This window comes from Paramormyrops kingsleyae, chromosome 23 (genome assembly GCF_048594095.1).
Source record: "Paramormyrops kingsleyae isolate MSU_618 chromosome 23, PKINGS_0.4, whole genome shotgun sequence".
In the NCBI taxonomy this organism is placed as follows: domain Eukaryota; kingdom Metazoa; phylum Chordata; class Actinopteri; order Osteoglossiformes; family Mormyridae; genus Paramormyrops; species Paramormyrops kingsleyae.
In genome coordinates this window covers 5,104,343-5,165,290 of record NC_132819.1, presented here as the reverse complement: position 1 = coordinate 5,165,290, position 60,948 = coordinate 5,104,343, and the positions used below count along the sequence as shown (strand labels likewise).

The 60,948-nt window shown below is 44.9% G+C and overlaps 4 protein-coding genes across 9 annotated transcripts in view; 2 read left to right on the top strand and 2 right to left on the bottom strand.

Annotated features, from left to right (window-relative positions):
- Positions 1 to 4,382: 4,382 nt before the first annotated feature.
- On the bottom strand, positions 4,383 to 7,706 carry LOC111860667 (induced myeloid leukemia cell differentiation protein Mcl-1-like). The gene is made up of 3 exons (XM_023844571.2): positions 7,142 to 7,706; positions 5,352 to 5,602; positions 4,383 to 4,881 (listed from the first exon to the last, which is right to left on the bottom strand). The coding sequence occupies exons 1-3, from the start codon at positions 7,587 to 7,589 to the stop codon at positions 4,765 to 4,767; spliced, it is 816 nt and encodes a 271-aa protein (XP_023700339.2). The 5' UTR covers positions 7,590 to 7,706; the 3' UTR covers positions 4,383 to 4,764.
- A 5,863-nt stretch (positions 7,707 to 13,569) lies between these two features.
- LOC111860668 (alpha-endosulfine-like) lies at positions 13,570 to 23,429 on the bottom strand. 2 transcript variants are annotated; one of them, XM_023844573.2, is made up of 3 exons: positions 23,234 to 23,429; positions 19,961 to 20,083; positions 13,570 to 17,891 (listed from the first exon to the last, which is right to left on the bottom strand). In XM_023844573.2, the coding sequence occupies exons 1-3, from the start codon at positions 23,288 to 23,290 to the stop codon at positions 17,724 to 17,726; spliced, it is 348 nt and encodes a 115-aa protein (XP_023700341.1). In that variant the 5' UTR covers positions 23,291 to 23,429; the 3' UTR covers positions 13,570 to 17,723. The 2 variants fall into 2 exon arrangements, with proteins under 2 accessions (XP_023700341.1, XP_023700340.1); XM_023844572.2 differs by having other exon boundaries at positions 13,570 to 17,894; positions 23,234 to 23,427.
- A 1,099-nt stretch (positions 23,430 to 24,528) lies between these two features.
- On the top strand, positions 24,529 to 35,573 carry LOC111860666 (Golgi phosphoprotein 3-like). 5 transcript variants are annotated; one of them, XR_011984946.1, is made up of 8 exons: positions 24,620 to 24,820; positions 25,595 to 25,769; positions 29,114 to 29,245; positions 30,006 to 30,120; positions 31,356 to 32,315; positions 33,258 to 33,337; positions 34,687 to 34,797; positions 35,248 to 35,573. XR_011984946.1 is itself a non-coding variant. In XM_023844568.2 (6 exons), exons 3-6 carry the CDS (start codon positions 25,596 to 25,598, stop codon positions 31,781 to 31,783), a joined length of 849 nt encoding a protein of 282 aa, XP_023700336.1. In that variant the 5' UTR covers positions 24,620 to 24,820; positions 25,394 to 25,424; position 25,595; the 3' UTR covers positions 31,784 to 32,692. The 5 variants fall into 5 exon arrangements, 3 of the variants coding, with proteins under 3 accessions (XP_023700338.1, XP_023700336.1, XP_023700335.1); XR_011984947.1 differs by lacking the exon at positions 33,258 to 33,337; XM_023844568.2 differs by lacking the exons at positions 33,258 to 33,337; positions 34,687 to 34,797; positions 35,248 to 35,573 and adding an exon at positions 25,394 to 25,424 and having other exon boundaries at positions 31,356 to 32,692.
- Positions 35,574 to 55,843: 20,270 nt separating this feature from the next.
- LOC111860679 (one cut domain family member 2-like) overlaps positions 55,844 to 60,948 on the top strand; it is a 6,849-nt gene continuing 1,744 nt past the window's right edge. Inside the window, exon 1 of the mRNA XM_023844581.2 lies at positions 55,844 to 56,900. Within this exon, the coding sequence (XP_023700349.2) occupies positions 55,844 to 56,900 (1,057 nt within the window). The remainder of the gene's footprint in view (positions 56,901 to 60,948) is intronic.

The window sequence follows — 60,948 nt, the reverse complement described above, 5'->3', positions numbered from 1 at the left end:
TCAGGTTCAGAGACTATAAATCCAGACCAAGATTTTGTATCTACCAACCAGTTGATCATAATGAGTCTCAGTCACATAGTACTCAACTGCCTGGTAGAAACGTATTTTATGTGCATTTGTGCCGATATGACAAGAAATTATCCTGCATTTTAACCTCTACACTGCAAATGAAGTACGAATTAACATATAAAGGTTACAATGCACGATAACTTCTTGTCACATCAGCACAAATGCACATAAAATACATATAGATTCACGCTGCTACAACAATCAATTGCCGCATTTATCGCTTTTAAAAGTGAATGCGTACTTGGCTACCAGTTATGTCAATCCCTGCTTAGAGCTGATGTGAATAACATTGATTGTCTTGTTACAATGGCACCTGTCAAGGGTGCCATTAAATAATAGGCAAGTGAACAGCCAATTCTTAAAGCTAATGTGATGGAAGCAGGAAAAATGGGCAAGTGTAAGGATCTGAGTGACTTTGACAAGGGCCAGATTGTGATGGCTAGCTAATTGGGTCAGAGCATCTCCAAAACTGCAGATCTTGTGGGGTGTTCCTGGTAGGCAGTGGTCAGTACCTACAAAAAGTGGTCACACTTGCTGTGTACGGGGCTGCATACTGCGAACTGGTCAGAGTGTCCATGCTGACTCCTGTACACCTCCCAAAGCATCTACAGCAAACATCTGAGTGTCAAAGCTGGACCACGGAGCAATGGAAGAAGGTGGCCTGGTCTGAGGATCCATGATTTCTGTTACATCATGTAAACAGCCAGGTGCATGTGCATCATTTACCTGGGGAAGAGATGGCACCAGGATGCACTATGGGAAGAAGGCAAGCCAGCGGAGGCAGTGTGACGCCCTGGGCAATGTTCTGCTGGGAAACCTTGGATCCTGGCCTTCATGTGGATGTTACCACCTACCTAAACATTGTTGCAGACCAAGTACAGACAAGTTTCCCGATGGCCTCTTTCTGCAGGATAATGTTTCCTGCCACACTGCAGAAATTGTTCAGGAATGGATTGAGGAACATGAAGAGTTCAAGGTGTTTATCTGGCTTCCAAATTCCTCAGGTCTCAATCCGATTTAGCATTTCTGGACCGTGATGGACAAACAAGTCTGATCTATGGAGGTCTCACCTTGCAACTTCCAGGACATAAAGGATCTGCTGCTGACATCTTGCCGCCAAATGTTATGTCTTGGTGCTTTTAATGTTATGGCTGATCAGTGTCCTTGAGTCATCAACTAAACCCAGCAATCATAGCTGAAGGTCCATTATGGTAATAAAGACTTCTCTACCTCCAAAACATTCAGTTAAATTGCATTTAAATTTGATTTGCAACTCAACCCTCACCAAGAAAAGCTTAGTGAAGAATATGAAGCATTGACTTGTCACACTTACTGAATGCTTTCCCTCAAAGCAAAGCTTACTGCTGGAGAAAAATGGGCAAACAGATTCACTTGCAGGGGATCAGACTTCTGCTTCCAAGGCTTAGCTGCAGTGAGCAGTAAAGCAGCAGCCTCACAAATAGATTTGCACCAAAAGTGCAAACTGTGACTCTGAGCAACACGGATACAAAGCACTATTTATCAAGAATTTCAACAGGAAGTATGGTGGTTAGGGCTAGAAATGCAGTCTCAGGGGTTGATGCTGATTCTGAGATGCTGAAAGCACATACATGAGAGGTTTATGGTCCAGACCTCTCAGCTACCCATACCACTTACAGCATCCGCGACCCCCCCCCAACCACCCAATATGAAAGGGTAAAATGAGGTGAGAGAAAAAAAAGAAGTCATGCAACAGTGATGACCTACAAATTTGAAAAAAACTTTAAAGCGATGCCGAGGGAGGAAACACACCAGAAGGTGTCAAGCCTGAAGAGGCCTGATCAGAAGCCTGCTTCTGCGAAAGGCAGCGCCGTCCTCGGTGTCAGCTCGGGTAAGCACACCCACGCAGTGACTGACAGTCTTCCTGTGACCCTGTTTTTTACCAACAGCCCCCGGACGCAAGCCGAAGGTGTTTAAGCGAGTTTTGCTGACATATTACCTTTTTTTTCTTCCTTTTTCGCTTCTGTCGTCATTAAGAAATTTTAACACCGACAGCTTACATTCTATGTGGCACACTGGGTTAAGTCTCGGCTCCTCTAATCAAAAGGTTGCTGGTTTGAGCATCAGCCCAAGCATAACAGTCTAGTCTGGGCCCTTGAGTAAGGATCTTAACCCCCTGAAATGCTACAAGGGCACCAAATAAAAGGCGCCCAGTTTCGCACTCAACTGTATATATGTCTTAAAGGCGAGCATGATGGTATATGCATCATTAGGGGGCCAAAAAGCATAGATGCTGCATCACTATTCATTCTGTCCTGATTATTATCGTTGAATTGTGCCTTCAGAATGTACAATATATTGCAGAGCCTTCAATGTCAATCGTCAGTTACGTCACAGGACCCACGACCCACAAAATAACAGCTCAAGAGACCCACGAGCCTTTCCCCCGTGGTACATACCATCCACCAGGGTGGGGGATCCCCACAGAAGATCGAGCGACCAGTATTGGTCACAACGGAATTTTCTCACAGTTCATGAACATATTCTGGAAGTCAACCCCCCACGTTGGGAACCCCCCCCCCGCCGACTTACATAAACAAAACAAGATCAGGCTTACACCGCAGGGTGTGTAGCAACTATTTATTATTGCTCTGTATTTTTTTTTACATCATGTTCTTTCATCAAAAAGTCCATACCTTATTTGCATTATTTACATATACCTACATATTTGGTCATGTACAAGGTGAGCATAATGTAATGTATTACAATTGTTATATATATATATATATATTTTTTTTTTTTTTTTCTATCAGTTGTACATAAACAGGGAGCGTTTGCCTTAAAGCTGATAGCTTTGAGTTTCCACCCTCTGGTGTGCTGAGCTATGGCCTGACGCCGGAGCCATTCCCCTATAGATCATCTGTGTCTTTGTCTTGTCCAACAACCATAGAAAGAGCATGTATTCTCTTTTCCCAAAGCAGCCCCAGTCGGATAGTGTTCACTTACGCCGTTCATTCCAATAGCAAACAGAAAAATCACACAACTCGCACTTATAAACCACACATAACTGCATTTGGCTTCACTGTCTGTAGCTTTTCTAGGGGTGGAGAAAGCGGAAAGTTTGGTGCCGCGTTTTAATATTTTGTCCTTGAAGGTTGAGTTTCTTACTTTCACCAACTGGAAACACAAGTGCCCTTCACTGTTACAGCAAGGGGGGGGGGGGGCAGCACAGAACATCACCAGGTGTCTCATAACTAGGGGCGGGGGGGGGGGGGGGGGCGCTTTCTAAGTCAAATGCAGGTCAAAGTCTAGTACAGTGCTTATGCAAATGCCGAGTGGAAAAGCCAAAATCCCAAAGAGCAGATTAAGCAAAAGCTCTTTCAGAAAACAGGAGAGCAGTGACCTTCCGATAATGTCCTAAAGGATGGCAAGTGTCGGGTGGATCTAAACTTCTGCAAAACTACCTGGGGGTGGGGAAAACAAGTCAAGTAACATCACAGTTGACAGGTAGGAGTGACACTTCCTCTTTAAGGCTGAATAATCATGTGGTCCGGATCAAGTTGCTTTATCTGGAAGCTGTGGAGCTCTCAGCCATGAGCACCAGGAAGCACAAAGTAAACGCAAGTCATGGGCCTTGACTGCAAGCACTGCATCAGTGGGCAAGAACATAAGGAACGAGGAAGAACCAGCCCTTGGGATGTTTATCTCTGTCACATGAGCGGTTTCTGAGTGGACGGGCAAAGCTGCAACAATGCAAACTGCAGTAACTGAGCCAGTATCTTTCTCAAATTAGACCCCCCTCCCATATGAAAAAAGATAAAACTGCTGGAGGATTCTTTGTAATTTTGGTTTTCATTACGTGGGCGGGAAGGAATTTGGGGGGGGGGGGGGGGGGGGTTTGTGCAAAGAATTGGGGAAGGATTATTCTGCTCAATGCACGTTTGTAGAGGCCCAAGAGGAACATGCAGGCTGGGACAGAAAGCAGACATTCCACACAGAGAGGGTGTGAACGTGACGCCGGGCCATACACAGCGCTCAGGAATGTGACCGTACAGCCTGTGCTAGCAAAGTAAGGACTTGGTGTTAGAAAGCCAACACAAAAGAGCTGCAGAACAGTGGGTAGTATGATAAGGACAACAGCTGTACGACCACACAAGGGGCAAAGAAAGGAAAAATTCTGCAAATATGCCACTACAGGGAAGACTCCAAAAACAGAATTTCATATACGAGAATAAACAAATTGCGTTCTTGCTGGTGCGGGTTTGGACATTTTTCAATATTTGCTGCAGCAGCATTGTTTCCTGAATCGCTTAAAAACATACAACATACAGCAGTTTTAAATACTCGATACTTTAATAAATTTTATAGAAAAATAGATTTGGTAATCTACATTGTCACACACAATTTTCCGGAAAAAACAGACCAAGTCTCACTTCCAGAAAAAAAAGTGGGTTATAACATATACAGTTAATGTGTTTGCAGGACTGCAGATTCATTGTCAGCAGGTGACGGCACTCAAACATGTGAAGACCAAATGGGGGGAGGAGAGAAGAAAAACCTCTCCAAGACTGCTCTTACTGCTGCTTCTACTCCAAGCCTGCGTCTCCCCCCGGCATGACAGTCCACCTGCTGAGTCTTGCATCCAACCTTGGACTGTGCATGACCCGGGGCTCAGACTAGCTGTTTTCTGACTGTTCCTCTGATAAATAATTGAAATCACCTCATCAACAGAGCAAGTCCAGCCCCCAGGCTTGCAACTCCTGCAAATGCCACAAGTGCATTACGCACAGTGGACTCTGGGTCTTCCATATAGAAGAAGTCTGTAAATCCCTCCTGTATGTGGGGGAGAGAGAAAGAATGTTGTAAATACTAGAGGGAAAAAAAATGCAGTTTCTGCAGCCAGTAGGTCATTCCCCATGCACATGCATAACAATACTAAACTGGGATACTGACAAATAGCAGCTGCCTGCTCAGATGCAAGCTGTAAAGCAAATTGTGAAGGTGATTGGGGGGGGGGGGGGGGGGGAGTTAAGTGACACCCAACAACTAGCGGGTGCTGAATAATGCACATGCACCACTGGTAGGGGGGTGTCACTGCTTGCCAGTGAGGTGATAACAGGGCACAGTAGGTCTCCATGGCATAAGCTCATATTACAGGACTTGGGGAGGAGGGGGGGGGGGGGGGGGGGAGGAGGGAAAGGACAGCTTGTATTACTGGGACAACAATGAACACAGGGAGCAGCCAGACAGCCTCAAAGAAAACGGTTCTGCATGAATACGAAGATCTAAGGCACTGCACTCACCCAGCCATTGTTACGGTTTAGCCAGTCCCTCTGGTGTTCCAGCAGGTAGCAGCTGATCCGGCTTGCCACATCATCCACGCAGTTGGTCTGTCCGTGATCTTTCAGGTACTTGCACACGACACCCCCAAACGCTATCAGGCTGGCGATGCGACCCCAGTTGGTGACCTTGTCACTGAAGATTTCCTCAGCCACCTTCGTGATGAAACTTGTGTCGTCCCCACGCTTATCCAGTTCTAGTCTTTTAATCATGCCTAAAACGGAGGGAAATAAGCAGACACGTTGTACATTGGCAGAGACCTAAAGAGTGGCGTTCGGGCAGCTGCCTAAAGACTGGCAACCTTTGAGACTTTGCATAACTCCCAGACTGAATCACCACCACTCACGAGCATGACAGTCACTAGGCAACTGATAGTTCACTCCACAGCCATCCAATGACACAGAGGCAAACCCAGCACATTACATCAAACAGACACAGAAAAATAAAATATTTCTTAAAAATAAATATTAATATGATTCAACTGGGGATCAGAAACAGGAGGAGGACCTGTTACCGCCACCACAACTCCTACTTGCCTCTCAGGCTTAGCAAACTCTCGCTTTCACTTCAGCGCAGGGTCGCAAATTTACCATAATTCCCAGAATTTTGCAACCCAACTTCAGCAGCGGTTAAGAAGGAGAAGTGACCCCAGAAACTCAGAAATGCACTGAGAAACCAGGGCTAGAAGCTCTACAAACAGCAACTACAGAACACTTCGTGGCTGTGGGTAATGGGGCTACTGACTATCATCAAATAACCACTTGTTTCAAGCTTTCTTGCATGAGTTTCGAAATATGCAACGTTTTGCTATAGAGAAAGATAAACACGCACAACACAAAACATTATTTTAGGTTGTAGGAAGAAATTTGCATAGGTCGGTTGGGGGGGGGGCACCGCAACGGTGCTTACGAGAGCAGTTCAGTATTTGTGTACAGCGAGGTAAATCCCCTTGAAGAGAAACTAGACTGCACTGGGTGGCTCTCGCATACGAGGGAAACTTCAACGACTGAAAGACATAACATTTCAAAAACTTAGAGATAAGCTCATTTTGCCCCTAAAACTGCCTGCTTACTACACACTCCGTGAAAATTGCTGCGCGGGGGCGATTAATGAGCGAAACGCCCCCTAGACGCACAACACTTCGGAAAAAATCTAAAATTCTTAGAATCAGACGTAAGCGGAGCTTATCTGCCTGCAAAGCGAGAGGTATATCGCCACAGCCAGGAGACGAGCGGCGAATAGGAAGGGCAACGTCGAGTAGGCGACGCGATGTGGGAGGCCCGCTTTCATCCAGCGTTATAGATATACGGCACCAGGAAGCGGCGGATACTAGCAGGTCCAGGATGGTTAATCATAAGCACACCATAAATTAGCCAGTCGTCCCAAAGATCGTAACCCAACCACACAGAGTGTAACTGAGCAACGGGTAAAGTATTCACCTAAGATAAGTGTAGCCCTCGGGTTTCCATTAGAGTTAAAAAGCAACAATGTGAAATACAACGTTACAATGGTGAAGTTTACATATTAAATTTCCCGTTTCAGGAAGTATACTTACTCGCCACTAACGGCTCGGCTTTTATCTCTTGAATTACTCAGAAACTTTGCTACGTTGTCTATTTAAGAGACGCTTTTATCCAAACGACGTACAGCTGAAAATCAGACAGTCCCCGGATTAAAAGAGCGTTAAGGGCCTAAATCGGGGCCCCCGCGAAGAAATCACCCGATAAATGTGGGTCTTTTGGGGGAGACTCACCATTGTACGCGATCAAGTGCTTTCCTATGACAGTCTCCGCCACTCGTCTGAGGACAGGGTACGCTTTGTGTCGGCTGGCTGAGGCCGGGAGGCCGCTGTAAGTCCGTAAGAAGGTCCCGATAAGCTCATGAGTCTCCTGGCTGAGCCCCCTGTTGGGAAACGTCAGCATTTTCTCGTAGTCCGTCGGCGAATCCGGCGTGGACGGCAAAGACCCGTCTTCGTTGCCCGACGCCCGTAAGTGGTGTTCGCAATCACGCCTCTCTGTTTTCGGCGCTCCATGAAAACGTTCGCCTTCATCCAGACTGTCCAGCTCCTCTTCGCTTTTCGCTTTGAGCGGGGCTACGGGCAGAGACGCCGATACAAAGCTGTAGAAGCCGTTCTGCTTCACGCCATTTTTAATGCCAGGGCAGAGCAAGCCGGTGGCAGTGGTACGATTGATCAGATTCATGTTAAAAGTGAAAAGGTACCTTTATGCTGGGTACGCCGGAAAAAAAGAAATACGGGTAGATTTGGCAGCAGTTTCAGCAGACAAAACCTGAAGCGGAAGTCGAGGAGCGAAGCACATCTATGTAAAGACACCCAAGTATGCTCCGCCCTCTGCCACTTTTCAACAAGGAAAGTAGCTATTGGCTACTCTCCCAAAAGTCGCTGAAAGTTTTTAAATGACAAATGACACCATCGCCTCGTTTGCATAATGTGACTGCAGGAGACCGGAATAATGGGAGAGACAAAAGGTGGTTAAACACCCTAAATACGTTTAGAACTACAAATGAACTTCTGTCGATTCTTGTTTTTTTATATCACAATTCCAACCCTGCTACTTTATCCGGACTTGGGACCGGCAAAGTGACCCCAAAGACACATTATTTTCTGACCAAGCCAGTGGCGGATTCGCGCATGCGCGGTTCATTTGCAGTCTGGACGCGGAGGGGCTAACATCTGCTCTGACTGCAGCTGGGCGGGGCTGCTGCCCGAGGACTGTCAGCCAGTGAGGGCTTTGGGACGGGAGAGGAGCCCACGGCAACACCCGCTGCTCGGTGAGAAGAGTAAGAACGATACGTGCTTTCACGTCAGAGTCTCCAAAATTCTCCAGTAACACCAGAAAAAGTCGTTAGTCGCTTTTTTAAAATCGAGTCGCTAGAGGGGTCTAAAAACTCGCGAAATATAGCGACAAAGTCGCCAAGTTGGCAACACTGGCTCCGCCTTTTAAACACACCTTTCATTGTACGTGAAATATTTTTCATTGCATGGCAGTTAATACATCATATAAAAACATCTATATAATAGACCACTCTACGTTATATAATAATATTGTTGTAGAATTAAAAAGAGGGCTCTCCCTCCTTGCTTTGAAGCTCACCATGGTAACCTATGCTGTGTTTACAACAATTGAAACGGACCTCCTCTAGATATACACGGCAAAAATTTCCCGATAGTCCTTTCGGGAGGTTAAATTGCTCTCGGAACCACCCCTTTTATTTAAACAAGTCGTAGAGCGGTATTCTCTAATCACCCCTGACTTAAAAAACCTTGTGTAGGAGAATAATGTTCAGAGTTTTCATGAATGTGTAAAATAAGTTCATTGTGCTTCATCATCCTCTCGCCTGAATTATGTCAAGCAGGGTTGTAATATTTATTTATCCTCGGTTCTTGTGTTCATGAACTTTATATTTAAGTGATTTGTTCTTATAAAAGTCTCGTTATAAATAATTTTTTTTGCCATGATTGTGAAAACAATGTTTATTAATAATGACCACCAAAATACAGGAGATCCGGAGTCAAAAATAATATATTACTAAGTGAATATATAGCTTATTTTCCACCACTGCAGTCCTTGAATAACTCTGAACAAACAAAAAAAACGTCTGTGTGTCACGTTCAGGCAATAGGCGAGCCGGGAAGCAGGCGAGCGAAGCCAGGAAGTCCGGTAAAGGGGTTTATTGCACGAAAGACGGAGAACAGGCACGGACATCCACGGACAATACAATGACAGATCTGGGGTACACTGACTTAGACACGGACTAAATACAAGAGACAGGCTAAGGGTAACGAATCACAGGTAAGAACAATCAGGGAATCACACGAGGTAACGAGGTGGGCGTGGCACACATCGGGAGTGGACGGAGCGGGACGTGACATAACCCCCCCCCAAAGGCGCGCACACCGGGCGCGCCCGAGAGGAGGCGACGGACGGGACGAAACCGGGGAACAGGACCTGAAAGACAAAAGGCAAAACATCAACCAAAAACAGGGAACAAGACAGAGACACAAAACAGGAACAGGGACGAGACGAAGGACAGAACCCGACAAAGAACAGGGAAAGCGGACAGACAGACCAGGAAGGGAGACACAGAAGGGGAGACAGGCGGAACAAAAGGGCCAGGAGTGAACGGAGGAGGAACAAAGGGACGAGGAGCAGAGACAGGCGGGACAAACGGAAAGGGAGGAGGAACAAGGGGAGCACGAGGGAGCCCAGGCAGGCGACGGGCAGCGGCCAGAGGGGCCGCAGGCGGGAGGGAGAAGGGAGCTGAAGGGGACCACCCAGGGGCCAAGGGAACGGGACGAGGGAGTGACGGAGGGGACACGGAGGGAGCAGGAGGGAACACCAGTGCAGGCGGGCAGGAGGGGGAAGCCGCGGCAGGCGGAGGCGCAGCCGGAGCCGGCGAAGGCGCCGTCCGACGCCCAGCCGGAGCAGGGGGGCCCGGAGGCGACCGACATGGAGCCGGAGGAGGGACTGAGGACCGGCACCGAGGATCCAGGGGGGGACCCGGCGGCGACCGCCGACCCCGAGCCGGAGGACCCGCAGGCAGCCACCGAGCTACAGCCAGGGTGGCGAACGGGCGAGCCAGGGGGCAGGGCGGGCGGGACCCGGGCCCTACGCCTATGTCCCCGTCCTTTGCCGGATACAGAGAGGCGGGGTCCTGGGGGGCGTCGGCTTTGCCGGGGTAAGGCCGAGTGAGTCAGATCCTCCCTGGGGACAACAGGCGAGGCTGTAGGTAGGGCAGCCAGCAGGGCCGCGGGCAGGACGGGAGATGCGGCCTCAGGCAGGGCCGCGGGCAGGACGGGAGATGCGGCCTCAGGCAGGGCCGCGGGCAGGACGGGAGATGCGGCCTCAGGCAGGGCCGCGGGCAGGACGGGAGATGCGGCCTCAGGCAGGGCCGCGGGCGTGTGGCCAGCAGGGGGCGCCTCGGCGGGCACCTCAGGCAGAGCAGAGGCAGCAGCAGGCGTGCGACCAGCAGGGGCCGCCTGGGCAGGCGCCTCGGGCGTACGGTCAGCAGGGGGCGCCTCAGCGAGCGCCGCCAGCACGCGACCAGCAGGGAGCGCCACAGCGGGCGCCGCCATCACACGGCCAGCAGGGGGCGCCACCGCGGCCACCATAGGCAGTTCAGGAGCCGGCAGGACAGGCGAGACGGGCAGGTCAGGAGCCGGCAGGACAGGCGAGACGGGCAGGTCAGGAGCCGGCAGGACAGGCGAGACGGGCAGGTCAGGAGCCGGCAGGACAGGCGAGACGGGCAGGTCAGGAGCCGGCAGGATGGGCGCCGCCATCACGTGGCCAGCAGGGGGCGCTGTCGCGGGCGCCGCCATCACGCGGCCAGCAGGGGGCGCCGCGGCGGGCACCGCGGGCAGTGCCGCAGGCCGAGCGGTGGCAGCTGCAGGAACTGCAGGCAGGTCAGGCCGGACAAGAGGGACAGGCGGGACAGGCAGTGCCGCTGGCAGAGCGGCGGAAGCTGCAGCAGGCGGTGCCGCGGGCAGAGCGGTGGCAGCTGCAGCAGGCAGGACCAGCAGGACTGGCGGGTCAGGCGGTGCTGCAGGCAGATCGGCGGCGGCAGCAGGCAGCGCAGCCGCGGGCAGATCGGCGGCGGCAGCAGGCAGCGCAGCCGCGGGCAGATCGGCGGCGGCAGCTGCAGCAAGCAGGACAGGCAGGACGGGCGGTGCCGCTGGGAAAGCGGCAGCAGCAGCAGCAGCAGGCGGTGCCGCGGGCAGAGCGGCGGCATCAGCAGCAGGCGGTGCCGCGGGCAGAGCGGCGGCGGCAGCAGCAGGCGGTGCCGCGGGCAGAGCGGCGGCGGCAGCAGGCAGCGCAGCCGCAGGCAGATCGGCGGCGGCAGCAGGCAGCGCAGCCGCAGGCAGATCGGCGGCGGCAGCAGCAGCGGGCGTTGCCGCGGGCAGAGAGGCGGCAGCAGCAGGCAGCGCAGCCGCGGGCAGATCGTCCCAGGCAGGGAGAAGCGAGCAAGCCCCCACGAAGAGCGTCGGGGCAGCTTCTTCGGCTTTACCCCTTCGCTTCTTCTTCTTGCGCCGCCCGGAAGCTGCAGGAGGCTGCGACGTTGTCTCAGTACAGGCGAGGGGCTGGAACCGCTTCGCCTTGAATTGGTGGACCAGCTGGAGCAGCAGGGAGCGCACCTCCGCCAGAATGCGCTCCTCTGTCACAGGGTTTACTTCCTGGAGGAGATCCCGGCTCCGTTCGACTAAGCCGAATAGCGTGGGGTCTTCCTGGATCTCCGGCTGCTCTCCCCAGTACGCGACCTCATGCAGCAGGACGAGCCAGAGGTCGTCGCCCTGCTGCGTCGCATTGTTTGCGAGATCTGTCATTCTGTCACGTTCAGGCAATAGGCGAGCCGGGAAGCAGGCGAGCGAAGCCAGGAAGTCCGGTAAAGGGGTTTATTGCACGAAAGACGGAGAACAGGCACGGACATCCACGGACAATACAATGACAGATCTGGGGTACACTGACTTAGACACGGACTAAATACAAGAGACAGGCTAAGGGTAACGAATCACAGGTAAGAACAATCAGGGAATCACACGAGGTAACGAGGTGGGCGTGGCACACATCGGGAGTGGACGGAGCGGGACGTGACACTGTGACTCACCGATACATTTTATTTAACTGGTATGCATAATTATGAACCTAATGAGAAATTTTCGTGTAATTTTGCTATAAATATATCAGTTCTGGTTGCTGAAATGCGATGGGGGCGCCGGGGTAAACCTGTCCACGGCAGTTAAGTCTAGTGTTTTCTAGAACTGTCAAGGTTTTGAGTGTCATAGGTAATATGGAAGCTGATTGGCTTATTATACAAAAAGACCTCCTCTTTAGATTTCAGTTACTAGTAAACTTTCATTTTATTAATAAATCACTTTATTAATTAAAACTGTAGAAAATACAAAATGATGGTTTGTAAACACGGAGATGTCCACGGGGTCTAAAATAAGTAGGCCTATAGATTTAAAATTGCAAACATATCCTGAATATTTTGCATGTCACAAGTGTGTCGTCATTAAATTGAAGTATAATACTCTGACGTATAAGAGTCTGGCCAAACCCAAAATCATTTCGGTTGTCAGCTGGTTGGTTTGACCTTCAGATGTACACTTTTGCTAACCTTAGTGCTTGGTGATCATGACGTCAGTGTTAAGTGCTCAAAGGACAATTTGCCGCATATTTCATTGTCCGATATTAGACTTAATTTCTGTTCTGACCAAGGGTGTAACTTTGGTTTGAACTTTGTGCGTGGGGGGGTTGAGGTTTCCATCCATAATCATGATAATTATTGGAGGTGTGTGATGCCACATCACTACCCGTTGCACCACCCTCAAATCATCTTATCTGACCCTAACCTATTTCATTGACGTATAAACCAAAGATTTCAAACCCTTTAGTCATGTGATTAATCATTGTTTCAGTATAGCGTTTCTTTCTTATGATAACCTTCAATGGGAATTCTTCTGCAAGGAGTGCCACTGATAAGATGTGAATTCATACAGATAACAGTTCGTACTGTACTATGAATAACTGGAAGCGTTGCTCAAAGACATAGTAGTGCGCCTGTAAAAAAAATGGAAACATCATAACATTTAATTTTATGACAAAATTATAATGTTTTGCATTACTTATGTACCACATTATTTATATATAAACATGCATGACATTAATTGCGAAACTACATGTAACTGTTTCTTCTTGTAAATTCTAGGGAGTCCCAGAAATCGCTGGCGCGGGCACGCGCATTAGTTTGTATTATGTTTCCCCCTGCTGGTGAAAATGGGGTATTGTTAAAATAGGACACCAGGCAAAATGTGACCGTTAAGCTTTGCAGCTAATATATATTTAGTAGTACTTCATTTTCTCTTCTATGTAGTGTTCAAGGGGCATTGATGTATTTATAATGGTATGAATATGGAGTTCAAGACACTGAAATGATTCTGTACGACGCTGGGAACTTAATTGGACAGTATTCTGATTATTTTCAGCAGTAAAACGTGGTGCCTCTATTTTTCAGGATCCCACTATAGATGCATGTCATATCTTAAGGAAATTGAAACAAATCTGGCGCTTTACCACATAAACCACATTTTGTTGTCTATTTAATGCTATGCAGATTTAAGCTCAGTATTGTAGTCCTGAAATATACAAAAACACAGCACACAGCTTAAATTGATGTAAAAGTTTATTTCAAATACTGACAAAAATTACTCTCATCACTTCTCTCTTACTATTGAAATGTCTTCTGTACATTTTTACTTTTACTTTACAATCGTCACCTATGTCTGACATGTAAACCCTATTAAATGGGATCATGAATCCCGGATTCCCTGACATTCTCTTTGGGTCAGGGTTCCATGTTTTTTTTTTTTTAACCTATGACAGGTTTATCATCACAATAACTAAAACCTATTGAATTCCAGAAAGGTAGAGCAAGAGGATGTAAGAATCTGGTTATGCATTTATAATGAATTTTTGTACATTCTGGTGTACAGCCAGCATAGCACACAGAGACACAGTGGTGTAGAATACCTTTCACTTGCATTGCACTGTGCTCCATAGATATTTATAAAGGACGATCTCCATGAATTATTACAAGCTTTGAAAATCTTGAGGAAGAGTGCCCCTTGCAGGACTGCAACGGAACTGATGCCTGCTGTGCCAGCTCACCATTGGTAGGATCAATGCCTACAAGTCATCATTCTCTGCAGTGCGAGCCTATCGTCACTCTTTCCAATAAAGCACGGTGTAGCACGAACAGGGCAAGCATAACTTTTCGTGGTGAATATCACAGCGTGTTGGTTGGTCGGTAAAACTAGCGACACCACACTAAAGATTCAGTGTTGCTTATCTGGTCATTATTCAGCAACTTCCTCTTAGATTTTAACTGCTTGACCTGATTCTCCTGCACAATACACACCTGTCATTTCGTACTCTCAGCTCTATGGGGTTTTCTGATAGATGATTGTACTGGAAAGCCAGGCTGAGAGGGACTGACAGGTAATGGTCAGGTGACCCCTGGACTTCCCTCAATGTCGACATAAGTCAGCAGCATACTTGCTTGTCACTACTTCTAATTGTACATGTAGTCTCTCCAACAATCTGGTCAGCAGCGACAAGGCTGCAGACAATATCTTTGCAGCAAACGTATTGTGGAGGAGGAAAAAAAAGATAAGATTTACAAGACAAATTGAAACATTTCATTTGCTGCTGGGAAAGGAAAGGACAAAGTGATCAATCAGAAAGGAAAAAACAAACAAACAAACGGAGTTTAATCTATTTACAGTGGGGTAAAGCAAAAGCAACCACATGGCATCGTATGAACAGGTTTCCAAAGAATAAAGCTCACCCAAAAAAACACAGAAACAGTACTCTTGGACATACATATGCATGCTCAAAACTGAACAGCACCCCCTACGGTCTTTCTACCAAATAGCCAAGTATTGCCTCATTAGTTCCTTGGTTATTTTCTTAGCACTAAATCATGAACAGGATAATAATAATTATAATAAAAATTTGCCAGGCAAGGAAAAATACAACAGTCCATTGCAATTTTAATGTTTGAAACTGAGGCATTATGGTGGAGAAGTCTTTCCTCATACATACCGAAATGGCTTTTTCTCACACCTATATGTCAAACTACACTAGATGATCTCTGCTCCCAGTTCACGTTAGACCTGTGATGCATTCACAAAGGCGGGTTTTCCTCACAGCACATGGCAACGGTTGCATAGGGGCAGCGACGAAGCGGAAACACCGCCCTCACTGCCCCCAGCCGCGGCGAAGTGAGTCAGTCCCTGAGCTCACAGCTTCTCTCATCTTACGTTACCCCATCCTCACACCTAAGGTTCGTCAACTCAGATAGGGTGGGGGGGGGGAAGCTGATCTCAAGAAACAGTTAACTGGTACAGAGCATGTAAATCTAACATTGAAAGAAAATTCTGGTGTGTCTTGTGTGAGTTTAAGTAGGAGATGGCATCTAAGACGTTCTGCACAATAAATGCGCAGACTAGAGTCTGAAAAACGCCACATCAGCCTTGGAGTGCTTATACGTATGACCTAGGGAGCGTCCACAAACTCATGACCCTGCCTTTTAGAAAAGCTGTGCCAGGGATTGAAGGGGGAGCGACTTCAGCAGACCCGCATTGTACCATGACACAGAAAACACAAACACACACATCCTCCAGATCCAGTGCTAATAAAAACTATGTCAGTATAAGTTCTCAACAAATATCACCGATCCCTCACACCCTCAGTCCTGCTGTGTTCACAGGGTTTTTGTTGCAGCTAGATTTGATTACTTAGGGTTTAAATTCTGAACATTTCTGAACACATCTTAACATTGAAAACTTCTGGAAAAGTCTGATTGCATTAGACCATTTAATGTTTTGTCTAACTGTGCCCTTTGAACAAGTGGATAATTACATAATCTGATCTCTGCATAACAGTTAGTAGCTTGAACAGCAATTTAGTCTGTGACTTGCCTAATCAAATCATTGATTGAGCACACCAATACCAACAAATCATCTCCATTCAATACCTAATCAATCAGGCCTTTGTCAAAAGTAAATTCAGCAGACAACTGTGAAGCAGAAGAAAGTTGAATATATTACAAATAAACTAAAGAAATGTATAAACTATTTTACATAAGCACACTTGAAGGGATTCAACATGTATTCAAATGAGGGCTCCATTCACCTACACGTGTTATGGGCAACATTAATGTCATCCTGACACTGTGAGATGGAATGTGTCTGGCACACTTAAAATGCCACTGGAGAGACTTCCCCCTCCACAGCCCAGGGCTGATTCACTGCATCCAGGCACCATGACATCCCCATGGAAACTAGAGCTCTCAAACAACCATGACCAACAACAGACGAAAGTCTGAATATGATGGATAAGGGGACTGGACAAACCTCTCTGCTCAGATTTACATAATCCCACACTAAATCATGAAGGCTCATCTTAAAACAGGGGAGAAACCAGATATCTTACTGTGCAGGTGGCTTCTGATGACTTATGACTACCTTCCAACACTTCTGGATTTACGCAGAGCTCAACATTCTTGCACCAGATGTAAACAGGCTTGCTGGTGAACTGTAAACATACTGGCCGATCCATCTTAGCTCCTTCATATGGGACAGCAAACACATTCTGCATGGTCTTGCTGTTTGCCAAGGGGTATCATGAGGAAAGGATGCAAGACACCTCTAAATAACTGGGGGGAGGTGGATGATCAAAGGGGTTAAACACTCTGTAAAAACCTTTGCATTTTTTTTCCCTTGTCGAGTCATGTGGCATCGCCATTAGGGTTGATTTCCACTGATAATCCACCAATCAGTGGGCAGCCCTGGTCAAAATTACAGCTGAGGGGTGTCACAACAGCTTAAGCAATAATTGGGTGGGTCTTGCATCTTTACCTCCCTCTGCAGGAAAAACAAAACAGTCTTATATGACACAGCAGCCCTGGGCTGAGAACCAAGACATGAGGGGTGGGCCACCAGTGTGGGTAAGAGATCGGTTCAGGTTAGGCAGAGGGACTGAATGCTACTTAGAAGCTTGTACTGATGCTTGCTGGTTATGTATACAAGTCTATAGATTTTGATTTTAAGCTAGCAGTGGTTTGCTGAAAATATTTATGTTTGGCCAGGAGACTATTAAGAGCGATATCACTGCCCCCCCATCAGGTAAGATGGGTTCATATAAGAGACAGCAGAGCAGAGAAGCTTCGGTCAAAAGCTGATATTCCCAATTACCGGTGGCAGCGGAACAAAGCAGACGTTAAGTCACTACCATGACACCGGCTACTGCAAATCCAATCATTTTAAATCCACCATTTGTGCCAAGCTACACTCACATTCTTCTTTGGCTACTAAACCAAGGCTCAGAAATTTGGTTTAATCAATCCACGCTTCAGCCAACAGAAAGTACAAGATGATAAAGAACAGCGAGATGACGATCCTAGCTGACACGATTATTCGACCCCTTTCCCGGTGGCTCTGTTGCATTGACTGAGGCTAACGCTAATGCTAATTCTTCGGACTCTACTGCCTCCATTCCGGGGGGGGGGGGGGGGGAGGCATGCCACAAGCAGAAGTGCACATGGAGAGACGGCCCCACCCTTATCCCGAAAACAGAAAGAAAAAAAAACTAAATTAATCAACTCTAGAGCCCTTTCCTCACTGGTTATGCCCCATGGAGCCTGGCAGAGGAGTACTGGGAGGGTTGGGTATACTGGAAGAGGAGAGGGGAGCTGGGATTGGTGTGTGGGAGCAGGGGCGGCACGTGAGCTGCGGTGAGACCGCAACGTGGCTGCTGCTAGCCCGCCAGCTTGCTGGTCACCAGCGACGACTTCCTCTGGGGCAGGTCCTGCGGCGTGGGGATGTGGTCCCCTGTCACCAGGTTCTTGTCCGGCCCAGCTGTGGGCAGCTGCTTGTTCTTCATCTTGGCCTTAGCCATGTTGTAGTCCCCCGAGTCAAAGTACTTCTGCTGTGGGACGGCAAAGAGGCAAACGTGGATGTCTCGACTTGGCATGATTGGCGCATGTGTTGCGACGGTATTCCCATGCAGAACTATGCGGTATGAAATCACAGGGCAGTTTAGATCAATCCTGACTAAACACATTACATCCTTCCTACAGCACTACAAGATAGACTGCTTTCATTTACATTTTTAAAATTAATTCATATATCTTCAATAACAATGTGTGATCCAACATCTCATATTTGACTATTGACCCAATTATGTACTCAACCCCAGTGATGAAGTCTTGGGTTTATGTGGAGCACATCGCAAAAATATTTAGACCCAGGACAAGTTCTGTCATTTTACTGAATTACAGATCCTATATTCTGCTTAAAATATTTTTGTTTCTAAACATTAAAACTATAATTAATGTTACAGCGTTTTATGTTTGGAAAATATTCTTAAATAAAATGCATCGCTCCGTCCCCAAACAGCTTCTGGGGATGTAAGGAACAAAGCAGGATGCCAGTGTTAAAAAGAAAGAAAAAAAACTGGAATATTCCATTCGCATAATTAATCAGTCTAATGTGAAAGCTGAGTTTACTTAGGTGGAAAAGAATGTTCTAACGAGGAAACAACTGCCTTACATCTGTGTCTTACCTGTGAATAATGAAAATTAGTAGCTATAAAGACTAAAGTGAAGTTCCAAAGTTAAAGTAAAACAAATACAAGCAAGGAAAACAGTACAAAATTGTTCGGCAGTCCCAGTGGACACTGCTGGTTCAATTATCAGGAAGCGGAAGCCACACCAAGCTATTGAGACGCTGCCTGAAAGGTCTTCCCTCGAAACCCCCTGCGAGAACCAGGATTATCATTGTTAATGAAAACTAAAGCTAAAGGCATTTTCGTAAAACTTAAAATAAGAAAGTAAAATAGAATTTAAAAAAAAACTACAACTAAATGAAAGCTATAAATATTGCTTCTGATACTAACTGAAATAAAATAAAAACAAGGATCAATTAATTTTCATTACCATTTTTAAATACTACTTAACTAATGATTTCTTTATATTTCCTGTTACCTGGGACATGCTTTGCCCATTTGAGGACATTAGTACATGATGCATACTGAGTATTCGTATAGGATTCGCTAAAGATCACACACATAGAACAGTTCTACAACCATCAGTTTGTCCCTAAAAAAATCCATAAAAGACATATTTCGTCTTTAAAATAAAAGCTATTTAAACTACACTGAAAACTAACTTAAAATGAACTGCACTTCAATTCAAGATTGAGCAAGATGAGACAAAGAGAGTATTTTAGGCAAAATTCAAAGCAACGTGGCACAAATCTAACACTGGCAACACCTACAGAAAGGGCACACCCAAAATGTGGCATGGTAGGGGAGGCATCACGCTGCGGGGCTGCTTTTCAACCGCCCATGTGGGCATCCTCTCAAAAAGGAAGGAAGGAAGGGAGGATGGATGGTGCGAAACACACAAAGACAGCAAAAAGACCTATCTGCTAAAAAACAGATGCTGGGGAGAAAGTTGGTCTTTTATCAGGACAGTGATCCCAACCACAAGGCCAAGGTAACACCAGAGAGGCTCCTGAACGTGCCCTAGAATGGCCTAGTTAAAGCCCCATCCTCAACCCAAGTGAGAATCGCTAGAGCTATTCTGACTGGGAGATTGGGCCAAAATCACTCCTGGACATCATGCAAAGCTGGTACGAACTGAGGCCTAAAGACACAAGGCTGTCTTTTTTGCATTTCACTGCTTTGGGAAAAAAAACACAGAACAAAAATTTTCATGTATAATTTGTATGTCAATTAAACGATAGGATTGGTCAAGGGTCAAAATACTCTTACGAGGTGCGGTGAATTAGCAACAGTTTATTACTGACAAACACAAAATAGGATTCCCGACATAACATGGAAGAAGAGGCAGATGCCAGGATGAGATCCACGTTCGCTTCGCCGCATGCACTTGAGTGCCAACCGTGACACGGCCGCCATTGCTGCGAGCTGGGTGGTGGGGGCGGAGCCGGACGGTGGGGGCGGAGCCGGACGGTGGGGGTGCTGCTTACCCCCTTCTGAAGCCGCTTCATCAGGAAGTCGGAGCCTCCAGGTTTCTGTCCCAGGTTGGGGTACTTGGCTTTCAGCTTAGCCTCCTCTGCCTTCACCGGATTGGAGTCCTTTTCCTGAGAGTCCTGTCAAAGAAGGCCTTTCCCTTTCAGTAAGTGCTTTAAATTTCAGTTCACATCTCTCAAACATTTAAGGGATCTCAGTGTCGCGATTTTGAGCTGAACAGAGGCTGTCAGAGCAGTGAAACAGGAAGGGCTTAGAGCCAACCGGCATCTCCTCAGAGAAATCTCACTGTATGGGCTTAACACTCTCACACTTAACCCTCCTGACATCACTCAGTCGATAATGTTACCTAACGTTTCAGTGATTTACACAGCTGTTTATGCACCCTGTATTTCTTCTTGTTTAGAACTACCAATATCAATAGTGCCAACAGAAAGGTCCAATTTGGAGGTTGACCCACCCACTGTCCAATAAAAAAAAAAGTGTCATTTCTTGCATGTCCAGCTGCATTAACTGGCAAATGAAGTAAAGCATCAAAGCAATTTTAGTTCAATGCCAGACACACAACTGACTGACTGAAGAACAATATAAACTTAAAAGCACAAAAATAGGACAGAGTGGGACAGCTTCCAGAAGTTGCCATGGCAAACTCGGCCCAAACCAAATGCCATGACTGGAACACTCTGAGCAGACAGCTGGATTCTGTGACACTCTCATTAGCTGAAAAAGCAGTCCATTCTCAGAGAACCAGGAATATAAATCGGCTTTACCAGCTTGTTTGTCACCTTGGCCCGCTCACGGTGACAAACCAGGAATTACCCACCTAACAGATGTTCAGATACGCCCTCCCTTTCATAACTAACCATCTCTTAAGATTTATGGTGGATGTTAATACGTTACTATTTTCAATACTGGGACAAAGTCCAGAGATTTGTTCCAGTGTTGATAGCTTGTAAATTACTATAACTACCCACTGCAGAGGGAATACATGTGTTACAGTTTATGCAGTATAGAAAAGGGCCTTAATCAGGTTTTAGTGTATGTTAAAATATACTAACATAATTATTTCATATGACTCTGAAAGAAAGCTTCCCAATTAAGTCCTAATATATTAATCTTCTTTGGTAAGGTTTTATGATTCATTATGCAGTGCAACCCTAACCCATAAGCAGCATAAAGGCCAGAAAAATAGGCTAGTAGACTAAAAAACAAACTAACGGGCTTCATCAAGAAGTAAATTGTACATTTTACAGCAGAACTGACACACTGCGTTTTAAGTACCAGCTGCATGTATGGTGGTTTAAACTGCAATACATTTTGGTAGCTAACATTATCTACACACATTGCATTGCAATATATACAATAGATCTTTGGCAGTGTTTGTCAACCCAGTCCTCGGGAACCCAGACAGCCCACATCAACTCCCAAAACACCTGCACCAAACAATAAAGAACATTAAGTACAGGTACAGGTGTATTGGGAGAAAAAATCTGGACTGTCTGGGGGTTCATGAGGACTGGGGTGACAAACACTGATCTACTGTGTCCAGCCACATTAACTTGCTTTGGAAGCCAACAATCACATGTATGTAAGCTCAGTGTATAACTGCAGAACACCCTGACTTGCCAGTTACATTAGGAACCAGAAAGCCAGAAAGTGCATAAGCCTGTGCCACGCCCACTTTCCCACAAAGCCTGACTGGAGAATTCATAGCAGGGACAAACCAATTCAAATCAACAGGCCTGCCACTTCTGTATCTTATTCTTCCGACACTGTCAATTATGTGAGCCATTAGACCAGAAGGGCTAACTCGCATCCTGAAATACCACAAATCCTGCACTCCCCCAACACAACCAAAAAAAAAATAATAGTTGGGACAATTACACAAAAACCTGTTTCTAGGTCACAAAAGATGTGACCTAAATCCTTCTCCATGAGATCTTTCTAGCCAGTGACAAAGGAGGTAACCTTTAGCTCCTCTCGAAGGCTGAAATTAATGCTGAGCATTGTTATCCCCCTTACTCCAGGCCAAAGTCATCTAAAGACAGGTAAAAACAACTAGCTGAGAAACTAGAGAAGTGTCAGGGTCCTAAAATAAAGCCTCCCTGGAGGGTAGCAGCTGCAAAATTGAGTTCATCTCAGTGGCACCAAGTCTTTGTTACTTTGGCAGCCTAAAAAGTAGATGTCAAGACTGCCTCATGCCATCTTAGGGAAAAACGAGTAATTCACAAGAAGCAGTATAAATATGCATATTAAGTATACGTGATGTATAACGTCTCCAAAGAGCAATGCCAAGAGAGCCTCAATTAAATTAAATTAAATTAACATAATAATTAATATGCAATTAAAAAGCACATGAAACACTATGACAAGACTTTGGTCCATATGCCTAATTCACTACAATAATCTAATTTAAAGCAAAACAGCTGCAATGCATGATGTATATTACAGTAACCTGGTGGGTGGGTGGATATTATTAGCCTTATCAGCTAACGTGATTTCGCTTAACCTTGGAAAAGGAGCTTTTCACCATCGCTGGGGCTGGGTGGACTAGGTTAAATATCTCCTAATTGAACTGCATTTCCCAATGTGTTAAAACATTAAGAAAGTACTGGAAACCAATTACAACAGCACGCTTAAAAACGCCTAATTAAATAATGGCCTCGTGACATATATGAGCAGTTCGCGGTTGGTTATTCCATCTTACGAGCATTCCTGTATATTGTTAAATAATTCAACCAGCAGCGACCGACGTGATTGTTAGCTACCATAACATCATGGTAGCACAGCTGGCTTGCAAGGCAGTTAATTAGATAAATGGATATAGTTGTCCAAAATCAACACAAAGCCAAAAGGAACATAAATATCAAAGTTCTAGTTTTACTTTATTAACCCGTTAAGTTATTTTCTCCTTCAGTACAACCGGAAAATAACTTTGCAACAGCAGTAAAGCTAAACTCTAACCAATGGCGCACACGACCGAATTGACTGCTTAGTTCAAAAGCCAATGGGAGTGAAGATAAGCCGTGGGCGGAGGTGGGACTTCCGTGGCTCTTCAGCGTAGAAAAATAGGGAGGTGGGCACGACTTTCGGATTTTATTAATTACATACTTAGTTTTTGTTACATTTTGTATGACAGGAATCGCAATATTAGCGTACAGAAAACACATACAATAATTTAGCTCACACGAATGATAAAACTATCGAGCGCAACAGAGAGACTAGGTACCTGCGTTATTAAGTTGGCTACTGACTGCAGAAAATTAACCTACCTGTTTCTCCTCGCCAGACTCCACCTGAGCCTCAGACTCTTCAATTTCGGATGACATGTTCACACCGTAGCCAGCAATAGAACGCCTTTCCTCGTCTAAAAGGAGGAGGGGGCTTTATGTAATCAGCCCTGTCTACACACCTACTCCGCTTCTGTATATGTTGACTATTCCGTTGAAAATGGCGAATATCACTGGTGACATCATCGTGCGGGACCATCAGCAGTGAAAGACAGATACAGTCACCAATAGTAAAAGAGAAAGTATGAATACGGTTTAAAGAAAACCAATGAGCGACCAGCAAAAGCAGTCGCATTTAATGACAGCTTGAAATTACTGTTTATTTCTGCAAGCTGTAAAAGTTGCAGAATTTCACTAAATTAAAAAAACACGCATTTCCTTATCAGTCAGTGATAAAAACATACGCATTATCCATGCATATCCAATTTTCTATATCATAACCCAAGGAAACACTTTAAAACAATTATAATGAATAAATTCTGTTATAATAATAACATTTATCATCATCATTATTCTAATAATCAGTATTATTATTGCTAAAGAACGCTGCAAATGGACAATCAGATTGAAAAAAATAAAATAAATTTTGTACTGAACTACACCTTCGATAAATATTTAATGTGCTTGTTGAAAACTAATAACGTTGTACAGATAAAACTAAATTTTACTGGGTTTACCGAAAAGTGTCGTTTCTAAATACTGTAAAATATTCAATAAGGCTTTGGGAGCCAATAACGTATTTAATATTTACTTTTTGATTAATGACGAGTGTTGTGATACTTTATTGTATGTCCTTATATCAGTGTCACGTTTTTTTCAGAAATATCAGAAATACATAAATGCGTTGAACCTTCTACGCACGATAAGCTCAATGAGATATCAATGAGACCTCGTGCGATGAGTTTACCGTATTTACATTTTCAGGGGCGAAAACAGGCCACCTCCTTGGCGATCCCGTAAGACACATATTGTGCCAGATTTCAATGCGAATGACTAGTTCAGCAAACCCTGTGAAAGTATGCTAGTTTTGGTGTGGTTGGTAATATATTTGACAACTGCTGAGAAATGCATGATAAAATGAGACGCACTAATAATGGTTAATCAGTTAATTACATACAATCTTAAATTCAGAGCTTGGCTCTAACATCAGTGTCATGTTGGGAAAGTAGCCCACGTTCCAGAGGGAGGAAAAATAAAACAGTTAAACCAAAACCTAACGTTACCAGTTAGTTTTAGCCTTTCCGCCAAAGCGCCAAAGAATGGTGGGCGGGGCTTCTGTCGGTCTATTTAGGTCATTGGTGAATTTTGACATGCACCGTTTTAATTGGTCATTTTTTTCTAAGACGGGCGGGTCCACAAAAGGTAATCAAGTTTGGTTGTTATTAACAGGAAGTTTTGTATTTACTTTACATTTACTTCGCCTAGCCAGATAGGCTTTCCAACTATAGGAAGTGTTTAGCTAAGTGTATTTTGCGATTTTTTTTTTAGCAAAAGGGGAAAACATTAAAAATATAACTAAACTAACTGATTGAAGATCTGTATATAAAACCGGTGGCAAGCATACTGACAGTGAGTAAAATGCTTCGATAGTTGTCTGTGTGTGTATTTTATACTGACGAGGAAATTGTAAGTAGAGATAACTAAGCTAATTATCGTTTAACCGCTCAGATTCCTCATAGATAACTTTATGGAGCAAGTATTGTCCACGTTTTGACTTAGTTGAGCTTTGTCTGCAATTTATTTCTGGGTAAATATAGGGTCTTAACTCACGACAGTTGAATTGCCAAGTATTAACCAGTTTGTCCAGGAAAACGTAACTTATTTTGAGAGTTTTTTTTTTTAAAATCTCCAGCGATTATTTTTGTTGGTTTTGTTCTCTTCATTCCTTTAGTTTACCTGTGCATTCCTCGCAGTGCACGTGAGTCTCGCTAGCCGGGTTAACTTGTAACATGCTACTAATTAACCTAGTACGCATAAAACAAGGGTAGCCAAAATCTTAAAAAGAAAATCTTTTTTTAAAATCTTCCCGCAGCCGTAAATATCGACTAAGAGTAAAACAGGAGAAGACGGGGCCTCGTTGCTTTATATGATACAGTTGTGACAGAATAAGCAGCTCCTGTTTTATTTTATTCCACGTTTTAGGACCTTATAAATACTGGTTGTCTTGAACAAGGTAGGAATAATATTATCTGGTAACTTGGTAAATGATAAATTATTTGGTGTTACATCTTGTATTAACACTGTCAGTATCAATCAGTTTGGGCAGGCTGATTGGTGATTTGTTTATGATTTGTATTACATAGTAGTGATTGTTTTTACTCTTGCAAATGGCCCGGTGAGCAGGATGACCACACTTACCCATCGGAGTCGCCGCTCTGAGCCAGCGGTAGAGAGACGGAGCCAGGAGGAGGACGCTGACCAGGGAGGTTACCCCCCAGATGACGACGAGCGTGACTCCAAGGATCTTCGCCTGACCCTCATGGAGGAAATCCTTTTGCTAGGCCTGAAGGATAAGGAGGTATGGTGTTACCTTCCCTGCCCTGAAAGAGACGAGTCTCCAGTCCAGGATTCCCAACACAGGAAGCACAGGGTTTAAAGACCCCAGTTATATCTAAAGCATGTATTGTTGGATTGAGATCGTGAGAGGAAATCACAGTATGGAAGGCAGATGGGTGTTAATGCACAGGTTTACCCAGGGTAGGGGCCTCAGCTGACCTTGTTTAATAAACTTTTGCCATTGCTAACCCCCATGAAGGAGGTGAATTGGGTGGTGAGGTTTGCAGGGGTAATGAAGGGGGCCCGTAGTGGGGTTTGTCTAGGGTGCCTCATGTGTTTCCACTCCCACTTCTTCTGCCTCCTTTCCTGTACTCAAACCATCATGGAACATAGAAGGGGCACTCTGACAAGTGGAGTAGCTCAATGGGCCTCTGATAGAAAGGGAACATTGATGTCGGCCTGACATGAAAATTCTCAAAGCCCTGGCAGGAATCAGATCCATAACCAAGGACGTACAAAGCCAGAGCAGTGCAGTTAAAAAAAAATCACCTACTCGCCTGCTATCACTGAGGACTAGAATCTGATCCATTTTAGTCGCTGCACTTCTGAGTGGAATAAGCTCTCATGTCTGGGTTTAGGGGACTGTGGTGCCTGATACTTGACTTCATTTGTTAGTCAGATCGCCTGGGTAACCCCTGCCTGGGTAACCCCTGCCTGGGTAACCCCTGCCTGGGTAACCTGTCACCTGTGTATCTCTGTTCAGGCTGGGGGTGCTCAAAGAATTGAAAGGGGCCCCTTTTATGGTTCCAAGTGACCCTTTTTGATAACTGACAATCATTTAAAAAATACACACAAACTTATGCAATGACTCTTTAAAACCAAGAGAGCGTATTTACATCTTGGTGGTTGTGCGTTACAGGCCGCACTATGCAAATTGGACCGTGATGCTTATTGCCTAGTGAAGGTAAAAATAGTTGAAGTCACAACAGACTTGCATTTGGTAAAAAAAATTCAGCCAGGTAAAATGCCTGTAAAGTCCAAATGCGGCTTGTGATATTTGAACAGAACCTGTGAAATGCTGCAGGTACCTTTTTGTTTGTTTTTTTTTACTAGTGTATCCTGGTACTTCCCTTAAAAGTGCCATATAGTTCATAATGATTAAAGCAGGTTTGTAGCTTCAAGCTGGATATGTAACCTAAGGTATGTGTGTGTAAGAGAATTACCCGGTAGTGCAAAAAAGCTGTAAATCAGGTTAGTTCTTGTCTTGTAAAAACCATGTGTATAACAATAGGAGCAAGGAAGTTAAGTGGACTATGGCGCTCATCCGTGCGTATGAGTGAAGTGTTTCTCTGCACTCATTGCCTCGTTAGGATGCTCTCTGTACAAGAAAGGCTTTATGGTTATAAATAATGTCGCTTAATCTTGGCCAGTGCTGATAGGCTGTTCAGAACCCTGAGCCCTGTATTCCGTATAAAAGCTGAGGCCTTTGAGAATCCTGGCTTGATGATAGATGTGTAGGTGAAGAATTTCAGGTTCTTGGTTCCATCGTGAGCAGATGCAGAACATGCAGTCATGTGGCCATTTTAGCGTAGCTGGGCTGGGTGTTAGCGTGCCATAGCATGTCTTTCGCAGAACATGCAGTGATGTGGCCATTTTAGCGTAGCTCGGCTGGGTGTTAGCTTGCCATAGCAAGTCTTTCTCATTTCCTGCCATGAAGTTCTTTATATTCTAAAACCGGAGCTTTCACACCATTCCGGTTCTTGCTTGGTCTCCTCTGGCCTTGATTTTCAGGGGTTTCTAAAATGTGGCTTGGTTTGAGGACTGAAAAATAAAACCTGGATTAACTGTAGTTGTTTTTCATGAGACTGATTAGCGTGTTTGCTTTCTGTTGAAGTATCCGGCATCGCCATCCTAATGTCCTGCTCCAAGGTTGGGTCTCACTTTCCCCTTAATGGTCTTAAACAAATCTTGTGGAATGTAGGCTGAAGGACAGGCTTGTGCGTCAGGAGGAAACATGGCTCATTTCTCCTGAATAAGCAACTAGGGCTTTGATGTGGGATCTCTGCATAATAAAAGATAAACGGACCAGATGTAGTTCTCAAAGCGTCAGAGGTGTGGCCTTGTGCTGCTGGAATTTGGTGTAACTAGAATTCTTTGTTTTTAAAAAAAAAAAAAAAAAGTATCCTTAATCAGCTGTGGATGTAGACTTGACTTTATTGATCCCCTTTGGGGGGGAAAAACAGTTTGGTTCTGCAACAGGTATACAGATATAATTAAGGAACGAGATGTAAAGAAATGTATGAAATCCCATAAGTAGGTGCTTTCTGATGTTCGACATTCCTTACAGAATTTCAGTGCCCATACTTTAGTGATACTTCGGCTGGGTGAAGGGAGTCTGGTCCTGCTGGTTCTTCAGTGAGCTGTTTGGGGCCCGTAATAAGGTTATTGCGCAAGGTGCATGCGTGGATTGTCAAGCGTAATGGAATTTCAGAGGAGTGGCTCCACAGCAGTGCTGAATATCACTGCTGGGTCTTTGTTCGAAAATAATCATTTAAAAACCTAAAGGTTTATTAGTATTGGCTAATTCAGGTCAGGCTTATGAATAGAAATGTAATAAAAGGCTTTGCTGCAGCTTTACATGGGAAGCCTTAATGCTAATTGTGACTGAGTTGCTTATGATTAATGCTAGTTACAGTCAATCATAATTTGGTGGTTTGGGAACATTTTAGTTTCCCAATAAATTGCCCCAACACTGGAGAACATATGGAGTTTGTTGACAAGTCTGACTATAATAGTAGATTCTGGAAACAGCCAACATGCTAACTCCTTTGAGACAATGTGTGTGTGTGTGCGTGTGTGTGTGTGTGCGCGCACGTGCACGACTGGAACAAAGCAGATTCGGCCTCTAAGTTAGTTTCCCCGTTGCATTTAAGGCATTTCTGCCAGGATATTTTGACTAGGCTAAAAATATACATATATTTACAATTCTGAGTGTGTGCATTGCTACAGATATGCAACCATACTTGGAGGTAGAGAACACAGAATTTACATGAGATTTAGTTCATTATGATGTTTTTGATTGTAAAAATGTAAAAAAAAAAAAAAAAAAAGTGCAAATAAGCAACCCTTAGGTTTCGTTGTTCACACGTTGAAAGATGCATTGCTTTTGATTTGCGGCTGTTCCTATTTGTGTTCATGTTTGCGGTTTTAATAAAAAAATTCAAATCAAACTCTTTTCCCTGCTCTATGGAACCATGATCCTAAAAGTAAGGATTGCAGTGAACCATGAACTTTATGTGCCATTAAATTCATGGATAGTTGCTATTTTGGGCCGGAGTCAGTGACGCAGAACCTGTTCTTGTTCAGGGTTACACGTCTTTCTGGAACGACTGCATCTCGTCAGGTCTGCGGGGCTGCATCCTCATCGAGCTGGCACTGCGGGGGCGGATCCAGCTCGAACCCGCCACCATGCGGAAGCGCAGACTGCTGGATCGCAAGGTGACAAGGGGGCGTCCATTGTTAACAACAATTAAGCTTTGTCCGTTTTTAACCGCTTATCCACTCCTGGGTTACGGGGACCCCACAGATTATCCCCGGAACCACCGGGCATGAAGGAGTGGCCAATCCTGTTAATTATTACCACAGTCTACACACACAGACTACCAAGATATCCCTTGTTGTGCAGATGTTTGAATGTACACCGACTCCTTGTTAAACATGTCATAAAAGGCTCTGCTGCTGATACATTATACATATTCCCTTAATATATGTTCTTCATATGTCTTCTCGCCTACCCCATCTTGCGCTCCATGACACACAGACACGTATGTAGGTGAGAGCAAGTTAGGCAGCGAAGGGCAGCCACCTGCAGCGGGGGGGTTAAGAGCCTCGCCCAAGGGCCCACGGTCACGTGACTGTTCTGCCGAACCCGGGCTCAAACCTCCGACTTTCCGATCACAGGCTCAGACGCTTAGCACAGATGCTTGAATCACCTTGCGGCATAATGCCTCTTTAGATGGGTATATTGTAGTGCTTTACAGTGCTAAATGAGGGAGGTGTCGTGGCCAAACTGAATGACCCCACCTTAACGGGGACCCCCCCTCCATGTGAGACCATATCTTGGCCCTGTGCAGTAGCATGTTCCTGCAGTATCAGCGAGGATCTCCTCTCCTACTGGGAGTTGGATGTGGGTGAGACAGGGGCTTGCTAGTGGATTTTTAGTCCATATTATGTCATAACAACAACACCTCCCCCCCAGGTTCTGTTTAAGTCAGAGGCCCCTACAGGAGACGTACTTCTCGACGAAGCCCTCAAGCACATCAAGGCAACGGAGCCTCCGGAGTCTGTGCAGAGCTGGATCGAGCTCCTCACTGGTGAGTTCTACCACTGATCTGGGATCAGGTCTTCTGGTGCGTCCCCCAAAGGACGCCAGAGTCCATCCCTGATGCGTGTCGATGTTTACTGTGGGTGGTCACACTTTGCTGCTATGGACATTAACATGTAATTAAATGTGATCAATGCTTAACAAGCTTTCGAGATGTCCGCTAAACTGACAAACGTTTTTGAGTTCTGGCTGAAGTTAGAAGTTCCTGTGATATTTTCATTCTTCTACATCCCCATTTCTGAGAATTCCTACAGAAGAGGATTAGGGCCACCGTGAACATATTATTTGAATTCTGACTTTTTTTCTCAGAATTCTGACTTTATCTCTATACTCAGAATTCTGAGAGAAAAGTCAGAATTCAAATTATATTTTCATGGTGGCCCTAATCCTCTTCCGTAAATTCCACATCAGCTCTAAAACCTTGTATTGCAAAATAATGGAATGATTACTCCCTGAGGAACAGTGGATGGAAATCAGCTGTGGATGCAGATTTGGAGTTAGACTTCATTCATCCTCTTGGGGGGGGGGGGGGGGGGTCGAATTTGTCTAGCAACAGGTATACAAATATAAGTAAGGAAGGAGATATAAAAAATGTATGAAAAAAGGTACCAAGGAAAAGAATATTAACAGTTTAGCGCAGATGTATGCAGTTACTTTTGGTATAGTGTAATGTTATTTGTAGTGCAAAAAAGAACTCGAGGCAATACTGCATGAGTATAGTGTAAATGTCATTAGAACACTCACGTTCCATCTGTTAAACCCTTAATTACACTGATTCTGACTTCATCAGAGAGGTGGCTTGCAGTGCTGTCTTTCTTTCTGGTAGCTAGCTGGGGTCCCTGTACCAAGTACCATGTGTACTTGGTACTGAAGTCTTGCTCATTGTCCATGGGTCACAACATTGTATAAATGTGCAGCTGAACCTGACCCTGGGAGTTAAATTTGATAGGCTGTAACAGTGGTTCGTAAACCTTTTGGACCAAGTACCACTTTGGATCAAATCAAAGCAGCCAGGTACTATGCAGGTGGGGGAATAATAACTCTAATCACAGAAACAGAGTTTCGGTCTTCTTTAGTACCACTTGGGGGCGCTCTAAGTACCATGATTTGAGAACTACTGAGCTGTAAGATCTGCTCTGTGGAAAGGAGTGAAACCAGGGCCCCCCGGTTCTTGTGAATGGATTTGTGTCTTGTTGGGTGGGTTTTAACGCCTCTCCCCCCCAGGAGAGACCTGGAACCCCCTTAAGCTGCACTTCCAGATCCGCAACGTCCGCGAGCGCCTGGCCAAGAATCTGGTGGAGAAAGGCATCCTGACCACGGAGAAGCAGAACTTCCTGCTGTTTGACATGACCACACACCCAGTCACCAACACCACGGAGAAGCAGCGACTGATGAAGCGCGTGCAGGACAGTCTGCTGGAACGCTGGGTGAACGACCCGCATCGCATGGAGCAGCGCATGTTGGCGCTCATCCTGCTGGCTCACGCCTCCGACGTGCTGGAGAACGTGCTGACGCCACTCACCGACGAGCAGTACGAGACGGCGTCTACACGCTCCCGCACGCTGCTGGACTGCAACCCCGACGCGGAGGGCACCAAGGCTCAGGCCTGTGAGATGATTTGGGCCGTCATGGCCGCCTTCGGCAAAGCTTGAGGTGGGGCACTGGGCCAGGTTCCCAGCTACCCCCCCCCCCACCCCCACCCGGTATCTGACACCCACTTTGAGCTGGCTCAAGTATGTAGGAGCAGTGAGATGGGAAGGTGGACTCCCTTAATAGGCCTTATTTTTTTTTTTAAAAGAAGTGTCATAATTCGGTATCAGAAACTAGCTCATTAGTCTCTCATAATGATCTACTTGTTGAGCTGCTCTCTGCTTTGATCCCCCCCCCCCCCCCCCCCGTCTCACTCTCCATTCTCTGGATGTCAGCCAGACTGTGCTGGAACTTAGTTACGTGACTGTCTGTCCATTCTGTCCCATAAACATGCAATAAAATCAGTGCGACTCTGTGCTTTACCCACTTTTACCGGTGTAACTCACTCTCCCGTTGACTGGCTCCTGTCCAGTTTGAGGAGCAGTTAACTTCTTGGTTTATTAGATATGGGTGAATACTATGGGAATATGTGCTCAGTTGTGAATGAGAAGGTTTTTTTTTGTGACTAGAGGAGCAAAACCTATTTAAATCCAGGTATCGTTTTATGTTTATTTGTTGTTTCTAATCTGTCAAACTATTTAAGCCTGCAGCACATTATAGAAAATATTAATATTTGCAGTTGAATGATTTAAATGGCTGACTGTCCATGTTTTATAACAAATTAGATGTTGAATGATTATATTTTTAGAAAATGTATATATTGGGTATAATATCAGATGTTTTTATATCATTTAGTGCTCGTAATTATTTAAGATGATATAATGTTTTTAGTGATATCTAAAGGCTTTCATTTTTTTTTTTCACAAATGGAAAGTATGTTTTTTACAGCACTTGTGAACAACATACCTTTTTTGTTTTGGAGTTGATTCGGACTGGTCTTTATTAAAGCAAGGGAGGCTTGTGTGATGTTACCTGTCTGTCATCTGCCCGTGTGACATGCCACGTGTGTAAATGCTGCTTTACTTTACACATATAGATGGGTGGAGTAACGGAGAGCTTGTGAGCAGTGTATCAGGACGTCTGGCTATCAGAGCTCAAACTGCACAGTGGGAAAGGGGGGAAAAGAAGAGAAAGTAAAGGAACCAGGGCTACCTAAGACCACCTGGACCCTGCTGGCCCCCAGGGCTGTTTTTAGAGCAGTTTCCTGCTTCCGGATGTAAAATAATATCCAGGGCTGCAGGGGAAGGCGCTGCTCCTCAAACACGAGTCGCACGATAAGCGTGTCGGCCATGTGCTGCTTCTGGTTTTGTTCGTTCTGTTGACGTTTCCTTGTTCCTGCTGCTTTGGCTCTGATGGTCCCTTGTGTTTGGTCGCCAGAGGACCCTCACTGCCGTGTACCTGGTGTCCATGGATGCAGGGCCAGAGTCTCCGTAATTAGACCCCTGCTGACGGTCTATTTATGGACGGCTCCTCGCTTTGCACAGATCAGTTGAAGCTCCATTTGTAAATCATCAGTGCTTTTATTAATCTCTGCAGGGAAATATACCAGCCCCGGCTGCAGGTTCATTCGATGTAGTGACACCATGAGGGAAAAAAAACACCAACACTCCGCATCGGTGAGCATAGTGACGTCTGCCCATTTTTTATTTTTTTTGCATTGTTTTGGATTTCCGCATCATTTCCCTCCTTTGCTTTCAGACTGTTTGGTTTAGCAGACACTTTTATCCAAAGCAATGTACCTGTTTGCAAAACCAGGGTCAGACAATGCTTGGAGAATGTGGGGGCCTGACAACAAAATTGTACCTCTGACCTTGGGATCTGAACCGCCAACCTTCCAGTCATAGACGCGGAGGCTAAAGCTCACTGAGCCACACACCACCTGTATGATTCTGTGTACTTGTATCAGTTCTGTAAAAATCCACTGCTGATATTTCCCTGGTCAGACCCACATGAAGCTGTACCCCAGACACCCTACTGCCGCTCCTCTGTCTCCTCACAGGCCCATTTTTACAGTACATCTCTATGCCTCCCGTTGTGCTGCCTTCACAGGGCCATGGCCGCCACTCCAGCTGGCGAGTGCCGGGGGTGGGCATCTGCCCTCCGCGACTGCCGAGAAGCTGCCGTGCAAACACTCGGCTAGTGAATGTGGGCGTGTTGCTTCAAAGCTGGGCGCCGCCCCCTTTTGTGCACTGATCCTTTGAAACCGAGAAGGTGGGCGTAAAAGTGGAGGGGGGAGGGTCCTTGGTGAATATGTGAGAGTTCCGGCCTGATCCGTTTTGATGGCTGTCAAAACAAAGGATACCTATTGATCCGCGTGTCTGTCTTCATTTGCATCTGAGAGCCTGGCCGGCTTGCCTTTGTCAGGCAGGGGTTCAAAGTCTGCTGTCTGTCTCTGAGCCAAAGTAAACACGCCCTCCCTGGAATATAACCTATTGTTTTTTTATCATCTTATTAAAGAAGTCGTCGTACTGCAGGGCAGAGGCAGCCTTTGGGAGAGGACGTGGTGAACCCATGCGCACTAATTGGACCATGACTCATGTGCCCCAGTGTGTTAGATGTGAAACAGACAGTAGCTGAAATGTAAATGAACCTTCCTCTGCCGATTCCGAAAAAAAAGAGCACTTTTAATAGATGTTAAATCTCTGATCTTTTATCTTTTCAGGCTTAGGGGAAATAAAGCAGAACAATTAAGTTTTAAATAAAGTCTGTTATGTGGGGAAGTATCTCCTGGTTCATTGTTCCACGTTTCCTGCAGTAAACACACCAGGACCTCGCAGATCCACATGCTAAGCCGACCCAGAGCCCCGGACACGCGGCCCCCAGCCCGCAGCACTGTCACGTGTCCCCCTGGGTTTCTAATATTAGCTGTGGTTCCGTCTGCATGCAGATGTGTGAAGTCTAATCACGCCTCTGGTTTTCATAAGCAGCCGTGCAGCTTATCAGGTGAACTCCATTGTGCACTTAGGTCTGGGACACCACCCACCAGTACGTGTGAACCTGTCTGGCCACTGCTGCTCCTCCCACTGACCTGTGGAGAATTCGGCACAATCACAGTGACGCTGGGACAGGTCTGAAGGTGTGGGCCGCCTTTCTGGAACAATAACCGCCACGACAGCTGTCATTTGCGCAGTCAAGCTGCTACACAAAGTGAAATTCCGATTCTGAAGAAAACCATTGAGCTCAAAGCAAACACAGAAGTACTCTTATCACTATACATGTCCTCAAAGACAACACTCCTTTTCTATGTTCTGTCATGAGTTGAAATAACCCATTACACAATAGAGCAAGAATGATTTTTACCATTTTAAGCTGTACTTAAACACACACATTTTACTGCTGGTCTGCTAGGCACTACTGGTTACTATTGGGCAAGTAGATTCCTGATTTAAATTGGCATGTATTTATTATTTAAAACTATTCTCTGACACAGGAGTCAGACGCAGTAGTGCTAAATGATTCCCTGTAGCAGTGGACTGTTTTATCTACAGTTAAATTGAGGTTCATTTATTCATTCTTTTGCTTTCAGGCCAGTTAAAACAATATAGTCAAGAATGACAATGGGACCAGATGGGGACTCCGCTGGACAGACTGCAGCCTAAACCCACCATTTTCCAGGCTGTTCCCTGTCTGTGTGGTGTGAGCCTGGGGAGTTGTTATCCCTTCCGAAAGAGATGGTTCGCGATCCATCCCAGAAAGACGGCAAACACAAGACTGATAACCAGAGGCTTAGTTAATCGTCTACAATCAGGGTTCCCGACCCCTGGTCCGCGGTCAGTTTTCCACCAGGACGGAGTACCCTGTTTTATGGAAGGGCTGGTTAATTCCCAAAAATAAAGGCCTATATTCTCACGACCCCCGACGTTGAAGCGAACTGTACTCTTCAAAAACTGTAAACTCCTAAACTTATGAAATCGCCCATGTATTCGCCATATAGACCAGTCCGCGACCATTACAACATTGGGAACCACCGCTCAACGGACACTTAAGTACAGTGCACGATTTCGCTGTATAGTTTTGATGACCACGAGGTGGCGCCATTGCATTCGCAATCTTTGGTCAACACTGCAAGAGTAGTAATATACCCCGAAGTGCTTTGGACTTCTGAAACCTTTAAGCTACGTGTTACAATAATGTGCCAAAGACTTAGGTTTGGCACAAATAATCCTAATAATTACAGTCTCTCTCTAATTAGGAGTCTCTTTGTGGAATTCAACGAACAGACCTGAATTCTTCAAATACGTCTTTTTGATTTCGTAATGATGCCAGTAATGTTTAATTACTTGTGGATATTTCGTTTGATCTCACTTATTTACGTGCACTTCGTATGTTATGTTATTCTTTAAATTATTGACATAGGCCTAATTTGTCTTACACAATCGTCAATGTCAAAGAAATACCTTGAGGTGGACGTTAAATGCGTCTTACGTCATTATTCTTAGTAACATAATTCTGGGGCCGGGAGACTGTCGCAGTAATTAGAGAACGTATTCTGTTATATCGACTGCATGAAAAATACAGGGCTAGCGGTATGTTGGTTCATTTCTTAAGATGGCAGTATTGCATATTGTCTAAACAGTGGCGCGACTTTCACATCGAAACATGAATCGTGTCCTATCTTAGGCACATTTAATCCCATATGCGGCGTTTGTACGCTGCCTTTAAGGAACAAGACTTACAATCTCCTATATCAAATGCCTGTCCTGTTACGCATGTCCTGGGCATGTTTTATGTTATTCTCTTAAATTAAACACGTGCTATTCGTGCATCTGTCATTTCAATCGTGTATACTGGTGAATGCTGGAAATGCATTATTAACTAAAAATTCTTTACAAAATTTGCAAAACAACATTGACATACAGCACAAGTTGAAGTTTAATTAGCCAAAATCTAAAACCCGTCATGGTTATAGTGATGGAAAAGATTCGATTAGAAATTAGCAACAGCAACTAACATCCGCCTGAGGGAGGGAAAGTTGTAGTCCTTTCACTCGCCCACTGAGGCTCAATGCCGATGACCCCATATCCGCCCCCTCTGTTCGGGCTGAGAAGCTGAGAGTGTTTCATCTCAACAGGACCCAAGAGCAACCGCTCTGCGCCCCCTCCCCTCTCCTGCCCTATCCTCCCAGCCCCCACCCTCCAGATCGGACACTCGCAGTGCGATTTACATTACCACCGCAGCTCGAAGCGCAGGGCGGAGTACAGGACCTCGGGCGAACCGTCAGATCGCAGCCCATCGGGCTTGGGAGGGAGGACGGGGAGAAGATAAGGCAGAAAGAGCTTTTCCAGTCACGTGTGGTCAAGCCTTGCCTACAGGTCATAATTCCTGTCCTGCTACTTCTCGCTGTAAAAATTGAGCAATTTCACCATCGGTGATGAGCGATGTTCCATTCATTCAGAGGACTGTTGTATTTGACACGGACGTAGCAAAATCAGTGCCAAGGCCATTAGGTTAGCTTTTTAGGACTGCAGAATGAAATAATATTACACCTTTGGTCAATATTTTTCTAAGTATACACTTCAGGGCACAATATAGTTCTTGCGGTCTAGGAAAAACTTAATTGATGCATTTAAGCAAACCGTTTGGTCTTTTTAAGGTTTGCAGTTATATTTTATACAAGAACACTGTAAGTAATCAAAACTCATAAAACTATACCTTAAGTTTTACAATAAGAAAATGCGTGTTCCCTAAGTTATGGATATGATTCAACAATACTCTTTTTAATATAGGCCTCATTTCATATGCATGCCATTTTTAGGAATACATGTAGGCTTATATAAAAATACTTTATTTATATTTTCCAAGCAGTCCAGTCTTCTTTTCAGTGCAGTTTAATTGGCCTAATAATAACAGTATTACAACTTAAAATGCACCTTACAAAAACAAAATTTGTGGAAAACAAATCTCTTGGTGAAACCCATGTAAGCCTACAATTAATTGCAACTGCAATAAGAATTCATTATTTTTTGACAAGCAAAAATTCTCACACTGAGCAGCACAGCAGATGGCCAGGCAAAGGTACCGTCATGACACGTCCCACCGGGAGAGATGGCGAGGATTGCATGTCAACCACACTACAGGCAAGATTGTTACTGTCTCACTAGGACGCCTAGACTCCGTGGCGAGAAAGCGCGATCATCACTGTAATACTTTGTAATGCACTACCTTATTAAAGAGTCTAGACCTTTTAGTTAAGTGGTTGCAATTTCGCCCACAGTGTGGAAGGTTGCGGTCCTTTCTTTCCTCTATCTCTAGCAAGTCACGTGACAGTTAATGGCTCAAACATCGTGTGGAACACTTGGTTGTTTTTCTTTTAAAAATTCCCATTAAAAATGATACATTGTTTCATGTCGTACATTGAATACGTCTAATCAGAACTACTTAGTCACGATACTATAACCATTGTTTATAATAATTTAATCACAATTTTATTTATAATTTGAAAACCATGCACCATATGAACGTGGAAACTGGACACTGCTTAATTAATTAACCAGTTTATTAACCAATGAGATGCATTTATCTAACAATATTGACAAAATGCACAGAATGACAAGTGAAAATCAGTAATTAACGCATAGCAAAGTTTAGCAAGGAGTTTACCAAGCGACATAGATTCCAAACAAATAGAGTTTACTCCTTAATTATATCTATAAAGAATACACAATAGGACTATTGTAGGTTTTTGTTTCGAAATGATTTCGGCTCATTATTTTCAGTAATATTGGCTTTTTACCCTTAAGCCCCTACTGGCGATTGCTTGATAAGTATGCATTTATAATTACGAATGATATATGCGTACATCTAATTTTGCAGATTTATTCAGAATAAGATTTTTAGACCCTGCTGCTTTTCCACGTGTTTCAAAAACATTTCTCTCTACCTCCACGCATTGCCTATAACAGGTCAACTATGGATTGCCCTGTTTAACATACCGGCACAACTAATTACATGGGGAGCCTGAAGGCGCTGGTTTTACTATTAGGGGCGAATATTTTGACCTCGATTTAAAAGCCCAAGAAAACCACAAAATCCACAGCGTAGGGAAATGCACATTTCAACCCGGTACAGTTGGAACACCGTCTTACACTTTGTTTTTCCTGTAGGCTCAATGGATGGTGGCTTACCTCGTCTCCATGGAGACACCCAACTTCTCCCATCGACGACGCCCCCCCCCCACCCCCACCCGATTGATCGACAGGAGCCCGAGCGGCCGAATGTGGAGCGCGCTGTTTCATTGTTCTCCCACCGTGACAGACTGCAGTTCCGATCGATACCATAACCCCCACCCATTGCCACCTCCTCTCCCCCCCGAACCCCACAATATCTCTCGTCTTTGAATCATCCTATTCAAAACTGGCGGTGACCGATTTTGAACTATGGTAAATTTAGAACAATAGGCGCGCGTGCACCAAGAAAGGTTTTTTTTTTTTTACTGCATCCTTTTAATAATTCCCAGCTGTTATATATCTGCCATGTAACACTGATTTAGCTCTTTTTAATCCGATGAAATCTTGAACCTGAAAGCCTCCGCAATTCCAAATAAAACGAATATATGTAAGTTACGTCTTAAACTTGTTTGCGAACTTTATTCGTTTGTTAATGTTCCTTTTTAAATTGCGTCTATTGATAAGTTTTGCACATCGGTGAAGGGCATTTCTCTTACTAGGGCAAAAGGGCAGAGGAAACCTAATCCCCCTTTGTCCCTTGTGCACTTTAGTTTCAATATTTTCATCTCTGCCAGAATTGCGATGACTGCCTCGGGGCATGAGAAATACCTTAAGGGACGGCCACCTTTTGAATCCGACGCAGTGAGGCTCCATCCAGGACCCTTGGCTGGGGGGGTCCTTCGGGCGAGGTTTAAACGAGCTCCCCTCGGTCCGTTTTTTTCGCCTTTAAAATGTTAAACATTTGAATTACCTAACAGCGTGGCGACCTTCGGCTACATCTGTTCTCATGATATAGACTAAATGAGATAAATCGGCGTCGGTGCTCATTGCTTTGGCAGCGCAGCGGAGTCTACGTGGGAAAGTGCGGAGCGTGAGAAAGTGATGATTGGCAGCTAAGGACGGTGAAAACGGTCTTTACCTTAGTAGTTGCGTTAATTTCATATATTGACACTCATGTATAATTATTCACACAATGATCCTTTATAGTGAACGAGTATCATTTTCATATGCGTTTAAAGTTTTTTAAATGTAGAAAAACGGATACAAACTCCGTTTTCGTTAAAAAAAAAACACGAAATGCACGAAACAAAAAATACATTCATATGGGCGATTAGGCAGCACTTTATTTGCATTGTGCGTTATGCTAACGAAAGTCGCGCAGCTAAATACGGCTCCAACGACTTAAATACTTGAAAGCTGAACGCATAACATAATTCAGACCTCAAAATAACATTGACATACAGCACAAATGGAAGTTTAATTAGCCGACATGTAAAACCCCGTCATAGTTACACGATTTAGACGACGAGCAATAAATTCTTAAACAACATCAAGTAAACGAACTGTAAACCGAAAAGAAGAGTAAATGGGCGTGCAGGACAGGGGAGCTCTGGTGCAAACAGCAACCGCTTCCAAACAGTTTATAGATGAATATTCCTAAGAATCTTATGTATTAGGTCTATATGTTGTCTATTAAAAAATATAAAAATTCGGAGAGCCGTTGACACTTGAGTCTGTATATATGCGGCTCATCCGATTCCTCCCCTACGGTCCAACTAAGCTAAGGAACGCGACAAAAACATATAGGCCTCAATATGGGGTATCGATCGACGCCCATCACTCCAGGAAAAAATGTCGGTTCAGGGGCAACACAATTCCGACTGGACACTGCGATCGATACCACGCTTCATCATCGGTTTCTATGGAAACCTGCCGGAAAAAAGGACACGGCCTGTCATTTAGCGGCGATACGCCCGCAGCCGAACCGGACACGGGCTGAAGCTGCTGGGGTCACCCGGGGAAATTAGCGCCCGAAGGCGAGCCTCCTTTCATCTGCGCTAACGGCTGTATACGCCAATGGCGCAGCGTTTCAGCCAGGGACACGGAAGTGTCGTCGTTTTGCTTTTATGCTTTTAGTTTTTTCTTTTTTTTTGGTTGGTGTTCTGGCAGAATTGGCTATTTAGGTATTTTGAAAATGGTTGTTTGAATATCAGCTCACTTTAATATTTTAATATTCTCTAAACGATGAAAAATGTGCCCATTGTTCTTTAATTTAAAGGTAACGTTTCAGCCTTTCTTGCATTTTGTTTGTATGTTTGGATTTTGTTTTATCTGTCTGTATTCATGGAAAGCTTTTAAAGGTGTCTGTCCATGCAGATAAAAAGGTGATGCTCGCATCAAAGTGTTCTTATGTTTAAGATGGAGAGCTTATGCAATTGACCCAATTGGGGAGGTCAAGCAAACAGAGCCCATGGAATGGTATGTTACTGCTGGAGCACCAGCACGGCCATTAACCCACTGGTGACCAAAAGCATGGTATTTTATAAAGTCTGGCAGGTTTTTTTTAAGTTTTTTTTTTTCTTTTTCATTACCAACAAAAGCAGAAAGAAGTGAAGGACACAGAAGAGGACGTGTCAGCCATTACTGATGGCATACCTGCATCCCACGGCTGTTGCAGTGGCAGGTTGTCAATGGAGGACACATTAAGACCGGACCGAGCCGATCACGAGACGAGCTCATTAACTAGAGACTGCAGTTAGAAGCCGACCAAAGCAGACAGGTTATTTTCAGAGGAATATTCATGTTAAATGACTAGAACCATGAGCACTATTTCTATATCATTAGCTCATACTGCCATCTCTGTTTTTCAGTCTCTTTGTTCTGCTTTGTGCATCCACATGGCTGCGATGCATGTTACCATATTTTTATGTCGATCTCAAAACCTCCAGGTGTGGAAATGCTTTTTAGTAGCATATGAATGTATCGCCTGTCTGGGACATTCACAGCCATTTGTGCTGGGGAGAGAGAAGTCAGGTGGACTTCGTACAGAGATAAGCACCGCATGCAGCCCAGCCTCCTTGCTGCTCAACAAAGGGACATGGATGGCCGTGGTGACCTTTGACCCCGGTGGCTACTGTGATTGCCTTTTCGGTGTTTGCCCCTCCCTCCTCCTCACCCCTCCCCACTCCACCCCGACCCACAGCCATCGTGCTCTCGCAATCCGCTCGCACACGCTCACACACACACACCCCGACGATCAATGTCAGGCTTCTGTGGTTTCTTGGTCCTGCAGTGACGTGCGGCCTATTGATTTATCGATGGTCTTGCGCATTACTCCGCAGAGCCGACCCCGGGGCCGCCTCTCTGTGGGCAGAGAGGCTCCAGCGGGCGTGGAGGCTTCCACCGTTCGATCCCGGCCCCTGGGTTTCACCCACAAAACCATGTCTTTGTCAGGCCCTCTGTGGCGCCGCTGTCGTTTGATCGTGGAACATTAGAGTTAGAGCAGCGGGGTTTTTTAAATCGGTTGATTGAGGTGGAGCTGCTGAAGTATCTGCTCGCCCGGCTATTGAACAGGACAGCTGGGCTGCTTGGCTTCAGACCAGAAACCTGCCTTCCAGACAGACCTTCTCTCCACCTTGACGCCTCCTACTTTTGTATTTTTTTGTTCCTAATCCAGAAAGAAGCAAACGGTCAATATAAGTTCCTTGGTCCCTCAGCCCCTGTCCTGTTAGTGTTCCTGCTGTTCTTTGAGGTTTTTTTGCAGCCCCCCCACCCCCACCCAGCCTCTCACCTCCCCTCTGGCTGTCATATTTGCTTCGAGCCACAGTCTAATTCATATTTGATGAATGTGGAGTGACCAGCGAAAGACCTGGAGCTGGGGGATGGGGGGGGGGGGGGGCAGTGGACACTGCTAGTTCATCTCATTGGGGCAGGGGGGGGGGGAGCAACCATATTAGCATACACTGGGGGTGGGGATGGGGAGCTGCTGACCTGTCCACAGTGGGCAGCTGCGGGGGGTCGAGTCCGCGTCCAGCCGTGGGCCGCAGGGCCATCTGCGGCCAGGGGCCAAAAGGACCATCTGGATGACCAGTGTAGTGCATGAAGCTGGGGCGGCTCACGGAGGAGCGGACACTGTCTCCCGGCAGCACAGTGCGTGGACCCGCCTCCGTGGGCTGAGATGCCTTGGTGTCTTTTCACTCATTCTATTGTAAGTCTTTCTTTCTGGGGGTCTGCTGTGATTGGTTGAATCCGTTGTGTGTGCTTTGAGCCGAGTATATAAAAAAGCACCTGCAAATACCTGCTCTGTATGGCAGTTCACAGTATGGTGGCACATTTCGGGGATGCCCTACTGAAGAATTCCCTGCCTATATGATCCCGCACAGATGTGGGGGGGTGGGGGGGGGTGGGCCCAACTAGGGAGGGGCAGATTAGCGCCTGTTTGTAATCACTGTGGCCACCCCCTCCGCCTAACCGCCGCACGCGCACGAAAATGAGAATCCACCCCCCCATGTCTTAAACTGTTTAAGGTAATTGTATTTACACCACAACCGCCCCCCATCCCCCAGCGTGGGAGCACCAGATCAAAGGTGCCTGACCCTTGTCCTCTTATAGAGGGCCGCTCATCCAGGACCCTCATAGGATGAGTGGGAGAGGATCAGCGTCTTGCACATGGCACCCCCACCTCAGCGCCCCCCCCCCCCCCGACCACAGTGTCCCATGTTTGTTTTTTAGCTTCTGGGTGGAGCCTGAGCTCCCCCAGTGCATGTGCCGGGTGCCAGGCACCCCCATGTCCTACGGTAACCTCTTCGTTCCCCCCTGGTTGATTTCAGTTGTTCATTACTTCCCGCTGTGCTGGTGCATGAAACAGTCAGTTGCCCCTAATGCTGACAAATTGGGGTGAGGGGCTGTATTCCTTTCTATTTCTGAGTGTTCCTGTACATTTTCACCCTCGTAATAAAGAAAAATAAACAGTGATCAGTATATGCCACATATTATTGTAAAGTTTCAGTTTTATAATTCGTTGTTCTTTTCGCAGCTCAGTATGGCTGGAATCCAGTTACACCCAGGTAGCATTAATTGGAAATCGACGAGATTCTGCTGGGTTCATTTCGTATAATAATATTTGAATACAATACAGAGGTTGCATTTTACAAGAAGTTTAAATAGTGGCTTTGTATTTAATGGTTCCGAATGCTTCACAGTAAATGGCTCTTGCAAGAATATTACAGGCAAGTCTGGCAGCAGTCACTCCTTGGCACCCGGTACCGGCACCTATTGTTGGAACGTGTTCTTCTTTGTGGGGAAACAGAGATTAATGCCTTTTATTACAGTGGTCACTATGAGATTGATTATTTGTTTATTAATACTGTCAGCAATAATACATACGCAGGTCACTGACCTTGTGTACTTCGTATGCAAATAATTATGCGCACTGGAATTTTCGCAGCCTTGAATATTTGCTCTTCTTAGACCTGTATCTGTAAATGACCAAAATGTAGTGTGGCGACCTGGACTTTACTGCTTCTTAATGACTCCGGACCGGTCTTTGAGGTTCTGGGGAGGAAGATGTAATGTGAACGTAAGGCATTTTTGTTACTGTGCACACATCTGTAGAATTTCCTAACCAATTTATCAGCCTCCATGTTTCTTTCGTGATCTCTGTTTTCCTGCTCCCCTCTGCTTTCCCTCCCAACTGCTCGCTCTAATATAACAGAGGGCAGGGGGAGCCAGGCCTTGTTTCAGAGACATTGATTCAGGGGAGTTCCGGCCCTGAATGTGTCCCTTTTTGGACCCAGTCTCCTGGAACAGGGTCTGCGTCTGCAAAATTAATTCCAAGGGAAGAAAAGAGCGAAAAGCCTGGACCACGGCTGCGGAGGCACCAGGAGGGGATGAGCCGAGTTTGGCTGCAGTCCATTTATTATCTGAGGGATCGATAGCCCCTGGTCTCCGAGCAGCCATCCTGGTTACCGTTGCTAGGCGACTGCAACATCCAAGATGGAGGCCTGGGTGATGAAGGACGACAGCCTGTAGGGGTCAGAGGTCACTGAGGCCATTGGACAGCATGACCCCCTCGGGGTGATTTCAAAGCTGCACACAGAGAAACCTAAGTGGGCCTCGTAGCTGAAGAAGGGCAGCTGAAATGCTGCGGTGGGTCAGAGGGGCTGCCTCTGTCCTAAAGCAGCATAGAAATGCTCACTTATGGCTCATTCTGGAAATGGAGCCGGAGAGAAAAAATGATTGGAATTAATGGAAGTGCCTCCTCTTTCTCTCGCTCATGTCACGGCCTTTCGACTTTTATAAGTCATTTGCCTGTTAATAAACTAATGTCTACTGCACTTGTTTTGGCAAACAGTCCCCTGCAGTTCACTGGCCTACATTTCCGAAAAGAATTTCATGTCGCTTCATGGTCCAAGGTCAAGTTTTTGTTTTCACTCCAGGAAAACATAGTCACTTGTGCCTTTTTTCCACGCAATGTTGTGTGTTTTCTCTCAGCAAGATGCCAGATGATCGGTTTCTGATCGCAAAGTTATGGTGGTGTCCTTTGATGTGTGAGCTGCTCTTTGTCGGTATAGGATTGGTATGGGGTTATAGCTATAGATTTGAGGTTGAACCCCAAACCATTAGGAAGAACAGAGGGAAGGCATCTAAGGAAGAAGAAAACAGTTAATGACACTAATATTAGAGCCACAGCCTCGTCATACTTTGTGATGTATCCGTCTTTCAGTCTTTCATGTGTCCTGTGCAGTTGTTTCAGATTCAGAGCATTGCTGAGTGTTGACTCCTATTCCTGGGGTGAGTCCGGTTTGATCCTCCTTCTATTTTGTTATATCTGTTTATTTTTGCCCATGTTTTGGGAGGGGCGGGGGTGATGGCAAACACATATTTTTCTCTTGGAAGATTTAAGCCCTCAAGGATTATTTGGGTCAAAAAAAAGAAAGAAAGACAAGACAGTGGAAAGAGACTTTAAATGAATCTATGAAGAAAGCGTAAACCCAGTAAGACCGGTAAAGGGAATAGCGGGGAGGCTAGCACTTTACTGGGTAATTGGATTGATGTGACAAATTCACCACTCACATTAGGAAAATGATCATTTATTTTGATTAGCGTTGAAGGACCCCTTAACCTAGAGAGTCCGGAGTCAGAACGTGTGTATGTGTGTGTGTGTGTGTGTGTGTGCGCGTGTCCGCGCGTGTGAGGAGAGGGGGGTGGGTGAGATAGTATCAATCGCCGGGGCCTTGCCATTGAATGTATTGATTAGTTACCTTTCTTATTAACATGCTGATTAAAAAGAGAACGGAGGGAAACAGAAGGGAGAATGAGAGGCAGAGTCCCTTTGCCAGCGAGAGGAGCAGGGCTGCAGCTCAGCACGGCGTGGGGAGAGCGGCAGGCCGGGGAGAGGACATGCCGAAATGGGGGCCAGGCCGGCCCGGAGCCTGCAGGAGGGGGGAGAAGGTGGGGGGCCGAGGTTCCGACTCTGGACGAACATTAGGTGAGGCCGTAGGGGTCAGGGGGGACACTGCCCAGCTGTATCCTCATGTTTGCTGTCGACTGACGGGACAAGAGGCTCCGTGACCGTGCTGGATCCTCCGAAGGCGGACGACCATGGCAGTATGTTTCTGACGGGGGCCCACGGGAGTCCGGACGGTGGTGTGGGACTGAAGATTAACGTGCGGGTACGTGCTCGTCGGAGGATGCGGCTTTTCAGCCCCGTTGCCACCTCTGCTGCGGCCGTGATCAGGAATGAGGGTTTACGTTGATGCGGAAATATAAGCTGTTCTTTTTTTTTCCTGTATTTTTTTTTTTTTTTGCTGGTGCTTCTGCTTCTAAGGGGGGGGGGTATCATGTGCCGACGGGAAGGGGAGAGGTCGTGGGCAGAAGGGGGACGAGTCTTCGTCTGGGAAGTGGTGCCGCAGTGACGGGGACGTAGACCGCGTGACGGGAGATGGGCAGCCGGCAGCAGGGGGAATAATGGCAAAGCCATCTTAAAACCAATCAGGGAGGATGTTAAGAGACACCTCATCCCAGTGCCTCATTTCTCAGGTTAAGCTTTTCTGCCACAGTGCCCAAGTACTTTTTTTTTTTAAATAATTGAACTACAATCTCCTGTTTGATTGTAAAGGCTCAGGTTTAATTAGCAAGGAAACCACCTCTATTAATGCAGCATTTAAATAATGCAATTCTTTCACGTTTATGGTTCGTGTTTATTCTAGATCAGCCATGTTCAGTAACACGTGTGTCGAGTTATTACATATGAGATGCCACATGCATTAAAGCACGTTTCTCTGAGATATTTCCTGAGATCTTTAGGCCCAAAGTAATTTTACAGGACCTTTAGCAGATGTGCATAGCTTTCTGTGTCATTTAGCATTATATCTAAGACTCCTGTTTGGCAGGAAGGGTCATACCATAAAATGGGATGTCAGCTTGCATTAAACATCACCTCCTGGCACTAGCAGAAACACTGCGGAGTAGTTGGCTAGAGGAAGTGATGTCATTGTTTAACTTAAACTGCGGATCCTGGCTGATTGGTCAAACCAGTTTTGTCATTCATGAAACATTTTGAAAGACGCAACAGTAATGATGGTTATACTGTATTCATATGTAAATGAAAATCTGTGACTTTCTGCCAGATTAAGGGTTTTTGTGGTTCCATAGATTTCAGCATTGCAGGGCTAAAAACCCAGCAGGCATCCAGGTGGTCGCCCATATCCCTGTGACAGGTCACGTCCAGTTAGGACCCGTTAAGGACACCATGCAGTGGGGCAGCACAGTGTGTTTAGAATCTCAGGAAACAAAGAACATTCTGGGTGTTGTTTTATGTCCCTGTTTGATTTGGAAACTTATTCTTTGTCTACAAAGACATTTTGCAATAATTTAGTGTCTTGTGTCTATGTTTATTTGCAGGAAATAGAGATATATAACTGCGACCTGCATTTAAATTTGCTGCTGATTGTAGATTTGTTTTTTTTTATGTGAGATTAATACTGAGTGACCTGATACCAAACTATCCACATCATTTTACTAAACATTTCAGATGGCTTTTTTAAACAGATTTTAAAAACATAAAACCCGAAATGACTGTGCTTTATCTTTTTAATGGCGATAACTGGGTGTTCCTTTTAAGTTTAATATATATAACGTGTAGAATTACCCTTGAGAAATACGAGGTCAGGCACCTTTGTCTGTTTTAGGGTGAAATTTCTAGGGGGAAAAAATCTACATGCACTAATTACGCGCGCCGTTAATTCCAGTCCGGGCGCCTGTGTCTCCGAGAGTCTGCAGAAACTGAGACAATAATTGCCGGTAGTTGGGCCAAGGAAGGCGACATGCCCTTAAATGAATTTGTCCACTCCCTTTTAACGAGTTCGTTTTAGGTTCTCCTATTTCTCAGGGTCCTCCGACGTCTGAGGTCTCGTTTGGGGAGTCGGAGAGATGGAGAGAAATGGAGAGCATGTTAATTCAATTTCACCCCTGTTATCTCCCAGCGCCGAGGCCGGCAGTGCGGCATCCCTGCACGGGCAGGTTAAGTAATGATGATTGCTTAAAAGGAGGTCAAACGCGTCGTTTACTTATAGGCACACTTGTAGAGATTACAAGAAAAATGCAGTCGTTTTAGCCCGCGAATGATTCTCTCTATTATAACACCTAATTGCCCAATATTTGTGGACTGTTCCGCTTCCCGTTTCCCTTATGGCGACTTTGGACCTTGCGTGCTGCCAGTGTCACTGTTTTTGGCCAAATATAAATCAATGTTACTATCAGATCATCGAATGTAGGCTGCTTGCATTTTTTAATTTTATTTTGTTACAATAAAATGTAATTGTAGCCCGAAAATCCATATTTTTTAAATCCAGTTATTTAAAATCCAGAGTCATATTCAAGATCCCATTTTACGTGGTTATTAAAGTACACATGGGGTGTGTTATCGGTAATTTTAGATATCAGGGTCGAAAACGGCCTGGAAAATGGCGATACTTGTTATTTCATAAGTCAACCCCAATTATGTAACTAAAATATAAAGTCTACAGCAGCATTTCCGTGCACACCGTTTCCGACAGTTGTCTTCCAGCGCCATTAATGTTGAATATGTGGGTTTGTATTGCGAAAGTTCAGGAAATGCGCGTATGCCTCCGTATCTGGGAGCAGCCCTTAGTTTTCAGGTTGCTGTGATTTAGTCTGTCGGTCAAATTACAGCATAAATCTAACCAATAAACGGCAGGTGGAGTTTTATATACTACAGAAATGCTGGTATACTATACACATAGAATTATGAAATCAGTTTTGCTGCGTGTTTGTATGTGTGCGTGTTCCAATTACAAATAAAGCTAATCACACTGGATATTCGGTAATGCTTTATATTGTATGTGCATATTTAACTCGAGAAACATAGCAGATTAAAAAAAATACACAAAGATTTTAGCAATAACATCGATAATTGGTAGTTGTCATAGCATTATAACTATTATAACTAGTATTTTTATTATGCGCTTATTCTTTACACAAATTATAACAGCAGATATTACGTTGGTCTGTTATTGGTGCCGGCATCTATTACAGTCTTAAAGACTCACTGGAAATTCGCGAGTTATTCGTGCCGATGGTATTACAGGGTGAGGATAAAAAATATTTAAATGATTAGGCCAAGGCATCTTTTGCGAGCGATATGATCAATGGGGAGATACTTAACATGCTTTAAACTCCGTCTTGAATGGCTTTAATGCCAATTGAGAAGGACGCGTCACATACTTGGGGCCTTTCCAGCGTGAGATATGCCTCTGCACGGGGCCTCGGAATACAAATGAGGCGGGTGTCCGCTGAAAACGATTGTTTGTGCCACGTGTCCCCAACGAAAGGGCTTTGGGCGCAGTTAGGAAAGCAATACGCCATGACATCTATTCAAGTATTCATTACTTTGTTCACATAACTTCTTCACAATAACTTCTAACTTGCCTGCAGTTTAATTGATTTTTTTCCCACAACAGTCTGCCGTCGAACCCTTGGTTTTTATAGAGAAATTCTTATGCCGTACCTGCGTTCTAATTTTGAACAAATTGTTTCTCTTACATGCATCTTAGCAGAGTTTTATGTAGATTACGCCTAGACTTTATGCAGGCAAGTTATCTTTAGTTTTACATGAACTGACCTAATATTTTAGCCTATAGTATTTCTGCTTAATAGAAACAGATGAATCTACAAATCGCCAATAATCGAATCTAGTATTCAACTGTCATTCCTCGAAATTTCTTTGGAAGGCTGTGCGTAAATAAGAGTTTAACCTGTGGATACCAGGTATACGTGGTTTGGTTTTCAGTATCGTAAACCTGTTGCTGTTGTTCTTTTCAGTTATTTTTCAATATTTTCTGTATGAATCTGTTTTCATTCCTTCAAAATACCCTATACATCTATTTGCTTTAAAGTCATATCTCTGTATTACTAAACTATTACTAATATAGGCCTACTCCTTGGTCATACTCATTCAGTATTTTCACGTTCCCTTTATAACAGCTTGTGTTAAAAATTCGAATATCAAATATTAGATTTTTCGGTGAAACGAGAATTATTACACTTTCAAAGTGGACTGACTGTAATCGTTACACAGATCAGACATATAAAAATACATTATGAAGAATATGTTTGATTAAAGCAATGACGAGAGGATAATCAAATGCATGTAATTCCTTTGGAAATTTTAAGAATACAGATAATTTAGGATTATCACAAAATGTGCCATTAATAAGTTACTGTATGCGCCCGGTCAAATATTTCTGCCGAAATATTTTCACCTTCAAAATATCTTCAAAATATCATTTTGTAATCGTCTGTTTCCTTGCCACATGTGAACGTTTTTTTCCTCTTAATGCTGGACGCCCTATAGGTAGTTTGTAAAGGAAACATTGATTTTATCGATTTGTGTAAAGACGCGAGGATTCTTTTGTTGCCTTCGCATTTTAACCTCCTGCTTTTGCATATTGAAACTCGAAAGTGTTTAATGCTAAGAAATAGTTGGCGTTCTTATTTTCCTCTTTTAAAAATTTGCTTAGTGTTCTGCCTTTGCACCCTCCGTTAATATTAATCATAAAAAAACTATTATTTATTTAAGTTAAAAATATTTTAAGTAGCAGAGAGAAAACATAATCTTTCATTTTATTTAGTAGGCTTAGTAGATACGTATATATATATATTTTTTTCCCTTCTAATGCATATATATACTTTTAAGATATACATTTAAAAAGTAAAAAAGAAGTATCAAAACAATATCATTTAAAACTAATATTCGATGTTTTTTAAACTATCAAAATGATCTAGTTCATGTAAGTTTTGGAAATGGTTAGAATATAACTTAAAATTCAAGTGAAAAGTGCACCATGTGATATACACCAGCTCAAAATGTTTTGTGGTTAAGTAAAATAATAATAGTATAATACATAAAAATATTAATTGAGCGCACAGCTTACGTATTACTTCTTTATGTAGTATTACATTCGATTCTCAACATTGCAATTACACCAACTTAACGATATTGGAATTATCTACACAGGTACAGTTTTTGCAGTTGAAGTGTTTGAGTTAATATTTTCTTTCCATTTCGGAACATTGATGTTTCACATAGAAATATATTAATGCTAGTTATGATGACAAGACGTGAAATCCGAAAATTAAAACAATAATTTGTAAAACAAAAAAAAAAGGTTTTTCGGTCCAGTCAAAATAAAGTTATTGAGATTTTTTTGTGATTGATTTCTTGTATTTTTTACAATTTTTGAACTCCAGTCTTGTCATATTTCTTATTAAAATATAGTATACATCCGGGTTTCTTCCAGTAAACTAGAAGAAAGAAATTGCAAAGGTAATCTTTACTGGTCTGCCTGCCCTGAATATTTCACATATGGCTGGCATGAGTACATTCAGACTTAAGCATCCGTAATGTCCATGTCTAAGTATATGAAGACGGCGACAGATTGCGCGTTTAAAAGGAAGGAAACAGCCATTTAACGTCCTCTTAGCATCCTTTGAATCCCCTAAAAGAAAGGTCATTTGGACAATATGAGGAGACCAGGAAGATGGTAGGCTAGGTAGTTAAAAGTCGTTCATTGAAATGGTGGTAAATAATTAACGCGCTGGTTTTGAGACTTGTTCTACATAGAACCGCCAGCATACAGAAGTGTAATATAACCAATATCACAACCAGCCATAGTCAATTAAGATTACCGGTAGTGGATTGGAGATTGGATTCAATAAGCATATTTTGGTTTTAATCGTAACGGAATCTGTTCTCAGGCCGTGTACACTGAATGTTTCTACATCTAAGTCTGCGTGATCATAACGAGTAGGCCTTCTCAGAACTCAGACCGTGTGCGTTTTTTTCATACCGAGAATTAATCGATTATCTGTCAGTAATTTAAGAATATAGAATTGCACAATTTCTGTTGTTATGTATCCTGACGTCTTCAGTAGTAACAGTAATTCTTTAATATACCTATATGACGTGGATGTATACCACACGTAATTTACCAACGTAACTAAGATAAGGTGTTTGTAATATTAAGGTATCTGTAATATATTTTGAATTTTTATAAGTGTTTGTTTCCTTTTTTGTAGTTAAGTATTAATGCTAAAGATCGTAAGGAAAAGCAACATACACTGAAACAAGCTGCATATTAAGAAGTGGAATGGGGGCATTTTACAGTGTATTCCGTAGTCATAGAAAGGAACTGTTCGGTATTTGTAGTGCTGATTTTCTCGTGCTACTGCACTGCGCGGTCTTTAAACTTGTACAATTATAGTTGCATTGAAAGTTTCGAAATGATGAAATTCTGATGTGATTTGCGGGATAACAGATTTTTGTGCAGTTGACACCGTTATTATTATTTACCTAATTATAACTTGCTTCGTTTTACGGGGAGTCTTACCAGTAAGTGGGGGGGGGGGGGAGGGGATGTATTTGTAATATTATGTCTATTTCAAATGTGAATATTTCTACGTACCCATTTTGCATAACATTTACCAGCCTATCATAATACTTTAAAATAAGGCTTGAAGATCCTGTCTTCGTCTGTTAGTGTCCAGTGACCTTTTGCTCTCCATCTGCGCGGCTCGCGACACCGGCTCACTGCCCGCAGTCTTGATGCCCTTTGCAGACAAGGTTAAAGGTGACAACTGTGTTTCAGCCTTGGCCGTTCAACGAATAAACGTAATTACATTATCCAGAAAATTAAAAACAAGAACACTGAATTTGCTTGTTTTAATCGAACGCTTAATAGAATGTGTCTATGTACAGTTGTACAGTAGAACTTTTTGGTTTTAATATAAAAATGTATTCACCCTGAACTGAAAGTTTCGATAACTATTTTTATTATTATTGTTATTAACTAGGTTCGGTTTCACGGGAGTTTTGGCTGCATTATTTATACAAATATCATGAAAAGCTGTACATAGCGTATCACACGGGGGACGTGTTTTGGAAGGTTTGCGAAGAACAACTTGTAATATTGATCCAGCTGCAGTTTGGAAATATCTCTAAATAAACGGTAAATAAAAAACAGAAAATTTATTATTATCATTATTGTTTTTGGAGGTGGTGGTGGTGGTGTGGTTGTTGTTGTTAAAATTGTATTTCCATTAAGTATAATTGTGCTGAACTGACAATGGAACAAAGGTATGGTAACACTAAATAGTTCAGGTTTTCGAACGCTTAATCCAAAGTCTTAGTGTGCAGCAAAATGAATCAGGTGTCGACGGACTTCTGACGGATTTTTACCGACATAGAAGATGAACTTTAACCTCAAGGCCCCAAAAAGGTGCTTTATATTCTTAATGCTAAGAGCCACTGACCATTTTACCTCAAGCTATATACAGCCTTCCCATACATATATCTCACTCCCCACTCATTCGCGCGCGGATCGATAAGGCAGCATCTGCTCCGGAACGGCTGCAGTCCCACACCGCGCAGGACTATACTCGGAATTTTTCAGAACTGGTCGTCTTTGAAAATTAAACTGACAGTTAGGTATGATTAGTATGCCATGTATAAACCTCCTCCCTCTCTTGTTAATGTCCAGTTCACATGAATACTTGCGATCGGCAGAGGTATAGGTTTTGTCATGGTAACAGAACGAACGGATTGTGGTTTGTTAGGTCGGTCACATTGAATGTTTTGAGTAATTTTCGTTGTGTATGGCAGGTTCAAGTATGAAGCGCGGGAGCCTCTTTTTAATTCAGAACTCACTGTTTGCTATTTAATATCCCTTTATACCATTATATTTACTATTTATAGGTCTTCACTCAGTGTCGTTTGAACCAGATTAGCCCCAAAAAATTATACAAAACACATTTTCTACCGAAACAAGTGTACAAAATAATGGTCGATGCAAATGTTCAAGTATAACAACAAGATAACCAATAAAATATAACAACCAATAAAATATTAATAAATTAGCAAATACACCAAGAAATAATCGAAATGATGCTGATGCTCCATGGGTGAACAACAAACCAAAACAATTATAGCAAAAAATTCTGTTCGCATTGTTCGTATAATAATGTGTATAGTCCATGTAGCTACAATTTACTATAAATGTACGTTTTGTTGATGTCCTTTTTGGGTAACTGTTTAGGATACCTTCCGTTATAGTAAATTTGCTCTTTAACATCATTTAACAACAAAGTAACTAAAAAATAAAAATGGAGGGCTCATGGAGGATATGCAATAATGTGTTATTAAAGGGACGACTGTTTTTTTTTTTTTAAACCCGTTAGGGAGCAACCTGATAAGACGGGTTTAAAGGAAAGGGGCTGTCCTTACCGCGCCCGACGGACCCAGCCCCCTCTGTGGAGCGGTGCACAGCATGGAGAGGGTTAATGGCACTTGGAATTTCCAAGCACATCTGTCAGATTTTTAAGCCAGTGACGCGCTGAAACCAGCTCGGAGGAAAGAGTGAAGAGAGAAGGGAAGAGGGAAGAGCGAGAGATAAGAGTTGGTGAGGAAATCAATGAAGTGACAGGCTGGGAGAGCGGCAAAAAGCGGAGGCAAAAAATCACATGAAGGAGGGAAAGGAAGCGAAAAAAGATCGGACAGGGGATAGGAGAGTGAAGCGATCTCGACCTAAAATATCTAACGACGAAAGGGAGCACTGGGTACGCAGGCGATTATTTGGCGTCTCGTATTTATTTCTCGGGTGTTTCGAATCCATCTATCCTTTAAAACCTGGAGCTGAACAACTGCGTGTTGCTAGTGCGGCTAGCTGAAGGTGAGAAAAGCTTGAGGGAGTCGAAATACTAGGAGGCTGAGGAAGATGCCGAGGACGAGCGCGGATACTCCCGTGTTTTACAATGGACCATAAGGGATTTTTTTCCAATTAGACATCGGTGTGTGTCATTTGGTCTTCGACGCGTCTACAAATCCAAATAAACACCTACCTTCTGGTACTTTGCCACCGTTCATCCCCTGCGCGTTGCAAGGTAAGGAAGCCAAAACAAGCTGTGATCTCACCAGCAGGATAATTAATGCATATTGAATATTCGCATAAATTACCAGAAGGACTATAAGGGGATACACGTGTTTTTACTGTAAACAATCTGAGCGTCTTTACTAAATGATAAAATAATGGTTTTAAAATGCTACATGCGCGATTGTAGTTGTCCTAAACTGCATGGGCTTACATAAATATCGATGTGTTTATAATCTTCAAACAATGGCTCAAAACTCAAGAAAACAAGTGAAAATGCAACATCGAAGGAAATGTTAAATGCTGGTCGAGTACTTAACTGTTAAGTGCACATCGTGCTTATACTGTAATTTACATATAGGCCTACAGTAAGAAAAAAAAACTTTTTTTTTCATTTACACAGGCTGCCAAGCTACACTGGTATTTGCCAAGAAAATGAAGAATATAGTTTAAGAAAACGATTCTAATACTAACATATAAGCAGTGCAATTACTGGCACTGTTGTGCCGCGCGAAATCTGATTTAGATTAAGGTTTAAGAAACTGGCATGATTGACTGACCAGCTGACTGACACCCTGGTCAATCAGTCATTTATCAGTTCATGAACTTGAAAATCCATTTAATGAATAATCAATAGATCTATATTTAAGTGGAGCTGGGGAAAGGCAGACTGAGGCACTGAGACAGTGGGGCAAACAAAAGAGGTATTCATCACAGAGCCAGAGGAACCATGGACATCATGGGGGAGATGTCCGTGCACGGCCACGGAGAGCTGGCGCACGCCGAGGACGGCAGGGCCATGCTGCACGCACGGGATCTGAGCACCGCCTTCCCGCGGCCCCCGCTGGGGGGGTCCTCCATGTCCCTGGAGGGCCATGAGCACAGACCCCCCGGACTGGAGCACTCGCTGTCGTCGCTGAGCTATGGGGCCGAGCCCCCGGGCGGCTGCAGCAGCACCTACACCACGCTGACACCACTGCAGCCACTGGAGGAGAAGTTCCACCACCACCACCCGCACCCGCACCCCCACCCCCACCACCACCACCACCACCACCACCACCCGCACCCCCACTCCTGCCTGCCCGTCAGCAATGTCATCGGCAGCTTCACGCTGATGCGCGAGGACCGGGGCCTGGCCGGCAACTTCTACAACACTTACGGCAAAGATCTGGCCATGCCGGCGAGCCTGTCCCCCCCGACTGCCGGCACCAGCGTAGGGGTGGTTCCACATGGGTATGGCGGCATGGGAACCAACCCCGGGAGCAGCCAGAGCCTGCCCGGCGGTTACGAGGTCCACTTGGGTGGTAGTGGCGGTAACATCTTCTGCAGAACGGCAGAGTTTGTGCGTGAGATGTCCCCCCAGCCACTGGGTGACACGAGTCACCAACTGAGCAAGATGGAAGTCTCCCAGCATCCTCCACATGGCCACCAAGCGCCCATGTATGGGCACCCCTATCAACAGCACCCTCTGAGCCGGCGCACCTCTGCCTCGCCTCTGAATGAGGACATCTCGCCCGGCCTCCAGGTCGGAGGCAGCGGAGGCGGCGGCGAGGAAATCAACACCAAGGAGGTGGCCCAGAGGATCATCACAGAGCTGAAGCGCTACAGCATCCCACAGGCCATCTTCGCCGAGCGCGTGCTCTGCCGCTCCCAGGGAACCCTCTCCGACCTCCTGCGCAACCCCAAGCCCTGGGGCAAGCTCAAATCCGGCCGCGAGACCTTCAAGAGGATGTCCCGCTGGCTGCAGGAGCCCGAGTTCCAGAGGATGGCCACGCTGCGGTTGGAAGGTAGGACGCCCGAAAACCACCAGCCTCGTTAGATTTCTGTGATTTCAGGGCCGAAAAGTATAACTCACGTTTAGCTGGTACGGGCAACTTAGTTGTCTACTGTGTTGCTTCACTCTCCCTGGCTGGTGACCTCAAATGCAACCGGTTGCATTGTCCAGCCGACAGCCACCTTTGTCCCGACCCAAGTTATCCCCGTGTTCACTGGGATCGTCATGCATGCTTGGGCTGACCAGTGATTCCCAACACTTTCATCTTGAAAAACTGAGTCACATGAGTGACACATTTCATTGCCAGGTAGGACAGTAGTGACAGAGAGGACAGTGACGTCAAAGCACCATAATGAGATACTGTTACTGCTTGTACACTATGTCAACCAAGGTGAGACAGTCCCATGTATTTATATAGTAATTACAGCCCAGGTCCCTGTAACAAAATATCAGGAAATGTGTGTACTACAGCAAATCAAGTATTTTAGCATAAGCCATAGTTAATGATGTTTCAATGTGTGTATTTTTTTTTCTTTGACAAAGATAAATGGGTAATTGGTGTATTTACAGAGAGCAAAATTAGTAGCATTCACTAAAATAAATGCATTTTAGTTCAAACAACTGCAAATTTTGTTTAAAGTAATTTCTCCCTTGATTGATGACTCCAAAACAATCTGCAGGTCAATAGACTTTAAATAAATCATACTTGGTTATAGAAAAGTTACCGTATTCCCTGAATAAACACCTGGAACCTTACAGACATCATAACTAGTCCTTCTTATCCTGGGAAATCAGAGAGCTGTCATACTCTATGACAACTACGGCCTTAATGTCAACTTGCAAAAAAGAGAATATTTGTTCAGTCGTTTCAGCAGCTCCTGTGGAGTCGGCCATTTCTGAGCCTCCAGGTTCTGTCCTCCATGTCCTCTCGATAGCGGAGGCCTGTGAGGCACTGCACCACTCAAGGGGCCTGGGAGGGGTATCCAGTGTGGAGAGGAGGGCAAGGCCTGGAGAAACAGTGAAATATGAGAATCGCCCAGAGGGGCTGGCGTCTGTCTCGTTGGCTGGCAGGCTGATCGCTTGCCGGTGCACAAAAGGCCGGGGCTGGCCTGTGGCGGTCCTGTGCCGTGAGCTCGAACCCGACTGGAGAGGTGGAGCTGCTGGGATTTTTCATCTGTCGTTGAAGGGTAGGCAGTGTCTGGCTTCTGGCCCAGCACAGGTCTCTACATCCACCATTTCCGCCATCATACGACATTTTTACGAGGCGATATCAGGCCCATGTTGGGTATAACCCTAACCCGCATTACATCGGACTGCGGTCTGCACGCCACCTAATCAATCGAGGCAGCCTCCCCGTCATCTGTGATTGACTGCCATCCTCGATCCCTTCCACCTCACGTACAGTCACAACTGCTGTTTCTGTTTTTTGCTTGCAGGCTTATAACAGGGCAGCTCATTAAATGGTACTCTGGATGTTGTAGTTTTAACAATGAGTAAAAACCACAACATGTAAGACTCTGATATACAGGCATTTGTTGTACAAGGTACCCATGCATACATTCTAATTAATGTTTGCCAGACCCAAGTTACACTTCTACACACTGTTTTTACTCAGAATTCCTTGGATGTCTTGGGGGCTTAGATGTAGATCATTCGGGGGCATCGATTATTTTTTGAGATTTGCAGCAAAAATCCTGGGTCAATCGTCTCCGCGGCAGGAGCGGCACGGCGGCCAGCTGCGCGAGTCTCCCTCCGTAACCCACTTTCCAGGAGGGCTGCTCATGCTGGGCGACCCCCTTTTGTTTAATTACCAAGCGCTATTGATTTCCCTGGGAAAGTGCCCACACACACCTTGCATGCGCCAAGTGAGCCCGGCCCGGATTAGCATGCGGGGCGGCCGGTCCTCCCGGTCCACGGGCGGCCGGGGTCTTAACCGCTGGCTGAGTTAAAGGGGCTTAACGCTGCCCACTGGCCTGCGAACGGGGGCCCCGCTGAGGCCACCTCGGGTGTTCCCGTTTGACGGCTTTACCGCCGTTGCCACGGCAGTGGGAATCATCATCAACTGTGGCCGTCTGATTGGCCAGCGGCTTTAGAGTGACGAGGATCCTGGTCAAGTGCGATGGCAGGGCCGTGTTTGGACTGCGACTGGGGCAGTCCGAGACCCAGTGACAGTGGCAGCGGGCCTGGCTCTGGTAGCGGTGCAGATGTAGTCGTTTTCACTGACCGTCCTCATTCAAGCGACGACCGTCAGTGTGCTTTGGCCCTCACACTTGTAGTTACTACTAGAGCAAGACTAACAATGGGCATCCCATAAGATGATAAGTTAGGCACCATAGGTTCTGCTGTGGTTGAGAATTATTTTTTATTCGTCTGTGAGCAGCGCTGGCGGCGGCAGTGAAGGGGTTAAGCTTCCATCGGTGGGGCGAAGAGTCTGAGCTGCACAGATTTAATCAATAATTTCTATCAGCCCATGGCCCGAGACATCAGTGGGGGGTGGACGAAGGGGTTGGGGGCGGGGGGGGTTGGGAGCTGGAGGTTGGAGGGTGGGGGTGGTGGAGGGGAAGAGAGAGGTGGTGCATTGGGGCTGGGCTGGGGGGGGGGGCTGGGTTGGTGGTAGCTGACTGGAGGTTAAGGGAAGGGCTTTCGATCACGTTTCTCCAACACGAGACAGGAGCATACATCATGATTAGGTGCCATTCCCACTATCATAAGGAGCCTATGGGGGGGTGTATATGTTGCCCTGTTTGTACCCCAGCCCGGGCGATTTATAGCATGGTAATTGGGGGCCTTTTACAGATGATTACAGCATAAGGAAGCATTTACTTAATGGCTGCTGTTATGCTTGGACAGGGGATGAGAAGCGAAGGAGGAGAGGCTCCGTGTTTCAAACCGTCAGAGCTGAAAGATCAGCTTCTGATACAGTCACTGTATATTTATACAGTTACTATATTACATTCATTTAAGGTTATTTTGCTGGGTTACATTAGACGAGGAAAACAAGTACAATTTAACAAATGGCAAATTGGACTAGCTACAGTCATTGGAACTGCGCATTTGTTAATAATGAGATACTAATGAATTGTTTGTTGAGGTGCAGTGTGGAATTCACTTAAGTGTTCACTTTAAAAAGCCACGTGGATTTTTAAAGGGAAAATAACCGAGGAAGAAACAGTTTGCTTACATGCATTACCGTCAAGGCATCTTACTTCTCCGAAGACTATAAAAGCACACTGTTACTTGAGGACTTCTGCTCTAAACTTAATTAGTAGCCAGTTAGCTCGCTCACTTAATTGCCCGCGAGTGTGGTTCTGCAATTGACTGAGCCGCGCTACAGTGATTAGGCTGAGCCACGTCCTGCTTTGGGTGTCTGTTGTGCCAGATTCATAGGCATGCGGCATTGATTTGTTTTTATCCCACTGATCGCGCGTTTTGTAAAGTATATCCTTGCAATACGATTATTCCTTCTAGTGATATCCTGTAAGGCTATCTCCGATACACTGTATCGACTATATGTTAATGCCAACGGTCGTGAACACCAGAAGATATCATATGTCTTCCGTTTTATTTTTCACTCGTTCGACTGCGATCGGGGAAAGAGCAGCTGATGTCAGTGCGATGCGTGGGAGTTAGTCGAACCGTTTCCCCTCACCACATAGCTGTAATTAGCGTATCTTAATGACTCCTGTGTGTCTGTCAGAGTCCAGTTTGTGTCTAAAAGCACCTCACTGTCAGCACCAGAGGTTCGCCTCAACTTGATTGGCCAATACTGTAGTGACAACCAGTAAGAACCCCGGTGTAAAATGATGGATTTGCCCATCAGCGTGTTGAACGCTGGAGAAACACCAGTCCGCGTTCTTTTTATTCACCAGCAGGAATATGGAATCGAAAAAAATGTATTTCTACATTGGAAGCGGAATACTGCCATCTGGTGGACACCACGCACATAGCCATTTGTCTTCCCTTCCATCAGCAGAATAAACCCTAGTCAGAGCTATTAGGTAATGCTGATCAAGACCTTTCCGAGAGTGCATTTAGGTCAGCACTGGAGCAGACAGAATATA

Excerpts from the sequence above, each read along its gene's own strand:
- LOC111860667 (XM_023844571.2), bottom strand. The coding sequence starts at position 7,589 with ATGAATCTGATCAATCGTACCACTGCCACCGGCTTGCTCTGCCCTGGC. Across the intron at positions 5,603-7,141 it reads GCACTTGATCGCGTACAATG|GCATGATTAAAAGACTAGAA; the intron begins GTGAGTCTCCCC and ends CCTCCGTTTTAG. Across the intron at positions 4,882-5,351 it reads TAAACCGTAACAATGGCTGG|GAGGGATTTACAGACTTCTT; the intron begins GTGAGTGCAGTG and ends CCCCACATACAG.
- LOC111860668 (XM_023844572.2), bottom strand. The coding sequence starts at position 23,290 with ATGTCATCCGAAATTGAAGAGTCTGAGGCTCAGGTGGAGTCTGGCGAG. Across the intron at positions 20,084-23,233 it reads AGTCTGGCGAGGAGAAACAG|GACTCTCAGGAAAAGGACTC; the intron begins GTAGGTTAATTT and ends CTTCTTTGACAG. Across the intron at positions 17,895-19,960 it reads TGAAGCGGCTTCAGAAGGGG|CAGAAGTACTTTGACTCGGG; the intron begins GTAAGCAGCACC and ends GCCGTCCCACAG.
- LOC111860666 (XM_023844570.2), top strand. The coding sequence starts at position 25,596 with ATGACCACACTTACCCATCGGAGTCGCCGCTCTGAGCCAGCGGTAGAG. Across the intron at positions 29,246-30,005 it reads GCAGACTGCTGGATCGCAAG|GTTCTGTTTAAGTCAGAGGC; the intron begins GTGACAAGGGGG and ends CCTCCCCCCCAG. Across the intron at positions 30,121-31,355 it reads CTGGATCGAGCTCCTCACTG|GAGAGACCTGGAACCCCCTT; the intron begins GTGAGTTCTACC and ends TCTCCCCCCCAG.